A 72089-nucleotide genomic window follows, 5' to 3' on the forward strand; every position below is an offset into this window, starting at 1 on the left:
CTGAAGGCAGAATTTCCTAGGCCTGACCTTCCTCATAATACTCATTTAACACCTGAAATTGATGTAAATTTATTAAAATGTATTGGTTCTAAAGATTTTAATTTGAGAAAAGGTCCTGACCGTTATTTAAAAGCATGCCAAGATAAACTACTTGATGTTCTAGGACCTGTAACAAAATTGTTTGAAATCTCTGAAGAGGCTATTTCTGTAGACTCACAAGTTGATCCTTACATTTTAAGAGAATGGATTCAGAGAGTTGTTTATTTATTAGGTGACGCTAACACGTCTTTAGCCTCCCAATGTAGACGCATTGTTTTAAGACGTTTTTGATCCTAAAATTTCTGACTTCGCCTTAACTGAGATGGGCCCTAAAGCTAATGGGTTACTTTTTGGTGACGCTTGACTGAAAGAACTGGGTCATTATGTTAATAGTTTTAATTCTCTTAACAAAATTAAAATGGGTACTAGAAAAATATTTTATCTTCAGCAAAATAGAATTTTTGACAGGGCTGGGAAAGGCAGGGGCCGCTTTCCCAGCCGTACCCCAGCAATCTCCCGGTCCTATCTTCAAAACATGCCCTCTCCAGCAACTTCCCATTCATATTTCTTCCCATCAAGGAACAGACAATGGGCAAATCGGAACTTCAGAAACAGATCATCCCGCAGAACTTTCTCAGGTAAGTTCTCACATCTCTATACTCACTCCTTTTTCCCAAAAAAGAATAGGAGGAAGATTAGCCCTTTTTATTCAAAATTGGCACCTTATTACTTCAGACCCTTGGGTTCTACAGACAATTACAGGTCTTCATTTAATTTTCACTTCCCCTCCGATTCAAACATTTCTTCCAAATCCAATAACATTTTCCCAATTAGATTTGTCCCTTTTGAATCTAGAACTACAAGACCTCTTAGAAAAAGAATCAATAGAAAAAGTATCTTTCCCTTCAAACTACTTCATCAGCAATATGTTTCTGGTGAAGAAGAAACAAGGATCTTTTCAACCTGTAATAAATTTAAGAGATTTAAATTGTTTTCTAGAATACAATCACTTCAAAATGGAGGGTATTCATCTTCTCAGAGATTGTCTTCTAGATTTCGATTGGTTGGTTCGCCTAGATTTAAAAGATGCTTATCTAACCATTCCTATTCATCCAGACTTCAGAAATTATCTTCGCTTCCTTTGGAAAGATTGTGTTTGGCAATTTTCTTGTCTCCCTTTTGGTCTTTCTTCAGCTCCTTGGGCTTTTACGAAAGTTTTAAAACCTGTTGTAGCTTGGTTGAGAACAAGAGGTGTTCGTCTAATTATTTATTTAGACGATATTCTTTTACTCCACCAAGATTATTCTCAACTTCTAGATCATTTACACCTCACTATTTCTCTCCTTCAGAACTTAGGTTTTATCATAAATTTAAAAAAATCTGTTCTTATTCCTTCCCAGAATCTTATTTTCTTAGGTTTTCATATCAATACTCAATCTGCTACATTGAGTCTTCCATTAGAAAAAATAAAGAAAATAAAGAAAGAAATTATGTATCTTCTCAAAAGAGATCTTTTTCCCATTCGCTTTCTTGCTCGAATTAAAGGACTTTTGTCAGCTTCAATTCAAGCTATTTTCCCAGCTCCTCTTCATTACAGAGCTCTTCAAAGATTGAAGATTCAATATCTTCGTCAAGGTTTCTCCTATTTCCACAAAATCTCTTTGTCAGAGGAAGCCAGAATAGAATTACAATGGTGGCTTGCAAACATAGAAGCATGGAATGGCAAAGCAATTTTTGGGAAATCACCAGACATTATTTTGGAATCGGATGCAAGCAAATCAGGTTGGGGTGTAAGATGCGGCCCTCATATTACAGGAGGAAAATGGTCTTGGCCAGAGAAGAATCTTCATATCAATTGTCTAGAACTTTTAGCAGGCTCTTTTGCAGTTCAAAGTTTTGAAAAAAAACAATCAACCAATTTCAATTCTCCTTCGGATGGACAATATTTCAGCAGTCAAATATGTCAATCGTTTAGGAGGTACAACTTCAAAGATTTTATCCAATCTTACCAAGGATTTTATTCATCTATGTCTTTCTCAAAATATTTTTCTGCAAGCAGAATATTTACCAGGTCTCAACAATCAAGCTGCAGATTGGGGTTCTCGATATTTATCGGATGCCAGCGACTGGAAATTGAACAGAAATATTTTCCTTATTTTACAATCTCTGAGAGGTTTTTTTTTCTATAGATCTTTTTGCCTCTCGTCTGAATTTTCAAATTCTTCCCTTTTTCAGTTGGAGACCAGATCCCAAAGCATTAGCAACAGACGCCTTCCTGCAACACTGGCCAGTCAAAGGAGCTTATGCATTTCCACCTTTTTAGATGATTCCTCGAACAATCTCATTTGTGAAAAGGAATCTATTATCTCTCCTTCTAATAACTCCTTGGTGGCCAACCCAATCTTGGTTCCCTTCTCTTCTGGAGATGTCTTTCCTTCCTCCAATATTAATTCCTCTTCAACAAGACCTCCTCACAAATCCCATAGGAGAGTTTCACAAACTAATTCTTCTAGGTTCCCTTCAACTTATTGCTTGGAACATTTCAGGGGATCCTGGTCCTCCGATGGTCTTTCGTCAGGAGCTAAACTCCTCCTTCAAGAGTCTTGGGCACCAGGAACCAAAAAATGTTATCTTTCCTCCTGGTCTAAATGGTCTAGCTGGTGTAATATCAGGAGTCTGTATCCCTTTTCAGCCCCTTTAAATGAAGTCATTAATTATCTCACTTCTTTATTTGAGGCTGGTTTGGCTTACAGATCAATTAATGTTGCACGTTCTGCTATTTAAGCTGGACATGAACTTCTTCATAATACTCCTATAGGTCAACATGTTACTATATGTAAACTTCTGAAGGCTATTAGAGTTAAAAAACCTCCAGTACCAAGATACAAATATTTTTGGGATGTAGACTTAGTTATAAAACAGCTTACATGTAAATTAGCTACATTATTATGTCTTTTATCATGTAAAAGAATTTCAGATGTTAGAGCTATAGATTATGATGCAAAGATGTTTTCTCCTCATGGTGTCATTTTCTCCTTGTCTAGACGTACTAAAACTTTATCCTCTTCTATATTTTACCCTTATTTCTATGAACAGCCTAAACTTTGTGTTGTATCTTGTTTAAAAATCTATGAATCTAAAACTATTTCTCTTCGAAATTCTTCTTCTAGTCAACTTTTGATTTCTTTTTCTCTTCCTCACTCTCCTGTTTCCTCTACTACTATTAGTAGGTGGGTTAAATGGATTATGATGCAAGCTGGTGTGGATACATTTTTTACTTCTCATTCAGTTAGAGGAGCCTCAGCTTCTAAAGCTTTCTCAAAATCTGCTTCTTTACAAGATATTTTGAATGCAGCAGATTGGTCCTCTGATTCTGTTTTTCGTCAATTTTATTTTAAACCTATTTCTTCAATTCCACACCACCTGGTATCTTAATTTTTTGTTTGCTTTAAACTAGCAAAATATGAAGTCTCTGTCCTTGTGATAAAATTCCGATTATCCTAATATTATGACGGAATAATCTAGATTTTATTAAAGAGACAGAGACGAATATTTTCCCACCTCTTTCATTGTTTATTATTATTCCCTCCCTATATATTTTATATTTATTATTTAATAATTTTTATATATATTTTCAGCTCCACCTTCTTCAACTCCAGGAATTTAAGAGAGAAGACTCTATAAATTTCTCTTCGGATTTTCTGAATTCACCAATTCCAAAGTTGTCTTCAAGATCAAGTTTGACTAACCCGTTCATTCCACGAGGGATTCGTTTGGCCTTGTCATTGTTGTATTTTTTCAGCATGTGTTGCATTTTTTCAGAATTTTGTTTCTTCATCACATCAAACAGAAAAGAGGATGTTTAACTGTCTACTTTGACTATTTATACCTATTACTGTTTACTGGACATTCAAATACTGTCCTATGTTATCCTATTCTCATTGGATGTTATTTATGTTTTTTCTTTTAAATTATGGCAGTTTATATGTTATACTTTGAAAAGCTGTTAAGCAGTAAAGAAAAGTTATAAGCAAAATATTCGTCTCTGTCTCTTTAATAAAATCTAGATTATTCCGTCATAATATTAGGATAATCGGAATTAAGACCATGTCCTATACGAACGGTTGAACTTGTGAGTCTAGCCCTATATACTCTAAGACATATGTACTTCTTTTAAATCTCTTTTCCTTTTAATTGTTTCGGCACTGCAATAGCCTTACTGGTAGGGGTGTTAACATACCTTTAAACTCTAGAATCCTACGGTACACTAATTTTTACAAAAATAAAGTCACATTTCTTCCCTAAATAACACATATATTGTACAAAATTTCTGAGGTTCAGTTAGGGAGGTCCACAAGTGGCCTCCTACCCTAGAGGTACCCTTCTGTTACTGTTTATTGTTTTTTGCAATGAGATCCAAGAGTGGCCTCCTAGATGATTTAGAGGGTTTACATTTTTTTGTTGGCATGTTACTGAATTGCTCTCCTTTTATTATTTCTTTTTGCAGCAATAGTATATATTATCTGCTTTATATGCTAGAGGTAGCGTTTAATGTTTACCACAGAGGTGACTCCTATGTCTAACTCATACAATGTACCCTGTTACAAGCAATTGTTGAACTGTATTGTATACTGCTGCATTCCCTTGTTTGTATGCCATACTTATACCTCAATAAAAAATATTAAAAAAAAAAATTACAAAATTACCTGTAAAATAAATCCTAACCTAAGTTACAAATACACCTAACACTACACTATCAATAAATTAATTAAATACATTAAATACAATTATCTAAAATAAAATACAATTAAATAAACTAAACTATATTACAAAAACAAACACTAAATTACAAAAAATAAAAAAATATTTCAAGAATTTTAATCTAATTACACCTAATCTAAGCCCCCTAATAAAATAAAAAGCCCCCAAAATAATAAAATTCCCTATCCTAAACTAAATTACAAAGTAATCAGCACTTTTACCAGCCCTTAAAATGGCTTTTTGCGGGGCATTGCCCCAAAGTAATCAGCTCTTTTACCTGTAAAAAAACAAATACCCCCCCCAACATTACAACCACACACCCCTACTCTAAAACCCACCCGATCCCCCCTTAAAAAAACCGAACACTACCCCATTGAAGTTCACCCTACCTTGAGCCGTGTTCACCCAGCCGGGCACCGATGGGCCAGAAGAGGACATCCGGGCCGGCAGAAGTCTTCATCCAATCAGGGCAGAAGAGGTCCTCCATCCAGCAGAAGTCTTCATCCAAGCGACATCTTCTATCTTCAATCTATCAGAGTGGAGCAGGTCCATCTTCTATACAGCCAACGCGGAGCCATCCTCTTCTTCTGATGTCCTAACGAAGAATGACGGTTCCTTTAAATGACGTCATCCAAGATGGCGTCCCTCGAATTCCGATTGGCAGATAGGATCAGCCAATTGGAATTAAGGTAGGAAAATCCCTATTGCTTGATTTAATCAGCCAATCGGATTGAAGTTCAATCCGATTGGCTGCTTGGATCAGCCAATAGAATGCGAGGTCAATTCTATTGGCTGATCAAATCAGCCAATCGGATTGAACTTCAATCTGATTGGCTGATTAAATCAACCAATAGGAATTTTCCTACCTTAATTCCGATTGGCTAATAGAATCCTATCAGCCAATCGGAATTCGAGCAACGCTATCTTGGATGACGTCATTTAAAGGAACCGTCATTCTTCGTTAGGACATCGGAAGAAGAGGATGGTTCCACGTCGGCTGTATAGAATATGGACCCGCTCCGCTCCGATTGATTGAAGATAGAAGATGCCGCTTGGATGAAGACTTCTGCTGGACGGAGGACCTCTTCTGCCCCGATCGGATGAAGACTTCTGCTGGTCCGGATGTTCTCTTCTGGCCCATCGGTGCCCGGCTGGGTGAACACGGTTCAAGGTAGCGTGATCTTCAATGGAGTAGTGTTCGGTTTTTTAAGGGGGGATCGGGTGGGTTTTAGAGTAGGGGTGTGTGGGTGGTGGGTTGTAATGTTGGGGGGGTATTGTATTTGTTTTTTTTACAGGTAAAAGAGCTGATTACTTTGGGGCAATGCCCCGCAAAAAGCCTTTTTAAGGGCTGGTAAAAGCGCTGATTACTTTGTAATTTAGATTAGGATAGGGAATTTTATTATTTTGGGGGGCTTTTTTTTTTATTAGGGGGCTTAGATTAGGTGTAATTAGATTAAAATTCTTGTAATATTTTTTTTAATTTAGTGGGGTTTTTTTTGTAATATAGTTTAGTTTATTTAATTGTATTTTATTTTAGATAATTGTATTTAATGTATTTAATTAATTTATTGATAGTGTAGTGTTAGGTGTATTTGTAACTTAGGTTAGGATCTATTTTACAGGTAATTTTGTAATTATTTTAACTAGGTAGCTATTAAATAGTTATTAACTATTTAATATCTATTGTACCTAGTTAAAATAAATACAAAGATGCCTGTAAAATAAATATAAATCCTAAAATAGCTACAATGTAACTATTAGTTATATTGTAGCTATATTAGGGTTTATTTTACAGGTAAGTATTTACTTTTAAATAGGATTAATTTATTTAATTATAGTAATTTTATTTAGATTTATTTAAATTATATTTAACTTTGGGGGGTGTTAGGGTTAGGGTTAGACTTATTTTTAGGGGTTAATAACTTTATTATAGTAGCGGCGACGTTGGGTGCTGGAGATAAGGGGTTAATAATTGTAGGTAGGTGGCGGCGACATTGGGGGGGGCAGATTAGGGGTTAATAAAATTTACTATAGTGTTTGCGAGGCGGGAGTGCGGCGGTTTAGGGGTTAATACATTTATTATAGTGGTTAATAAGTGTAGTTAGGTGGCGGCGACGTTGGGGCATGGGGGTTAATAAATATAACGTAGGGTTCGGCGATGTTGGGGGCAGTAGATTAGGGGTTCATAGGGATAATGTAGGTGGCGGCGGTGTCCGGAGTGGCAGATTAGGGGTTAATAATATAATGTAGGTGTCGGCGATAGCGGGGGTGGCAGATTAGGGGTTAATAAGTGTAAGATTAGGGGTGTTTAGACTCGGGGTTCATGTTAGGGTGTTAGACATAACGTTTATTTCCCCATAGGAAACAATGGGGCTGCGTTAGAAGCTGGACGCTGCTTTTTGCAGGTGTTAGGTTTTTTCCAGCCAGCTCAGCCCCATGTGCACAAGCACGTTTAAGCCAGCTTACCGCTGACTTAAGCAACGCTGGTATTACAGGTAGAAGTGGAGCTAAATTTGCTCAACGCTCACTTTTATGAGGCTAACGCAGCCATTCAGAAAACTTGTAATACCAGCGTTGGCTTCAGTGAGCGCTGGAAAAAAAAGCCTCGTTAGCACCGCACGGCTTTACAGACAAAACTTGAAATCTAGGCGAAAATGTTTTATAATTTCTGAACCCAAACAGGGTTATACTAAGTTTATCCGAATAGTTTAAGCATAAATTAATATCTAATTAAGATCATGTGCTTAGCTCATTTGTGAACACATTTCACTTGTGACTCAAATAGCCAAGTTAATTTCCTATTTTAGAAAAACTCTTTGTTTTATCCAGTTTAAACAATAACAATTTAAGAATTAAGATGTTTGTTATAATGGAAAATATAAAATGTATGTGTAGCCAGACTTTAATTAATTCCTGAGGTACAGTAAGTTTCAGAGGCATATAAAATTATGCTTTATTGCATGTTCTATTATCAGCAATGACTTTCTGCATATGTGCTCAATATGCACATAATCCAATAGTTAGAAATGTAATGTTGTAGAAAACAATGTAAAATTATTATTTGTGCTTTTCATTAGAAAATTATCCTAAGAAAGCCATGATTAGCTTTTCACAATATCATCACAGACTGAAAAGCAAACAGTGAATTTCCAATTTCCCAATGTAAACCAAAGATGTATTTTTAAATCTGAATTCAGATTTGATGTGTCCCTAGAATGACAGCTGGGAATCATAACACTACACAGTCTTTTTTAGAAAAATATCATCATCAAGCAGATTTTTTCATGCAAAAGATCTAGTCACATTCATCTCTGTAAAATAACTATTCAACTTAAAGGGACAGTACACTGTAAAATTGTTTTTCCATAAATGTATTTTAAAGGACTTGTTATACCAACTGCAGAGTATAAAATATTTGAGAAATTGCATTTTCGGGTTTATTTGTGTATCTGAAGTAGCTGGTTTTGTGCTTTGAAACCACAGCCTATTACAATGGGTTGAGCTTCAGGTAATATCAGACCTCATTATGTTATCACTTTTATGTACACAGACTTGGTTCCTTATCTTATATTTGTCTGGAACACCAAAGCTCAATACATAGAGAGAACAATGGAAAATTATCATTTTATTACTTAACTATCCTGCATCCCACTGGGACTGTAATCTCTTCTGCTGGCTGTGTTTACTTAGGCTTGTCAATAGCATATACGCCAGTATCAAAACTTTCAGTATAGGTTGGGAAACCACAAGCTAAATCATCTATTTCAAATGCTGAAATATGAGTAAAGGAGCTACTTGCAACCAATTTAATACACTCTAGCAGGTAAAAAGGATCATTGGGAATAATTTAAAGGGGAGAAAGTTTTTGGGTGAACTGTCCCTTTAACCAGTAATACAAGGGGAACAAAAACAAGCTAACAAAATAATAAAAAAAAGTATTTATTTTACCCAGCACATTACTTATTGGTACATCCATATTTTTTATTTCAAAGGCAGATTATTGAATAATTGAAGTTTAAAATTGTTTATTTACCCAAGAATTATGAGATATAATTAATATGGGATATAAAGTATAACATACGGAGCCCCAGAGGTGTCACACAAGATTTTTTCTATAAATCGTGAGCACATTTTGCTAAATCGTGAGCACATTTTGCTAAATCGTGCGCACAATTTATTATATTGTGCGCACAATTAAGCTATATATCGTGTGCACAATTTTAGTTAAATTGTGCTCACAATTTAGCTAAATTGTGCGCACGATTTAGCTAAATTGTGAGCACGATTTATAATAAATTATAATCATGCTATTCCACTTTAAAGTGAAGGTAAAGTATTCTGCAACTGAAAGCAGTATTGTGTTAATTGGTCAAAATATAGCAAGATCGCTAAGTTTTTAGGACATATTTCTATATATATAAATATAAAATAAATACTTTATCTTTACGTCTCCGGCCGATTAAAGCTCCTCCTTCCAGTAATTTCCTGCTTTCTTGGTGTATTACGTATAGAGCGTTGCCACCCGCTCTATACGTATGGTAAATGCGCGACTAAAAACTATTACCACTTGAAGCGAAGTGTATCTAACGCATGCGCAGAACGAATAGTAATACAGTGACGTCAAATGACGGCCGCCTAACGGCCAGACAGATAATTGGCTAATAGAACAACGTGACCTGGCTGCCAAAAAAAAAAAAAATATACGGGCAGATTACAGAACGAGGAGAATAGAGTTAGAAAAAGTGGATAAATTGGTAAATATAGATTTTTAATGAAATTGATGAATTAAACTACCATTATTTTTTAGGCTATTTACATTTGAAAAGATCGAAAGATGCTAACTTTACCTTCACTTTAAGCATGAATCCTCCCACTTACAGCACCAGCTAATATTAGTTTCAGTTTCAGTTCAGTCAGTGTTAGGATCAATACAGACAGATTGGTAAGTGTGGACCTCAGCTTCAGTCCATGTTAGCATTATGTTATGTGACAAACAGTACATTTAGTATTGCAATGCTCACAAAGTATATTTATCCTTTCACAACACAATGCAAATATATTCAAATTATTGGAGGTGAAATAGGTGTAAATTATATTATATTGAAAGTATATATTGAACAGAAGAAATGAGTTAATTTTTCAGGTTAAAAACTGGTTTCTCAAAACAAAATAGTTGTGCTCCCTGTAAAAAATCATGAATTCTACAATTTCAAATACATATTTTTCTGTAATTTCTTTATAAAATATTGTCACATTCTTCTGTCCTTTTTAAGCAGGAAATTCGTTTTTTATTAATACTACCTAAAGAAAAAAATGGCAGTGAGAACTGTACACATTTTCATAATGCTCTGTGCACGATAGAATCATGGAAGTCTGTGTTATTGTACACACAATGTTGTACATTGCAAAGCTTATCCAATATATAGGGATTATAATATCTGTCTGAGTACAGTGTAAAGTTTAAAGGGACAGTCTACGTCAAATGTTTTATTGTGTAAAAAGATAGTGCCTTTACTACCCATTCCCCCGCTTTTCACAACTAACATTGCTATATTAATATAATTTATAAGAACTAAAATCAATAGCATTTTATAAGTTTTTCACAGCAAGACAAAAGCTAGTTAATGTGTACCATATAGATCAGGGTTCTTCAAACCACAGGTCGGGACCCATTACTGGTACATGTGTGGTACATGTGTACTTGGTCGCAACTTGTGTGTGTGGTGTAGGAGTGTGTGTGGTGCATTGTATGAGATTGTGTGTGTGCTAAGCGTGTGTTGTGTATGAGAGTGTGTGGGGTGTGTGTTATATGAGAGTGTGTGTGGTATGTGTGTTGTATGAGTGTGTGTGTGGTATGTGTATAATATGAAAGTGTGTGTGTTATATGAAAGTGTGTGTGTGTTGTATGAGAGAGTATGTGTTATATGAAAGTGTGTATATGTGTGTGTGTTGCAAGAGAGTGTATGGGGTGAGTGTGTGTTATATGAAAGTGTGTGTGTATGTGTGTGTTGTAAGAGAGTGTATGGGGTGAGTGTGTATTATATAAAAGTGTGTGTGTTGTATGAGAGTGTGTGTGGTATGTGTGTTACATGAAAATGTGTGTTGTATGAAAGTGTGTTTGTGTGTGTTGTATGATTGTGTGTGTTATATGAGTGTGTGGTGTGTGTGTTGTATGAGAGTGTGTGGTGTGTGTGTTGTATGATTGTGTGTGTGTTGTATGAGAGTGTGGTGTGTGTGTTGTATGATTGTGTGTGTGTTGTATGAGAGTGTGTTTGTGTGTGTTGTATGATTGTGTGTGTGTTGTATGAGTGTGTGGTGTGTGTGTTGTATGAGAGTGTGTGTTATTACGTTTTACAACGCTTTGAAATTTGACTACAATCAGGAAAAAGCATGCACATATTTTAGTCTGTTTGCCAAAAATTGCAGCTATCCTGTTGTTTATTTCTTAAGAAATGTTCAGACCAAGTCTAAAAATTGGGTCCCAAAAGGTATGTAGTATTATGGCACTGGGTCTTGGGGTGAAAAGTTTGAAGAACCCTGATATAGATAACACTGAGCTGACTCTCGTTGAATTGTGAGTGATCACCGATTGGCTAAATACAAGTATGCACACACCTCTGAGATAAGGGGGATTGGTTCAAAGCCTTAGATACAAGGTAATCACAGATTATTTAGCATTGTATTGTGAAAGGATAACTATGCTTTAATTGCAATACTAATTGTACTGTTTGTCACATAACATAATGCTAACATTGGGCTTTTAGAAATCAATGTGACTGAAGCTGAGGTGCACAGTTACTTACAAAAAAGATCACGCTATGGGGACATGACGGCATGATTTTTTGTATGAGTGGAATCAGTGCTGCGTTATGGTCTCCATTGATTTTGGACTCCAACTCCATTGCCGTTTATGTTAATGTATCATTTCTTATACACTAGTCTAATTTCTGGCAGAGTGGACTGGTGATATAACTAGTATTGACCTATTTTGGCTCACCGCTACTCTAATAAATTTTTTAACCCCTAAAGCTAATTTTAACCCTAACCCTAACACCCCCCTAAGTTAAATATACTTTTATTCTAACAAAATAAATTAACTCTTATTAAATAAATTATTCCTATTTAAAGCTAAATACTTACCTGTAAAATAAACCCTAATATAGCTACAACATAAATTATAATTATATTATAGCTATTTTAGGATTAATATTTATTTTACAGGCAACTTTGTATTTATTTTAACCAGGTACAATAGCTATTAAATAGTTAAGAACTATTTAATAGCTAAAATAGTTAAAATAATTACAAAATTACCTGTAAAATAAATCCTAACCTAAGTTACAATTAAACCTAACACTACACTATCAATAAATTAATTAAATAAACTACCTACAATTATCTACAATTAAACCTAACACTACACTATCAATAAATTAATTAAATACAATACCTACAATTATCTACAATTAAACCTAACACTACACTATCAATAAATTAATTAAATACAATACCTACAATTATCTACAATTAAACCTAACACTACACTATCAATAAATTATTTAAATACAATTCCTACAAGTAAATACAATTAAATAAACTAACTAAAGTACAAAAACTAAAAAAGAACTAAGTTACAAAAAATAAAAAAATATTTACAAACATTAGAAAAAAATTACAACAATTTTAAACTAATTACACCTACTCTAAGCCCCCTAATAAAATAACAAAGACCCCCAAAATAAAAAAATGCCCTACCCTATTCTAAATTACAAAAGTTCAAAGCTCTTTTACTTTACCAGCCCTGAACAGGGCCCTTTGCAGGGCATGCCCCAAAGAATTCAGCTCTTTTGCCTGTAAAAAAAACGTACAATACCCCCCCAACATTACAACCCACCACCCACATACCCCTAATCTAACCCAAACCCCCCTTAAATAAACCTAACACTAAGCCCCTGAAGATCTTCCTACCTTATCTTCACCATACCAGGTTCACCGATCGGTCCTCGGAAGTCTTGATCCAAGCCCAAGCGGGGGGCTGAAGAGTGACGTCCATCCTCGGGCTGAAGTCTGGATCCAAGCGGCGGCTGAAGAAATCCATCATCGGCTGAAGTCGGAAGTCCATCATCGAGATGAAGTCTTCTATCAAGCCGCATCTTCAATCTTCTTTCTTCTGGAGCGGAGCGGAGCCATCTTCTTTCCAACCGACGCGGAACATCCTCTTCAACCGACGCCTACTCGCCGAATGACGGTTCCTTTAAATGACGTCATCCAAGATGGCGTCCCTCGAATTCCGATTGGCTGATAGGATTCTATCAGCCAATCGGAATTAAGGTAGGAATATTCAGAATCAGAATCAAGTTCAATCCGATTGGCTGATCCAATCAGCCAATCAGATTGAGCTTGCATTCTATTGGCTGATTGGAACAGCCAATAGAATGCGAGCTCAATCTGATTGGCTGATTGGATCAGCCAATCGGATTGAACTTGATTCTGATTGGCTGATTCCATCAGCCAATCAGAATATTCCTACCTTAATTCCGATTGGCTGATAGAATCCTATCAGCCAATCGGAATTTGAGGGACGCCATCTTGGATGACGTCATTTAAAGGAACCGTCATTCGGCGAGTAGGCGTCGGTTGAAGAGGATGTTCCGCGTCGGTTGGAAAGAAGATGGCTCCGCTCCGCTCCAGAAGATAGAAGATTGAAGATGCGGCTTGATAGAAGACTTCATCCCGATGATGGACTTCCGACTTCAGCCGATGATGGATTTCTTCAGCCGCCGCTTGGATCCAGACTTCAGCCCGAGGATGGACGTCACTCTTCAGCCCCCCGCTTGGGCTTGGATCAAGACTTCCGAGGACCGATCGGTGAACCTGGTATGGTGAAGATAAGGTAGGAAGATCTTCAGGGGCTTAGTGTTAGGTTTATTTAAGGGGGGTTTGGGTTAGATTAGGGGTATGTGGGTGGTGGGTTGTAATGTTTGGGGGGGTATTGTATGTTTTTTTTTACAGGCAAAAGAGCTGAATTCTTTGGGGCATGCCCCACAAAGGGCCCTGTTCAGGGCTGGTAAGGTAAAAGAGCTTTGAACTTTTGTAATTTAGAATAGGGTAGGGCATTTTTTTATTTTGGGGGTCTTTGTTAATTTATTAGGGGGATTAGAGTAGGTGTAATTAGTTTAAAATTGTTGTAATTTTTTTCTAATGTTTGTAAATATTTTTTTATTTTTTGTAACTTAGTTCTTTTTTATTTTTTGTACTTTAGTTAGTTTATTTAATTGTATTTATTTGTAGGAATTGTATTTAATTTATTTATTGCTGTTTTGCTATATTGCTATTTATTGTAGTGTTAGGTTTAATTGTAGATAATTGTAGGTAGTTTATTTAATTAATTTATTGATAGTGTAGTGTTAGGTTTAATTGTAACTTAGGTTAGGATTTATTTTACAGGTAATTTTGTAATTATTTTAACTATTTTAGCTATTAAATAGTTCTTAACTATTTAATAGCTATTGTACCTGGTTAAAATAAATACAAAGTTGCCTGTAAAATAAATATAAATCCTAAAATAGCTATAATATAATTATAATTTATGTTGTAGCTATATTAGGGTTTATTTTACAGGTAAGTATTTAGATTTAAATAGGAATAATTTATTTAATAAGAGTTAAAAAATTAGAGTAGCGGTGAGCTCCGATCGGCAGATTAGGTGTTAATACTTGAAGTTAGGTGTCGGTGATGTTAGGGAGGGCAGATTAGGGGTTAATACTATTTATTATAGGGTTATTGAGGCGGGAGTGAGGCGGATTAGGGGTTAATAACTTTATTATAGTAGCGGTGCGATCCGCTCGGCAGATTAGGGGTTAATAAGTGTAGGCAGGTAGAGGCGACGTTGAGGGGGGCAGATTAGGGGTTAATTAATATAATATAGGGGTCGGCGGTGTTAGGGGCAGCAGATTAGGGGTACATAGCTATAATGTAGCTGGCGGCGGCGTGCGGATGGCAGATTAGGGGTTAATAATAATATGCAGGGGTCAGCGATAGCGGGTGCAGCAGATTAGGGGTTAATAAATATAATATAGGGGTCGGCGGTGTTAGGGGCAGCAGATTAGGGGTACATAGGGATAACGTAGTTGGCGGCAGTGTACGGAGCGGAAGATTAGGGGTTAAATTTTTTTAATAGAGTGGCGGCGATGTGGGGGGGCCTCGGTTTAGGGGTACATAGGTAATTTATGGGTGTTAGTGTACTTTAGAGCACAGTAGTTAAGAGCTTTATAAACCGGCGTTAGCCCAGAAAGCTCTTAACTACTGACTTTTTTCAGCGGCTGGAGTCTTGTCGTTAGATTTCTAACGCTCACTTCAGACACGACTCTAAATACCGGACTTAGAAAGATCCCATTGAAAAGATAGGATACGCAATTGACGTAAGGGGATCTGCGGTATGGAAAAGTCGCGGAAAGTGAGCGTTAGACCCTTTCCTGACTGATTCCAAATACCGGCGGTAGCCTAAAACCAGCGTTAGGAGCCTCTAACGCTGGTTTTGACGGCTACCGCCAAACTCTAAATCTAGGCCCAAGCTTCTTTTAAGTACATTTAAGAAGATTAGCCCTTGAGGAACAGACATCTGCAAGTTATACATACCACTTCAGCCTAACAACCTAGAAAAGACAAGGTGCGCAGCAGATGTCATGTACTGGCCTATATCCTCATCCGCCACTCCGACTGTCCTGAATTAGAGTCAGGTTAAGCAGCCATATGGATTATGCGCTGAAAGAATAATCTAAGCTATCGCTAACCTGCAGAGTACAAAGGTAACAGATATATTAAAGGCACACTAATTCCAATTTCTACCAGATATTTTGAAGCTAGGTATAGTACTTATACCAGAGATCACTTGAGAATACTATGGAGACAGTGGACTTCATTGTGGCTGAACTTAGTAAAATCCTGGACGCATTTCAAACAGAATTCATAGAGAAGCTATAGTCGTTAAATGAGGTGCTCTGGAGTTTTAGCCTTTAAGTGTTTATTTATGTACAGATATAGATTCCTATGTTTAGCATTATTTTAAAAATTCTCTATTTTATTTGTATAACTAACCTAGTATATATCTCGCATGTCCTCATAAATTCATAATAGCATGTTATATACCGTGTATGTTGGAACAATGACGTTTGCTCACTATATTATACTAGGACATAGCCTACAGAGGAAATTCATTTTATTTCAGGGTAGTAAACAGAATCCACTCCTGCTACTTATCCATTAGAATATTGGCTCCGCTGCTAGCGGCCGTAGCGGCGGGACTATATGACCTGATAAGCTTAAATGACTGTACCAGCATGCAAATGGTTTTCTGCCTAGGTAGATGAGTATTTCTTCCATGTGGATTATATAGTTATTTATAATCAGTTGAAGATAGATACATATGTTAAATAGCTTATTGCTAGCCCTCTGAGATATTGTTCATAGGATAAGGTTAATATTTTCAGATTATAAGCAGCATTGAATGCCCTCAGAGACAGGATGACTCTTAGCATATATATTTTACTTATTTACTTTGTTGATATCCACGTTACATATTCGCCTAGAGTTTTATCATTTTCTTGAGTGCGTATCTTTTCTGATCCACTACACTACGCTGTCTCCAGCCATTTTAATATGTGTGCATATCACAAGTACTTCTACAGTTAATACGTGAACCAAATAAATAACCAGTGCATGCTTAGCCATGACACATTAGCTTAGTCCAATGGTAAATATCTGTTACCTATATTATAATAGAAAATGAAAAGAGGTTCCCTTCTGAGACCCAAGAGTGGTCTTCTTTTGATCAAGATTGCCTTCCGCGGCTTTGTATTTCCCATATTAGAGATCTATGAGTGGCCTCATACACCAATGCAGAGGTATATTGCTAGAAAGGCAGCCGATAGATATACATATATTCTCTTAAAAGAGTTGACATATAAAACTATAATGTATCATTTCTTTTCATAGTGGTTATATGTTTTGCAATATATTTTCTGTGTATTGTATACTGATATAGATGTGTTTGTATGCCTCGAACTGAACCTCAATAAAAAATAATAATTATTATAATCATGCTATTCCACCTTAAAGGGACATTATCCACTACTTTTTTCTTTGCATAACTGTTTTGTAGATGATCCATTTATACAGTCCACCTTGGAGTTTTTTTTGTAACAATGTATAGTTTTGCTTATTTTTATTAACATTGTGCTGGTTTCAGACTACTACCCAAGCCTCAAAGTGTCAGATGTATATGTGCATTTACAGATCACTGCTGGCTCCTGTTTGCCTAATCTGTCTTTTCATATGCAGAGAAGGGGTGGGAGAGTATCTGCACCCAGCCCCTTTCACTGGGTGTTCCAGCTAATTTTCTCAACAGTGCTAAATTTGGAGCTTCTAAGTTTTTAAAAGGTTTTATACTTGATTTTTAGATCAGTATCTGTGCATATTGTTCTTTATAGTAGTGTCTATTACATGCAGTTATAAGAAAATTGGTGTATACTGTCACTTTAAGCATGAATTTTCCCCCTTACAGATCAGCCTGCTCCTCCCCTAGCTAGTCATGTTTTTATTACCTATCTACAGGAGGAGGAGCTCCCGCCCACCAGCTACTAGTACTTTCAGTTCAGTTCAGTGTGTCAGTAGAGATGGGAGGTCTTATTCAACTTGATGAATCAGTTCATTTTGGACAGTTTGTTTAACTGAACCAGTTCATGAACCAATTAATCAGTTCACTTGTTGGGCACGTGATGCATGAGGGACGAGCCTTAGATTCTCCTATTACAGATGCTCCACCAATCCGATTCCTGACTCCTGAATCACTGTCCGACTCGTCCTAAAACACAATGCAATGTTACATCTATTTCTTACTCATATCATATGGATAACCAGTCTTTTGTTGTATATGAAAAACCAAGGCAAATACATACAATATGGTGCATACAACAGAGTATTTCTGCATATATTGTGTGGGTTCCAACCCAGTGCATAGAACAGAGTATGCTGCATTTTGTATGGTTGTATTTGCCTAATAGTTGCATATCTGACAAAAGACTGGTTATCCATGATCATACACAAGGAAGTGATACCCACTTTATTTACCTAATAGGTATTATAATAAATGTACATTAACGCAATAACTATTATCCCAGTGCTCCACAGCAATATTAATGGGGTTAATTTAGGGGCAGTTAGGGTTAACAGGGGTCCTTAGGGTTAAGTTATGGTGAGGAGTATTTATAGAAAGGGACAGTAAGGGATAATTTAAGGTGCTGTTAGGGGTAAGGCAGGGGTCTATTGAGAACTGCTGTGACCTTATATGTGAATCAGTGCACTGTTAACTGAGTGTTTCATTGCAAAGGAGTTAGTTAAATGGGACTCAAGTCAAAATAACCTTTTACGATTCAGACAGAGCAGCAGTTTTAAGACACTTTCCAATTTACTTCCATTATCAAATTGTGCACAGTCTTTTTGTATTCACACTTTCTGGGGAACAAAATCCTACTGAGCATGTGCACAAGCTCACATGGTATACGTTTACTAGTCTGTGATTGTGATGTCTGTTACATGATACAAAGTGGTTGGAATATGAGAGAAAAAATTATTTTGTCAGAAAAAAATCTACTGCTAAATTTGAAATTCAGAGTATGTGTTTTTGCATTGTCTTTTTATTATGCACTTGTTAATGATGCCATTCTACTGCATCGTTCATGAAGTGGACATCACTATGGGCTTGAGTTATGAAGCCCTTCTCCTCCCTATGACTGCAGGTTCTCACAAGAGAACCTACAGTCACGATTTATCAGGCAGCGGCCATGAGACCGCTGCTTTCCTACCCTCTTCTCCTCGTCCAACCAGGGAGATTGACAGCTCCTGTCTGCACGTGATTGGCTGTGTGTGGGTAGGTAGCGGGATCGCAGGCGAGCGCAAAATAGCTCTTGTGTGTAATGTTTAATTCTGGCAGCAGATTGTTGCCCACCAGAGGAGAGCTGGGGCAGACAGGGGCGAATGTGTAAGCCCCTGAGCGCCCCTTGATTGATAAATTGAGCCCTATGTGTCAGTGAGGATCAGCACAAACTGGTAAGTAACTGTGCACTTATCAAATTCAACAGATAAAAGGAAATATAGAAGAAAAAGGGAGAAGGAGAAACGAGATAGGGAATGAGAGATTTGACGCACTATCTTCCTCAAATAATAAAACCTAACACTTTATTGTGATTAACTAAAAAGCTAGTATCGAAAAATCGGTCAATATTAGTTATATCACCAGTCCACTCTGCCAGAAATTAAACTAGGGTATAAGAAATTATAACAATTCATTTAAAACTGCAATGGAGTTGGCCTCCCAAATCAATGGAGACCATAACGCAGCACTGATTCCACTCATACAAACAAATCATGCCGTCATGTCCCCATAGCGTGATCTTCCAATTACCCACATAGTACCAGTGAATCATTTCTTTTTTGTAAGTAACTGTGCATCTCAGCTTCAGTCACATGGATTTCTAAAAGCCCAATGGTAGCATGACAAACAGTACATTTATAATTGCAATTAAAGCATAGTTATCCTTTCACAATACAATGCTAAATAATCTGTGATTACCTTGTATCTAAGGCTTTGCACCAATCCCCCTTATCTTAGAGGTGTGTGCATACTTGAATTTAGCCAATCGGTGATCACTCACGATTCAACGAGTTAGCTCAGTGTTATCCATAATTCTTCAAACTTTTCCCCCCAAGACCCAGTGCCGTGATACCACATACCTTTGGGACCCAATTTTTAGACTTGGTCTGAAAATTTCTTGAGAAATAAACAACATGATAGCTGCAATTTTTGGAAAAGAGAATAAAATATGTGCATGCTTTTTCCTGATTGTAGTCAAATTTGAAAGCGTTGTAAAACGTAATAACACACACTCTCATACAACACACACACCACACACTCATACAACACACACAAACACACTCTCATACAACACACATTTTCATGTAACACACATACCACACACTCTCATACAACACACACACTTTCATATAACACACACTCACACCATACACTCTCATACAACACACACACTTTCATATAACACACACTCACACCATACACTCTCTTACAACACACACATAGACACAAGCTTTCATATAACACACACTCACTCACCCTATACACTCTCTTACAACAACACTTTCATATAACACACACACTTTCATTTAACACACACACTTTCATATTACACACATACCACACACACACACTCATACAACACACACCCCACACACTCTCATACACAACACACGCTTAGCACACACACAATCTCATACAATACACCACACACACTCCTACAACACACACACAAGTCGCGACCCAGTACACATGGTGTTGCAACCCAGTAATGGGTCCCGACCTGTGGTTTGAAGAACCCTAATCTATATGGTACACATTAACTAGCTTTTGTCTTGCTGTGAAAAACTTATAAAATGCTATTGATTTTAGTTCTTATAAACTATATTAATATTAATATAACAATGTTAGTTGTGCAAAGCGGGGGAATGGGTAGTAAAGGCACTATCTTTTTACACAATAAAACATTTGACGTAGACTGTCCCTTTACACTTTACATTGTACTCAGACAGATATCTCAATGTAAACAACACATTTTGCAGCTATACTGCTTTGGAATCTAATACCTATATTTTGGATAACATTTGCAATGTACAGCATTGTGTGTACAATAACACAGGCTTCCATGATCCTATTGTGCACAGAGCATTATGAAAATGTGTGAAGTTCTCACTGCCATTTTTTTCTTTAGGTAGTGGAATCAGATTAGATGTTTCTATAGTATAAATAAAAAATGAATTGCCTGCTTAAAAAAAGACAGAAGAGTGTGGCAATATTTCATAAAGAAATTACAGAAAAATATGTATTTGAAATTGTACAATTCATAATTTTTCACAGGGAGCATAACTATTTTGTTTTGAGAAACCAGTTTTTAACCTGAACAATTAACTAATTTCTGTTCAATATATACTTTAAATATAATATAATTTACACCTATTTCACCTCCAATAATTTGAATATATTTGCATTGTGTTGTGAAAGGATAAATATACTTTGTGAGCATTGCAATACTAAATGTACTGTTTGTCACATAACATAATGCTAACATTGACTGAAGCTGAGGTCCACACTTACCAATCTGTCTGTATTGATCCTAACACTGACTGAACTGAAACTGAAAGTAATATTAGCTGGTGCTGTAAGTGGGAGGATTCATGCATAAAGTGGAATAGCATGATTATAATTTATTATAAATCGTGCGCACGATATAGCTTAATTGTGTGCACAATATAATAAATTGTGCGCACGATTTAGCAAAATGTGCTCACGATTTATAAAAAAAATCTTGTGTGACACCTCTGGGGCTCCGTAATAACATGCATTTGTTCTTTAAAAAAAAAAAAGAAAGAATGAAATTATGTGAAACCAAGAAAGAAGAAGAGCAATACAAAAAAATAGTGAATATTAATAGCAGCAAAGTCCACAAATAAATAGTGATTTAAATGTATTTGAACAGTCCCGTTTCAAGTGTATTCAACAGTCCCATTGTAGATGTACTCAACAACCGGGTGAGACTCACTTGTTGCTTACTCTGATGCAATTCATCACTAGCTCTAATCAGCTTAGATAGCAGAAGGATAACCTTTAAAAAATACCGGCTATGCCAGGTGAGATTGGAGAGCAACGTGTTAAGTGTATGTCCCGGAGGCAGTATTAGGGAGAGTATAAACTTCCTCACTAGGTCCTAAGACACAACGTGAACAGCCTTCATATGAAATGATACAGACACAGTTCACTGCCTGGCAGCTATTCACTCACCCGGTGTTTGCAGATAATGGAAAAGCAGCTGGGCATACTTATTTATCGTGTTGATCCAGCGTAGTGCCAGCGTTCAGTAACACTGTGGATTCCGTGCTTCAGGAGCTGAACAGGCTGGTAACATCAAGGACTCCTCCCAATAACAGCGTAACTGCTTCAAGCTGTAGTGAACAGCACAGGTTCCTCAGTACTCAGCTTGGGTGATCCGTTGGTTGGGCTGTGTTTATTCGCCTGTGTCTCCAACATGTATCCTCCTCTTAAACCTCTTGCACCTCATTCACTGTAGGGGCATCGGGCACTCGTCACCCTTAAGAGGGAGGGAGGGGAGTTGGTGAAGCGCAATTTGGCAGTAGAAAAAGTCAAGACACAGTTCCACATAAACGGCCACAGTCACAACGATAAAAACACAAAGTCCCAAATAGGATGGTGTGCAGTAAGCCCAAGGGGTAAGGCTTCTGAAAAGGAGTAGACACCCCAATATCTACTGTGCAGTATTAGCAAAATTGAATAAAAAGTTCCAATAGAAAGCCTTTGAAAGTAAAAAAAAAAAACGAAGCTTTATTCCAGCTTAAAACAGCAGGACATGCGGTTAAAATTCAAGACAGAACATAGTCTGACCGGTTTCAGTCTCCCTGACCGTAATCATAGACTAATGCCTAACATATGGAACATCTATTTAAATGACATGCAGCATCTCCTGATTGGCTAAAAACAAAGTGCTATGAGAATTAACCCTATCTATTCCAACACCATATAACACTGCTTGGTAATGGGTGCAAAACTAGCACCCCATAGTTGAAACATTCACATTTAGACCACTATATACATGGTTAGAAAATATAAATATTATGTAAAATTAGAATTTACACACATATTCTATAACTCTTTAAGTAAAACCACTAACTGTGAAAATATGTCTAATCAATTTAGCATCAAATCATGTGTTTACAGATTTCTTTGAACGGCAATTGAATAATCATACATTTATTTATCTAGCTAGGTATTTCACACATTTTTAACAACTTCATAACCAAATACTGCATTTCTATAACTTTTATGCATATGAGCATAGTGCATCTCTCAATCAAATTTATTGGGTCATATTAGACCTCTAAGACCCTGTCCTCTTACCCTATATAGCCAATACTTGTTCATAGTGTATAAAATTATACACAATCTAATTATTATTGTTATACAGCACTCTCGAAACGTACATTAAGATAAAGTGATGATACAAAATTTGAACAAGTTTACTTAGATTAGTAAAAAGAATCATTAGTCATCACCTATAATATCCCTTGGGTAACATGGACATAATCATAAAGAGAGTGGAACATACAGTACATAGATATTTTTAAACCGTGTATATTATGAATTTATGAAATCTGATTAATATCCAATTAGTACATACATACCAGGGGGTAGAAAGTATAATCTCTTCCAGAAATTTCTAATATAGAATTCAGAGTTGAAGCCCAAAGGCAACAAACTCTGAAGTTTGAAGATCCAGTATGTTTCCTGTTTGCAGAGTATTGGAAACTTATCTCCCCCTCTAGGTGGTTTCTTAATTTGTTCTATTGCCTGCCACCTCAATGTCTTTGTATTTTAGTTATGTATCTCAATAAAGTGTTTGGAGAGGGCAGAACACAGTCTTTTGCCCAAGATATAGGACAAATGTTCCCTAATACGCTTACCCACCTCCCTAGTTGTTCTTCCTAAATATTGTTTTTGGAAAAGGCTACACTCTACTAAATAGATTATGTAAGTACTCTTACAGTTAACACACCCCATAGTAGAAAATTCCTGTCCTGTGACTGTGAATTTGAAAACTTCAGAACTATAGATATGGTCACATGAGGTACAATTTTTCCTTCCACATTTATATGTCCCATTGTGGTGCAACCAAGAGCTGGTCACATTTTTTTCACTTTTCAACATACTAGGTGATAGTATATTTCCAAGGGTAACATTCCTTCTCGGAGCAAACATACAGCCCTTGTCTATTGTCTTTCTCAAAGCCTTATCTCCCATCAATATGGGAAGATTTTTCCTAACAATATTACAGACTTCATCGTATTGATCCGAATAGGAGGTAATAAATTTGGGTTTATGTACATCTAGTGAATGGTCTCATTTCTTTTGAACATTATCCACATTTAGTAGAGAATCTCTACTCAATCCTTGTGTTTCATAGAATGCTTTATTAATAACCTGTCTTGGATAACCTCTCTGAGTCATCCTATCACTCAAGTTTCTGCTTTTTATCTCAAAATTGCTTTCCAGGGAGCAGTTCCTTTTGGCTCGCAGAAATTGGCTCTTAGCTATTCCTTTGAATACATGTTACGGATGGCTAGAACGGCGTGTAAAAAAACTGTTCCCTGAAATTGGTTTTCTATAGAGGGTAGATATAATTTGTTTACTTCTCTCATCCCTGGTCAAAATAATGTCTAGGAAATTCATTTTTTACTTTTGCCATTCAGACGTGAAAAGCAACCCCCTCATCATTTGAGTTAAGGGAAGAAACAAAGTCATTAGCTTCAGATTGACTTGCAGACCATACAATGAGCAGATCATCTATGAATCTCAGGTATTTCATGATGAAAACCGAATATCTTCCACTACATCCATAGACGTGGGACCTCTCCCACCAACCCATGAACAGGTTAGCATAGGAGGGGGCGAATTTTGCTCCCATAGCGGTCCCACATTTCTGGAGGTAGTAGGTCCCCTGGAACACCAAAAAATTGTGCTCCAATAGAAACTTAATTACCCTGATGATCAAGATTCTTGCTTCATTAGTAAGGTCTGTGTATAGTCTTAAATAGTAGTCAATGGCTGTTAAGCCATGGTTATGAGGGATGGAGAAATACAGGGAAACTACATCAATACTGTATTCCTCTTTCCAGGACAAGGGTTCTAATTGTTGCAGAGCATGAGTAGTATCCCTAACATAACTGGGTAGTTGTTTTACTATTGGTTGTAGATATTTATCAACCCATTTCGATAGCAGTTCCAATAGGGATCCAATGCCCGCAACTATTGGTCTCCCCTTAACATTCGTTATACTTTTATGAACCTTGGGGAGGTGGTGGAAGATGGGAGTTACCGGATTATCTACTAAAAGATAGTTAGCCGTGTGTGAGTCTATAAGACCCTCCTTCACCACCTCATCAAGTAAATGTGATAACTCTTTTCTGAATCTAGCTGTAGGGTCACCTGTTAGGGTAAGATAGGTATTAACATAACTTAATTGTCTGGTAGCTTCAGTGATATACTCTAACCTATCCATCACGACTACTCTACCTCCCTTATCTGATTGCCTGATAACTATCTCATTATTTTTCTGTAAGTTCAGCAAGGCTTCACGTTCTTTATGAGTTTGATTCTGGATATTTATATCAGGAGATTCAGTTAGTTCAGAAAGATCTTACACCACCCTTTGATGAAATATCTCCAAAAGTTTTCCTCTTGCCTGGACTTTCAAAGGCTTTCTGTTGGAACTTTTTACTCAATTTTGCTGATAAAATTATGTAATAACTAATAATAATAACTAGTATTTATATAGCGCCTTTCTCCCAGTGGGACTCAAAGCGCTTTTTCAGCACTTGCTCGCAGAATTAACCAAATCGGCAGCTGAATAGTAATAGTTGTTATTATTATCTATCAAAGAAAGTGGGCGCCTAAAATGCTAGTCTGTAAGAAGTACTATTAAAAGAGTATATACATAAATAAATTAATTTATTTCAATCATAAAAATAGGAAAATATAAGAAGAAATATATATATATATATATATATATATATATATATATATATATATATTTCCAAAGATTGGTGTAAGTGCACTCTCACCAACTCTTACAGCTTGTCAGGGTGCTATGAGGATAATTGTAGAAATATAGCAAAGAAGCACTCACTGAACTTACTCCAACTGTGACAAAAGTTTAACAGTCCCTTCCTCTGACCAGTTAACAATGTGAAAAACAGCCCTTAAATAGGCTACCAAATTACCCTCCTCTGATGTTTGACCAATCATGGCCAAAGAAATTCAACACACCCTTCATAGTGACCAATGGCAATCAATGATAGAAAGCCACCTATACATATAGTGAAACATGTGTATAACAAACAATCATAGATACAGTTTAAAATGGGACCCTGAGTCGTCAATGCAAAGGGGCAATCTCACTCTAATCTGGCACAGAGATAGGCAAGAAAATATACAAATAAAAGTGCGTGCAAAACAACAAAAGTTGAGATCGTAATTCATCCAATCAACAACGACCTAACACACAAAGCTCAATACGTCATTGCTGTGTAATCATAACAAACGCCCCCCTGTCACTAGGGACGCACGCATCATCGAAGTTGAACTGAAGTATTCACATTAAGCCACATCAAACACTCAGAGCGCTGCATAGACAAGATTACTTGAACTGTTTTAGAGCATATTAGCCAATTCACTGATCGTTCTTCAACACTCTCGGCAAATGCCGTCAAAGCATAAAATCTTGCAAAAGTCAAAGATCCATAAATGTATCAGATCTGATATATATAACAGTGATCTAAAAAGAATCCCACAGAGCTCATAAATCCTCTAGTCACGATTAGCTAACACAGCTTGTGCCGCACACTATCACCATTTGGAAGCATTTATGCTCATCACTAAGGTAAACAAAGTGGCGAAATCCAATCCGAGATGAGTCCGCCCACATCTAGGCGCATCATAGTGCCGCAATACTTTGACAGATTATCGGCATCTCTCTAGAGATAATATGCACTCCAACCACCAGCCTAAATACCAGCCTTATCTATGTAATATGTACAGCGGTGTTGTTTCACCAAACGAAGGCTCCGATTCTTAGAAATTTATCTGTATCCAGACTCCACACGTAGCTCATCCAATAGAGGTGTGTGGCTCCAAAGACATAACAAGCAGAAACCTTGCCAAATCAAGACACAATCCACATCAAAACTTCTTAGACCAGTAGTAGATTTAGACCTAACTCCCAAAAGTAATATTATCCAAGATATTAAATAGGCAATACAGATAAAGTCTCTGCTCCTATTAATGAGTGTTGCTCAAACAAAATAACCCAAGTAAAAAACAAGATAAAGAATCAAAATAAAAAAAGGTAAAGAATCAAAGTAAGAAAATGGGAAAATCACATATCTATCATTCAACCTTTACTTAATTAGTGACATCCCAAGCCATTATTGTGTTAGCTGTGGCGAACCACCCAAGAAATGTAAAGAGAAATTAATAAAAATAAAACATAAATAATAAAGACTAGTTCCCTATCAAACAATATTGGAAACCAGATCATATCGCCAAACTGATGAGAATTTCCATCAAAATCTGCCCATAGTGCTGAACCAAATAAGAGAGAAGCCCCCGATCGACCATACAGGGTGTCCCAAACATGATAAGAAATAGTGTTCAAGTGAATAATAAAAATAAAAATAAAAACAAAGTAATGCACAAAAAAGAACTGACTTCAACCCATGAGTAAATCACAGGTAAAAATAATTAAAAAAGGACATAAGATACCTCAGTATAGGACAGAAATGATCAACTATTAGACCATATAGTATATCACATCCTAGCTCAAAAATGACTTAAGGTTACAATAAGATCACCATGTCACAGTTGGAGTAAGTTCAGTGAGTGCTTCTTTGCTATTTTTATATATATATATATATATATATATATATATATATATATATATTGTCACACAGTGAAAACTGCAACATAAAAGATATACCATACACACAATAAACACAGAAATTTCACATCCGCATTCTCACATTAGCAATAGCAGCATTCAAGTTAATACGAATCTTAAAAATCTTTAAAACAGGTCAATGTTATTTACCAAAATTGTGCAAACATATACACAAGTACTATAAATACTATTAATACTATTTAAAATCTGCAGCAGACAGAGTAGAATAGTCAAGAACCCCCAGGCATTTAGTCCCTGCGGTGTCATGGTACCATCTGGCTTCACACTGCAATAATAGCTTTGCTCTATCCCCTCCTCGTGTTAAGGGAGGTACATGGTCTATTATTATGTATTTCAGATCTTTTGTGCTATGATGTGCCTGGGCGAAGTGTCTCGCTACCGGCTGATCAGAATCACCCTTGCCGATTGCCGTTCTAATTGCAGAGCGGTGATTCCCCATCCTTGTCCTGAGGTTATCTACAGTCTTATATACATAAAACAAACCACAAATGCAGTGGAGTAGGTATACAATAAATTTGGTCATACATAATAATAGACCATGTACCTCCCTTAACACGAGGAGGGGATAGAGCAAAGCTATTATTGCAGCAGGAAGCCAGATGGATTCACACTCTGGGTACCATGACACCGCAGGGACTAAATGTACATCTAGATTGGCACTGTTTCTTATAATGTTTTTTATAATGTTATTTATAATGTTTTTCATAATATTTTCGGTATAGTTCTCTTAGCCTATATATATATCTTGCTTAATATAGTTCCTTTTTGTGTATAGGTTTTATATAGGCCATATTAAGAAATTTGTTATATATTCCTTGCCTTTTTCCCATGAAGGGGCTTGTATAGTCTCTTTTTTTTTGTAAGCGGGTTATCCTTAACCCTATTTACTGTATGCTATAGCCCCATTAAGATGAGTTGATTGCCTATGAAGTAACATATTTGCTATATGTGTTTAAGGTACATTGTGCATTGCCATATTGTAACCAAATTGTGGTTGTTTTTATTCTAAGGCGCTGCTGACCTAGCGTCTGGTTGCTATTACGTAACGCAACTTGTGTGGGAGGAACCACTTCCGGATACGCCGTCTGCAGCGCTGCTCTGGGTTACTGAGGGTTTAAAAACTGGGTGATTACACTATTCTTTATTGTATGTTTGTTTGAAAACGGGGTGACCCCGAAACGTCACAAATTAAAATTGTTATTTTGACGAAAAAGACCCAGTGAGTGCCTTCTTCTTTTGCTGCTATATATATATATATATATATATATATATTCTTATATTTTCCTATTTTTATGATTGAAATAAATTCATTTATTTATGTATATACTCTTTTAATAGTACTTCTTACAGGCTCGCCTTTAAGGCACCCACTTTCTTTGATAGATTGTTTTGTGTTTTGTAAGGCTCTAGGGACCTTACAGATTGTGGTGCTAAGTCTATATTTTATATATTTGTGCATGTGGTGTTATTTTTGTATTTTATAGTTGTTATTATTACCCAATTTAATGGTACTCATTTTATTGACCTCGGAAGGATGAAGGGCTGAGTCAGCCCTGCTGGGATTTGAACCTGTGACCTGGAATCTTGTAAACAGGCTTTTTTTGTAGTCAGGGCATTTACCAACTGAGCTACCTTCTGTAAAAGACACCGTGGTTTTTTGACCAATGAAAGACATTAATTACCTTGTGGAATTAGATTTACATAATATGTTTACATATACTCACACACACACATATACATATACGCATTCCTCCTCACAAACACACACCCATCCACCCTCAAACACACACACCCTCACATAGACACACACACACTCACAAATACACACCAATCCACAATCAAACTCATACATACACACTCCTCCTCACAAACACACACTTATCCACCCTCAAACACATACCCACCCTCACACACACACACTCCTCCTCAACACACACCTATCCACCATCAAACTCATACCCCACCTCACACACACACACACACACTCCTCCTTACAAACACACACCTATTAACCCTCAAACACATGCCCACCCTCACACACACACACACACACTCCTCCTCAACACACACCTATCCACCATCAAACACATACCCACCCACACACACACACACAATCCTTCTCAACACATACCTATCCACCATCAAACTCATACCCACCCTCATACACACACACACACACTCCTCCTTACAAACACACACCTATCCACCCTCAAACACATAACCACCCTCACACACACCATCACATAGACACACACACTCACAAGCACACACCAATCCATAATCTAACTCATACCCACCCTCACACACTCCTCCTCACAAATACACACCTATCCACCATCAAACTCATACCCACCCACCCTCACACACACACTCCTCCTCACAAACACACACCTATCCACCCTCAAATACATACCCACCTTCACACACACACTCCTCCTCACAAACACACACCTATCCACCCTCAAACACATACCCACCCACCCTCACACACACACACGCACACACACACTCCTTCTCACAAACACACACCTATCCACCATCAAACACATACCCACCCACCCTCACACACACACACTCCTTCTCACAAACACACACCTATCCACCATCAAACACATACCCACCCACCCTCACACACACACACTCCTCCTCACAAACACACACCCATCCACCCTCAAACACACACACCCTCACATAGACACACACACACTCACAAATACACACCAATCCAAAATCAAACTCATACATACACACTCCTCCTCACAAACACACACCTATCCACCCTCAAACACATACCCACCCTCACACACACACACTCCTCCTCAACACACACCTATCCACCATCAACCTCATACCCCACCTCACACACACACACACACACTCCTCCTTACAAACACACACCTATTAACCCTCAAACACATGCCCACCCTCACACACACACACACACTCCTCCTCAACACACACCTATCCACCATCAAACACATACCCACCCACACACACACACACAATCCTTCTCAACACATACCTATCCACCATCAAACTCATACCCACCCTCATACACACACACACACACACACTCCTCCTTACAAACACACACCTATCCACCCTCAAACACATAACCACCCTCACACACACACACCATCACATAGACACACACACTCACAAGCACACACCAATCCATAATCTAACTCATACCCACCCTCACACACTCCTCCTCACAAATACACACCTATCCACCATCAAACTCATACCCACCCACCCTCACACACACACTCCTCCTCACAAACACACACCTATCCACCCTCAAATACATACCCACCTTCACACACACACTCCTCCTCACAAACACACACCTATCCACCCTCAAACACATACCCACCCACCCTCACACACACACGCACACACACACTCCTTCTCACAAACACACACCTATCCACCATCAAACACATACCCACCCACCCTCACACACACACACTCCTCCTCACAAACACACACCTATCCACCCTCAAACACATACCTTCACACACACTCCTCCTCACAAACACACACCTATCCACCATCAAACACATACCCACCCACCCTCACACACACACACTCCTCCTCACAAACACACACCTATCCACCCTCAAACACATACCCACCCTCACACACACACACTCCTCCTCACAAACACACACCTATCCACCCTTAAACACATACCCACCCACCCTCATACACACACACACACACACACTCCTCCTCACAAACACACACCTATCCACCATCAAACACATACCCACCCACCCTCACACACACACACTCCTCCTCACAAACACCCACCTATCCACCCTTAAACACATACCCACCCACCCTCACACACACACACACTCCTCCTCACAAACACACACCTATCCACCCTCAAACATATACCCACCCACCCTCACGCACACACACTCCTCCTCACAAACACCCACCTATCCACCCTTAAACACATACCCACCCACCCTCACACACACACACACACTCCTCCTCACAAACAAACACCTATCCACGTAGCTCACCACATAACACAATGAAAAGGTGGGAAAAACACACAGAACTGTTTTGTTTTTTGGAGGGGGGTGATTCCAAGAGTACAGGAATGCTGCAAAAGGCCCTTGCTGACAATGAACAGTTTTTATTCCTATGGAAGCAGTACACAGAGACAGTAGAAGCATAAACTGTGTTAATGTCATGTTGTTGTTCTTTCCTTAATCTAATCGGCACATGGCAGAGTTACAAAAACTATGTACTCAATAGCCACTTACATGCAAAACTTTTGCCAGTGGGGGTAAGCTGATTGGCAGGGTTATTCACATGGTGAAGGCTGTCATGTAAAGCTCTGTGCATGAAAATGGTATTAAAAACTTATCAAAGCTTAATTTGGGACTGCTCCCAAAAAATTCAGGAAGTCTGCTTTATGTGAAGGAGATACACTTACTTTGTAATATAATGCTTAGTAACATAAGCTGAGGGTTTCTCTCCATGCCATACAGTTTTTGAGAATAAGGCCCTATGAACCATAGAAACAGTGTCTTAAAAAACGTTTTACCTTTGTGACGCTTGTACCAAGTACAGTGAATACACAGGATCTTTAATTTATTTTTCTCCCAAAAAAAAAATACAAACACAAGCAGTAATTTTGTTATATTTTTTTATTTATAAGCACAACAAGTTTCATTAAAATAAAACAAAACATAATGGCCTAGATTACGAGTGGAGCGTAAAATTGGTCTTTCAGAAGAGCGATATTAGTGCTCTACTCAGTAATACGAGCGCACGCAAATGTGCGCTGGTATTACAAGTTAAGCGCAATGTGAAAATGACCTTGGGTTCGCATTGCCTGGAAGCATTGCATTTACAAGAGCGCGCTTCCATAGGCTCCAATGAGAGCCTTGTTCTGATGCCGTGAGACACGGCAAAGAACCTAGTGCAGTGCGTAAGTTGGGCAGCATTGGGCAGCAAATTTAAAATCTATAAAGTTTATATCTGTATATACACATATTAACAAATAAATATATATGTATATAAACATATACATATATATTTTTAGTTTAAAACACAGTCTTCATAGACCACTATGTAAAGGCACTTTTCAGTGCAGTTTTTTTCTAACATCCCACATCCCCTCACTTTAACCCCTTATAACTGCTTCGTGCAGTTTTTTTACAAAAAAATAAAGATGCTCTTTTTTTTTTTTTTAGAAAAGAAACTGTACACTTTATCATGGGGGCTATTGGGCGACATTTTCTTAATTAACCACAGATCTGACCTCTAGTTAATTATGCTTAGCATAAAGTGCTAGTGCGAGCTTGCCGTAGCATTAACCAGCCACTTGTAATGTTTGTTTGTTTAATGTGCGCTCCACTTGTAATGAAGCCCAATAGGTTCCCATAAAACTACTGTTCTCAGTGATTTTCACATAGATTAGCTGTACAAGAATGGGGGTCAAATATTTTGCCCAAAATTATATATTTCAAAGCTTTTCTAAACCATGGGTAAAAGAATCCATATATTAAGGGGTTACATGTGGAGTTAATATATCCAAGCCAGTTTAATGCATCAAACAATACTTCAGGAGTGGAAAAATTAAAAAATGGATCAATTATAATTGTAATAAAGACAGGGAGCCAACAAGTAATAAAGACTCCCATTACAATACCTAATGTCTTTGCAGCTTTTCGATCTTGTTTCTTAGAGAGCTGAGTGGTAACTTCCTCTTTCGGTTTCCCAGTCATATTTTTAAGGATTTTACTGTGTTTTTGTGATACAATAAATATTTTTATGTAAATTCCAACCATTACTGATCCAGGAGCAAAAAAACATGCAAAAAACATTATTACAGACCATAATTTATTAAATGTAATAGGGCATAAGTTAAAGCATTCCACCAATATCTCATACCCATCTATTCCAGACACATGGGAGTTTGTTATAACCACTCCAAAAGCAAATATAGCAGGTAGTGACCAACAAAAGAATACCATTCTCTTTATTACTGAAATGGTCATTTTAGAATGGTAGTGAAGTGGGTCACACACAGCATAAAACCTGTCAATTGCAATAGAACATAGATGAAAGATTGAAATAACACTAAGCATCAAATCAAAACTATAGTGAATCTTGCAAAACAGGTTTCCGAAATACCAGCACCTTTCCACAGATCTGACCATACTATAGGGCATTATGATGAGGCCAAGGAAAAAGTCAGTGGCAGCCATTGAAAGAATAAGAAAGTTGGTTGGTGAATGGAGTTGTTTAAAGTGAGTAATGGAAATTATTATTCCCAGGTTCCCAAAGATAGTAACTGTGGTGCAGGCAACCAAGAAAAAATACATTGACACACGTTTACCAAAAGTCCTTTCTGTCGGACAGAAAAATGAGACATTTTCATATTGAGGACATATTGTATTATTTGTATTCATGCTTCTAGATAATCTTGAGTAAGGCGTAAATCCAGTAAATTCAGCACTCTAAAATGATAAATAAAACATACAAAAATTGACATTAAAAATGATGAGCATTCCCACAGTAAGAAAAAAAAAATGCTAACATTTTCTCTAGTTGCCTGATGTATAAAATTTGGTGAACTTTTTACAGAATCAGTAAAAACATGTTCAAGGGATAGTAAAGTCCAAATTAAACTTTCATGATTCAGATAGGGCATGTAATTTAAACAATTTCTAATTTACTTTTATCATCAAATTTACTTAGTTCTCTTGGTAATCTCACTTGAAAGCTAAACCTAGGTTGGCTCATATGATAATTTCAAAGCTCTTGAAGGCTTCCTCTTATCTGAATGCATTTGACAGTTTTTCACAGCTAGAGGGCGTAAGTTCATGTGTTTCATATAAATAACATTGTGCTCATGCACATGGAGTCAGCACTAATTGCCTGAAATGCAAGTTTGTCAAAAGATCTGAGATAAGGAGGCAGTCAGCAGAAGCTTAGATACAAGGTAATTACAGAGGTAAAAAGTATATTTCTATAACAGTGTTGGTTATGCAAAACTGGGGAATGGTAAATAAAGGGATTATCTATCTTTTTAAACAATAACATTTTTTGGTGTTTACTATCCCTTTAACAAACAATCTATTTAAGCAAATTAGCTATTGATTTATTTTTCAGCTATAGTTAATTATAGCAATACCATTATATCTGGAAATACTCAAAGGTCCACACACCTTGTTTTAAAATAAAAGTTATTTGTTACTACAAATAACAACATTATGGTCCCCCTAAACTAATTTTATATGGTCACAAAAGCAAATGTAGCTGATTTTTAATATCAGTAGGTAAGTTAGTCCCTGGAACCATGACGATGTCCATATCACATTAATTCCATTCCATAACCATGCGTAGATAGGGGTCGATCGTAGTTCTTTAGAAAAACTTATCAGATCTTATATTTCTATAAAAATACCCATAGACTTTAATAGAGATATTCTGTTGAAAATCATTGCATAAGGATTGTCTACCGTATATGTCTTTATATACAGGGCTTCAAATGTCCACTAGTCCAGACGAGTAAGAAATTGCAGCAGACAAGTAGAAAATTTGACTCTTTAACATTGAGTGGACTAGATACATTTTACCCCTGACTAGTAAACTATTGATATTCCCCAATATATATATATATATATATATATATATATATATATATATATATATATATATATATATATATATATATATAAATATACTGCTGTAGCAGCTTAACTTACATTTAAACATCTATATATTTTTTTAACACAAAATATATTTTTACCATCTTTATCGCATTATTTTAAGTAGAGTGTCCGTTTAACTTTTTACATTATTTTATATTGTGCATAAATATTCATCAATATGGATTTTTTTTTATTTCGGATCAATAATCATAGTAAGAGTCACAAGTAATAGGGGGGGCTATTATGTCTTAAGCTAGAAAGTCACAATCAAGCTGCTGACGACCACTTGTCAACGTTGACACAATCAAAATCATTAATTTTTCATTGTTACATTACACATTACAAGTGGCTGGTTATTGATGGTTAATTTTATAAATGTGCCCCAAATGCCCCCAAAATACAGTGTAGTTTATTTTATTTTTTAATAAAATAACAACACTAAGCAGTATTTTGGGGTTAAAGTTGGCAGGAGAGAGGTGTTAGAAAACAAAAGTTCCTTTACATTGTGGTCTATGGGAACTGTGTGTTCCCAGTAAATATATATATATGTATATGTTATATATGGTTATATACATATATATTTATGTCAAGCAAAGTTTAAAAATCGTTATATCCTGAAACGATTTGCAAGCCTGTGATCAACCCTATTATGAATATGAGCAGCTTTAAAATGTTTTGAGACATTTAAGGTCAGCACCTAATTTGTCCTAGAACTGTGCATGTATATTAATCCCCCATAAAAAATGTTTAATTAATGAAAATATGACATCTTTGTAATAAACAGTCATTATTTATATTTCAAACTTTTGACATAAAATACATCTAAATATTGTTCCTTACTCCCTTAAGAGGCTGGAGCTCAGATATTGTATTTAAATATGCTGCAATTTGTCTAGCTGTCTAGCTACATAATAGACAGTGATTGCTTAGAGCATAGGCACCTGCAGGGTGGGTTGGGATCACTATTTTCCCCTTCATAGTGGCTTGCTCACTTGTGTGCCCCAATTATGATCATGCCTCTCACTATATTCATGTTTCCCAGCAGTTAACCTGCCTTTAACCTAACTGTATTCATCTAAGTGAGTGACAGCTATAATGTGTGTTGTGTTAGTTATTTATATGTGATCTTTACCTACTGGATCTTACACCCAGGCCTGTTTGGGGTTAACTGCTCATGTTACTGGATGTAAACCCAGCTTTCTGTGACTGACAGGTGAGCACCTAGAGCTGTAAGTTTTGACAGTGGCATGGGATATGCACCCATTTGCCCATTCCAGTTTTTTAAAAAAAACCTTTGTTTTGTTTATGTATAGGAAAGATTACAAATGGCTTTGACACTCTTATTTGAATTTGAGCATGTTTGGTTTAAAGCTAGTATGTTTAGTTCTAGTTTTGGTGCTGAGATATGAGGTCTGAACGAGGCACCTGAGCCAATCACCATGTAGCAAAACGCTGTAACTAACATACCACTTTACATTTCTAATTTAGCTGTATGCATATACAAACTATTTTTACTTGCCCACTCACTGCAATGTCTTACTTCTCCTGAACTATGTAAATAGACACATATAGGTAAATGCCCTTCTACTATTGGCCCTGTACCTGAAATGTATACAAATGTGTATTCATCTATACTATAATCGCGTTTGTAATGCGTCCGTTGGTGTCGCCAGTTGCGCACGCATCCTCAAAGGAATGTTGGCTGCGCGAGGCTGCCAAAAGAATGTTGCATCCAGGTGGATTCCAAAAATGGCAGGGTAGTGAAAGAATCCATTTTCGGAATCCACCTGGATGCAGCGTAGGCAAACTAAGCAGCATTAAGAAAAAAAAAACACCTACACGAAGTATGAAAAAAAAAAAAAAAACTACCCGCACAAAGTATTAAGAAAAAAACACATAACCGCCCGCACGAAGTATTAACAAAAAAAAACTAACGCTTAAACCGCCAAACCCCCACTACAGAAACTACATAACCCTTAAACCACCAAACCCCCACAACACCAACTAAATAAATTACAAAATTAACCCCGAAACTGCCAAAACCTACAACGCAAACTACCTAATTATACTATTAACCCCTAAACCGCAAACCACCCACATCGCAATAAACCTAATTAACCTATTAACCCCTAAACCGCCAACCCCCTACATCGCAATAAACCTAATTAACCTATTAACTCCTAAACCGCCAACCACCCACAACGCAAATAACTAATTTAATTAGATAATTAAGTCCCCTAACCTAACACCCCCTAAATTAACCCAATTACATAAACTAAACTACAATTAAAATAAAAAATGCTAACATTAATTTAAAAATAAAACCTATCATTAAATTACAAAGAAATAATCTAAAATTACAAAAAATAAAAAAAGTCTAACATTACAGAAAAAATAAACAAAATTGTCAAAAATAAAAAAATAAACCTAATCCCTATGAAAGTAAAAAAGCCCCGCCAAAAAATAAAAACACCCCCTAATCTAAACTAAACTAAACTACCAATAGCCCTTAAAAGGGCCTTTTGTAGGGCATTGCCCTAAGTTAAACAGCTCTTTTACATTTAAAAAATACCAAGTCCCCCCTAACAGTAAACCCCCCACCCACCAAACCCCCCAAAATAAAAAACGTAACCCTAAAAAAACCTAAACTACCCATTGCTCCTAAAGGGGCATTTGTATGGGTATTGCCATTAAAAGCCAATTCAGCTCTTTTACTGCCCTTCAAAGGGCAATCAGCTCTTTTGCAGCCCAAAAAACCCTAATCTAAAATAAAAGCCACCCAAAAAAAAAAAAAGTCTAAGCCCCAAATAGGTACTCACCATGCCTGAAGTCCAGCGGAGAAGGTCTTCTTCCAGGCGGCTCCATCATCTTCTATCTTCATCTGGAGCAAAGGCGGTGCAGAGTGGAGGTGCGGAGCTGGCTCCCCTGATGTAGTGGTCCTCAGCAGCAGTCTTCAGCGGGGGTCTTCAGCGGCGGCGGTCAAAAGCGGCATGGGCGCTCCTCTTCATGCGATCATCTGCTGCACACTGAAGATTAAATGCAAGGTACCCCATATTTATAGGGATACCTTGCAATCCTATTGGCTGACATTTTTAAATCAGCCATTAGGATGAGAGCTACTGAAATCTTATTGGCTGATTTGAACAGCCAATAGGATTTCAGTAGCTCTAATCCTATTGGCTGATTTCAAAATTTCAGCCAATAGGAATGCAAGCTACCCCAAATTGAATGCGGTACCTTGAATTCAATTTTCAGTGTACGACGGAGATCAGATGAAGAGGAGCCTCCACGCGGCTTTGGACCACCGCCGTTGAGGACCACCGCACAGGATCCACATATCGGGGAAGACCGCTCCGCACCGCCTTCATTGCCGGACTTCAGGACTGGTGAGTACCTATTTGGGGCTTAGTCTTAGGCTTTTTTTTTTTTTTTTTGGGGTGGCTTTTTATTTTAGATTAGGGTTTTTTGGGCTATAGAAGAGCTGATTGCCCATTTAAGGGCAGAAAAAGAGCTGAATGCCCTTTTAAGGGCAATGCCCATACAAATGCCCCTTTAGGGGCAATGGATGGCTTAGGTTTTTTAGACTTAGTTTTTTTATTTTGGGGGGGTTGGTTGGGTGGAGGGTTTTACTGTTAGGGGTACTTTGTAATTTTTACATGTAAAAGAGCTGATTTCTTTAGGGCAATGCCCTACAAAAGGCCATTTTAAGGGTTATTGGTAGTTTATTGATAGATCAGGGGGTGTTTTTATTTTGGGGGAGATTTTTTATTTTTATAGGGGTATTAGTTTAGGTTTAAATTTTTTATTTTGGATAGCTTTGTTTATTTTTTTCTGTAATTTTACATTTTTTAATTTTGTAATATTAGCTTTGGGTTTGTAGTTTTTTAAACATAGACTGTCTTCTGGGCAGGCTTATCGCCTAGTATCTGTAAAATAAGCAGATAGTTTGGAGGCTACTTCCGACAACTCAGGTCTCTATTCATCTGCAGACAGCTGATTGGTACCCTGCATAATCAGTCTGGCACTACAAAGCCATTTTTATATAATAGGCTTTTTTTTGTTTAAAAGTGTTGCATTAGTGCATAATGACTCCTCTTACTTACCTTTCCAATGCCTTTTGCAGTGACCCTGATGAAAGGGAGGATGGCAAAATTTGATGCATTACTGATAACATCATTGTATGACATCATCGGAGGTTTATGGCATTCCTAAAACGTGCAGAAGATATTGAGCAAAGGCACAGCTACTTAGTATGTGTAAAATTTTGCAAAAATATTACTGGGTAGAAAATATAAGTTTAGAAATGGTAGTCTATACTCCATACTGATTGTTGAAGAAGGGAGAAGCTTGAGGCTCCTGAAGCACTATGGATTTGTAGCATGTGATCATGAATATAACACACACACAAACATACCCACATACACAAACACACACACTAAGACACACACACATACATACTGTATATACACACATACACATATACATACACAAACATACCCACAAACACAAACACACACACATACTCACATACACACATACATACTCACCACAAACACACATACACACACACATACCTGAACATACACACACACATACATAATCACCACAAATACGCATACACACACACATACATACCTGAACACACATACACACACACATACCTGAACACACACGCATACACACACACACACATATACATACACACACACATACCTGAACACACACACATACATACTCACACACATACACTCAGACACACACACATACTCACACACACACATACATAAACACATACATACTCACCACAAACACACACACACATACATACTCACACACACACATACATACTCACACACATACACACACACACACACATACACACACATACATACTCACACACATACACACACACACATATTAGCCTAAAAGTAGCAGTTATTATGTGTAATTATTGTCATTTATTGAAATTGCTATTTTATGCTCACGTTAATAGCTATCATCTGTCTGTATGTCTCTATCTGTCTATCTATCTATCTATCTATCTATCATCTATCGAAGAAATACATTATTACAGTAGATCAGATATAGGTTAACATACAATAAAGTCATATACATTTATTATCATTTTAATCTTTCAGTTTAACCTTGCAGCAATAAAAATACAATACCAATCAAACTTTACCTTACAAATCCTTGCAGATTTTGGAATGAATAGCACAAGGCAGTAAAATGTAAATTGTTCCTTTCTTTTATATAATTTCATACAAAATCTCATGAGAGTTGCAGCAGCTGGAGAGAGATAACCTTATCCAGACTATCGCTGAATCTGTGTAAAGATTTCTCTTGTGGTTAATGAAGGAAAGCCAACAAAAGTCTTTGTAAAAATATGTTATAAGATAGATTATAGATATAAGAATCTACCCTACATATAATTTTATGATATCTTGATACTTTGGCATGTCACAAAAAATAATATAAAAAATGTAATTTTTTAGGGCAAGATTACAAGTGAAGCGCTATCGACCTTGCTAGGAGCGTAAACGTCATTGTGAGGTTGTGGTGTCCCTTTACACTCAAATCCATAGTACAAGTTGAGCGCTATAAAAATGACCGCAAACTTGTTTGCTCGAACTCGCAGTAATTTACGCTCCGCATATTTTCTATGTAAGTAGCGCTTGTATTACAAGTTTAAACTAAATGCGATTGTGCGCACGTAATCGCATTTGTCGCTCAAACTTTTAAAGCAAGCTTAAAGTTTGTGTAAAGAGTTTGTCTAGGTGACAACGTTACACTAAAATACACTGATAAAGGGACATAAAACAAGTTGGGAAAGAGACAAAATATAATAATATATACTTTAATTACTTTACCTGCAAATAGTGGTATTTGTTTAGGTTTAAATTTTTTATTTTGGATAGCTTTGTTTATTTTTTTCTGTAATTTTACATTTTTTATTTTTGTAATATTAGCTTTGGGTTTGTAATTTTTTAAACATAGACTGTCCTCTGGGCAGGCTTATCACCTAGTATCTGTATAATAAGCAGATATTTTGGAGGCTACTTCTGACAACTCAGGTCTCTATTCATCTGCAGACAGCTGATTGGAAATCATTGAGAAGCAGTGCATTTATTAAAATAGCCAGTAGGTGGAGCTGTCCGCTTGTGTTGAAGCAAAGCCAAGCAAGCTGAAATTAATCAGTTTAACCAGACCTGAGCTATCGAGCAGATTTCAAAGGAACAAGATCTTCCTGTCTATAACTCAGTCCAGATTGGAATGCATAGAAATAACTGTTTGCAGAAAAATGCAAGTGATGTCTGTGTTTTGTGAATATTTTATTAGGTTTATAATTCTGTTTAGCAAATGTTTTTATTCATTTAACTTAGTTTAATTATATATTTTGTGTTGTGTGATTATTTTATTAGGTTTATAATGCTGTCTAGCATTTAAAGTCTTCATTTCAAAGCTTTAAAAATAATGTATTAAGTGTTACTTATGACAATTTTGAGAGGAACCTATCTCCCTCACTTCCCATTGACTTACATTATAAACTGGGTTTCAATTTACAACGGTTTTGATTTACAACCATTCCTCCTGGAACCTAACCCCGGCGTAAACTGAGGGCTACCTGTAATAGGCTTTTTTTTGTTTAAAAGTTTTGCATTAGTGCATAATGACTCCTCTTACTTACCTTTCCAATGCCTTTTGCAGTGACCCTGATGAAAGGGAGGATGGCAAAATTTGATGCATTGCTGATGACATCATTGTATGACATCATCAGAGGTTTATGGCATTCCTAAAACGTGCAGAAGATATTGAGCAAAGGCACAGCTACTTAGTATGTGTAAAATTTGGCAAAAATATTACTGGGTAAAAAATATAAGTTTAGAAATGGTAGTCTAGACTCCATACTGATTGTTGAAGAAGGGAGAAGCTTGAGGCTCCTGAAGCACTATGGATTTGTAGCATGTGATCATGAATATAACACACACACACAAACATACCCACATACACAAACACACACAAATACTCACATACACACATACATAAACACATACATACTCAACACAAATACGCATACACACACACACATACATACCTGAACACACACACACATACATACCTGAACACATACACACATACATACACACACACACACACACACATACTCACACACATACACACACACACATATTAGCCTAAAAGTAGCAGTTATTATGTGTAATTATTGTCATTTATTTAAATTGCTATTTTATGCTCACGTTAATAGCTATCATCTGTCTGTATGTCTCTGTCTGTCTATCTATCTATCTATCTATCTATCTATCTATCTATCTATCAAAGCAATACATTATTACAGTAGATCAGATATAGGTTAACATACAATAAAGTCATATACATTTATTATCATTTTAATCTTTCAGTTTAACCTTGCAGCAATAAAAATACAATACCAATCAAACTTTACCTTACAAATCCTTGCAGATTTTGGAATGAATAGCACAAGGCAGTAAAATGTAAATTGTTCCTTTCTTTTATATAATTTCATACAAAATCTCATGAGAGTTGCAGCAGCTGGAGAGAGATAACCTTATCCAGACTATCGCTGAATCTGTGTAAAGATTTCTCTTGTGGTTAATGAAGGAAAGCCAACAAAAGTCTTTGTAAAAATATGTTATAAGATAGATTATAGGTATAAGAATCTACCCTACATATAATTTTATGATATCTTGATACTTTGGCATGTCACAAAAAATAATATAAAAAATTAAATTTTTTAGGGCAAGATTACAAGTGAAGCGCTATCGACCTCGCTAGGAGCGTAAACGTCATTGTGAGGTTGTGGTGTCCCTTTACACTCAAATCCAAGTACAAGTTGAGCGCTATAAAAATGACCGCAAATTTGTTTGCTCGAACTCGCAGTAATTTACGCTCCCCATATTTTCTATGTAAATAGCACTTGTATTACAAGTTTAAAGTAAATGCAATTGTGCGCACGTAATTGCATTCGTCGCGCAAACTTTTTAAGCAAGCTAAAAGTTTGTGTAAAGAGTTTGTCTAGGTGACAAAGTTACACTAAAATACACTGATAAAAGGACATAAAACAAGTTGGGATAGAGACAAAATATAATAATATATACTTTAATTACTTTACCTGCAAAGTTATACAGCAGTGCCTCGCCATTAACCCTTTCTTTTTAGTTTCTGAATTGAAAATCTCTAACTCCTCCCACACATTTCCTTTAATGGCTTTATCTATATCTATTGTTGTTTTGCTAGAATGCCAAAATGCATAGGGATTATCTTCTGGAGCATGCCTAGAAGCTGTGAACTCAGTTGAAATACAATGCGTGTGTCTAAATACTGATATGGAGGGGTGGAATTGACTGCTCCAGGCATCTTAGCTATGTAATTCATTTTGCTTATTTTTGAAAATTATTTTAAAATACTTGCCAGCAATTTTTAAACAATTTTTCATGCAAAAAAGCCTTTTTAGGATATGCACATATCTCAACCTGTTTTATGTCCCTTTAACTCCTAAACCACTATCCCCTCACACTGCAAGATACCTAAATAAACTATTAACCCCTAAACCACCATCCCACCACATTGCAAACTATCTAAATAAAGTATTAACCCCTAAACCGTAATCCACCACATCGCAAACTACCTAAATAAATAATTTACCCCTAAACCTCCATCCCCCCTCATTGCAAACTAATAAATGATTAAACCCTAAACCACCATCCCCCCACATTGCAAAGTTCTAACCCTAATATCTCAACCCCCTAACCTAACACCCCTGAACTTAACCTAAATTAAAGTCCCACTAAATTAACTAAAAAAATCCTAACTACCTTAAAATAAAAAAATACATGTAAAATTAAAAAAAAAAATAATAATCTTAACTGTAAAAAAAAACCTACATTACAAAATTTAAAAACCCCTAACACTACAAAATAACAAAAAAATAAATTACAAAATAAAAACCTTACAGAAAATAAAAAATATTGTTAAAGAAAATAAAAAAAATTACAAACAAAAAAAAACTACCAAAAATAATTGACATTAATCCTAATCTAATACCCCTTAAAATAAAAACCCACCCCAAAATAAAAAACCCTATTCTAAAAATAAGCTACAAAGGGCATTGCCCTAAAGCAAACAGCTCTTTTGCCAAAAAAAAAACAACAACCCCCTAACATTACAACCCCCCACACCATCAACCCCACCAAATAAAAAAAACCTAACTCAAAAAACCCTAAACTACCCATAGCCCCCAAAAAGGGCATTGGTCTTAAAAGGGCATTCAGCTCTTTTGCTGCCCAAAAAAACCCTAATCTAAAAAAAAGCACCAAACACCCCCCCCCCAAAAAAAAACAAATAAATCTAACCCCAAAGCTTTTTCCTTTCATTCTAATGACTGATTTGAATTTGAAGATTCAAATCAGCCAATAGGAATGCAAGGGTACCCTGTGCAGTGTGCGGCTGGAGACCGCATGAAGAGGACCTCTGTGCTGAAGGTCTGAAGAGGACCACCAATGTCGCCAACTGGCCACCACCATTGCCGCTCACCTCGCCGCCGCCATTGAGATGTAGATAGAAGATGGACTGCCAGAATGAAGATGTAGGAAGATGGACCCGAGATGAAGATGGAGCACCGCTGGGATGAAGATGGAGTGCCGCCCATCATCATTGGCGAGAACCAACTTTGGGGTTAGATTTTTATTTTTTTTATTTTTTTGGTGGTGTTTTATTTTTTTTACATTAGGGTTTTTTTGGGGCAGCAAAAAGCTGAATGCCCTTTTAAGGGCAATGTATAACCAAATGCCCTTTTCAGGATAACTGGGTAGTTTAGTGTTATTTTTTTTGGGGGGGGGGGGTTGGGGGGGTTATTTTTTTATTTTTTGCAAAAGAGCCGTTTGCTTTAGGGCAATGCCTTACAAAAGCCCTTTTAAGAGCTATTGTAGTTTATTTTTAAAATATTTTTTTTTTTGGGGGTGGGTTTTTATTTTAAGGGGTATTAGATTAGGATTAATGTTTATTATTTCTAGTAGTTTGGTTTTTTATTTTCTGTTATTTTAGGATTTTTTTATTTTCTGTAATTTCTATTTTTTTTTATTTTCTGCAATGTTATTTTTTTCCCCCAGGTAATCTCGGGTTGTTTTTAATTTAAGTTTTTTTTTTATTTTCTAATGTTAGTTGTAGGTTTTTTACAGTTAAGATTATTATTTTTTTAAATTTTACAGGCAAGTTTTTTTTATTTTATGGTAGTTAGGATTTTTTTTTTAGTTAATTTAGGGGGACTTTAATTTAGGTCAAGTTAGGGTGTGTTAGGTTAGGGGGTTTAGATATTAGGTTTGAACTTTGCGTTGTGGGGTATGGCAGTTTAGGGGTTAATAGTTTATTTAGGTAATTTGCGTTGTGGGGGGATGGTGGTTTAGAGGTTAATTGTTTATTTAGGTAGTTTGCTTTGTGTGGGGATGGCAGTTAAGAGGTTAATAGTTTATTAGGTAGTCTGCGATGTGGGGGGTGGCAGTTTAGATAATTTTACAGTAGGGGCTTATAGTGATTGAGGTTAGCGCACGAGTAGGTTGTTAAAAATTTTTTTTACTTTTTATAATCATTGTGCTAGCGGTTACCCTTTCCGCTAGTCGTGTTTACGCAAGAGCGAAAACTTTTTTGCTCAACTTGTAATTTCAGCGTAACCCGACTTGCGCAAAAAGCTTAAAGGGACATTAAACCCAAATTTTTTCTTTCATGATTCAGATAGAGAATACAATTTTAAACAACTCTCTAATTTACTTCTATTATCTAATTTGCTTAATTCTCTTGATATTCTTTCTTGAAAAGCAGATCTAGATATGCTCAACAGCTGCTGATTGGTGGCTGCACATAGATGCCTTGTGTGATTGGCTGAACCATGTGCATTGTTATTTCTTCGACAAAGGATATCTAAGGAAAGAAGCAAATTAGATAATAGAAGTAAATTGGAATTTTATTTAAAATTGTATTCTCTGACTGAATCAGGAAAGAAAATTTTGGGGTTTAATGTCCCTTTTTAACACTCGCAGTGTTTTTTTTGCGATTGTGAAAAACAGATTTGCTGCGCGACTTGTAATCTTGCCCTTAATATGTAATAAAAGCTTTTTAAAGAAAGCATAAAGATTTGGAATTACAACCAAAAATACTTTATTCTAAAAAGAGCAATGATTTTGTGAGATTCCCCTACTATAAACTAAATTCTTGTTAAATTTATAAATATAAAATTGTTTGTTCTGACATTGCTAAAAAATATCAATAGAAGTTATCTGGCCTCAAATTAGAACTAGGTATACAGTGTAAACATAAATTAACAACAGAGTTCATAATCCAAATACTTAAAGCTTTTACTTGTTTGTGAATTAATTAACTGAATATCATCATGTTGCATGAAGTATGTCAGTGTGTCTTTTTTTTTACTCACCCATACTCCCTTCTGCAATTTAACACAGCACTAGTCTTTAGTGTGTGTTAACTGCTAGTAAAATGAAAGCACAAGTAAACTGTATCTGTTTGTTCATTTGCAGATCAAGTTATCATGGTCTACACAATTTATCATGTTGTAGAGGTTAGGTTAACCCCATGGACAGATGGGGTCTGTGCCTTAAAAATGTTTCACCTACCAAAAGCCTAGTTAATTTTCCAAGCTGTATAGATGGGTGTTCCCTTGCTTAGCAATTTAATTAATTGATCCACCTCTATATTCTCACTGCTTTAACTGAACTCACAGTGACAAATGCTTGTTCCAGATTACAAGTTCAGTAATACAGAAGGAAGGTATTTTAAAAAGCACTCTCGTCACTGCGTGGACTTTGCATGCATGGAGGCGTGTTCCCTATAAAACCTCTTCACAAAGGCGCGATCATGATTAAGAGTCTCTTAGGAAGATACAATGGCCAGATTACAAGTGAAGAGCTAATGGTAGCTAATGACAGCTAACATTAGCACGCAAATTGGTATTGCAATTCCATGGTAAAATAGATTTAATAGAGTAGGTTCCAGCTAAATATTTCTCTCTACTCACTCTATACTTACTTTTTCTCTACAAATTCACCTGCTCTATTTCTAGGAGACTTTAATATCCCCATTGATAACTCATCTGCCCCTGCTGCCTCTAAACTTCTCACTCACAAATTCCTTTGGTCTCTCACTATCTACCCTATTCCCTACTCACTGCAATGGACACTCTATCAATCTAGTATTCTCCTACCTCTGCTCTGTCTCTGATGCCCCCTGTCACCCGTTTCCTGTCTCAGACTACCATCTGCTCACCTATAATCTTAAAGTACAGGCAAAACCTACATGTCCCCCTCGTCCTCGCACATGTAGAAATCTGCAAGCTGTGGATCCTCTCCAATTTTCCAACCTTATTCAAACACTCCTCCCCCACACTTCCACGATATCCTGCCCTGACCTTGCTACAACCCACTATAACAATACTCTCTCCTCTACACTTGACATTCTTGCTCCTCCCCAACTACGCAAAACCCCACATTATATTTATATACTTTTTACCTCTGTGATTACCTTGTATCTAAGCCTATGCAGGCTGCCACCTTATCAAAGTACCATTTACAGTCTTGCATTTAAGTCAATTAGTGCTGACTCATGAATAACCCCACATGAGTGAGCACAATATTATCTATATGGCATATATGAATTAGCATTGTCTTGCTTTGAAAAGCTATAAGAGGTGGTTAACAGGGGCTTAGAAACAGGCAGTTATTTAGACGTTTAATGGTTATAAGTATATTAATATGTTGGCTATGCAAAGCAGGGGAATGGTTAGAAAAGGTGTTATCTATCTTTATAAACAATACTAATTTTAGAGTAGACTGTCCCTTTAAGTTTTCTGCAACAATAACGCATTTTTAGCAAATGCTTTAAATTTTAAAAGGCAAGGCATTTTCAAATATGGATTATGAGGGGCAATATAATGTTCTAAGTCTATTGTGATTCCAAGTTTAAAGGGACAGTATACTATAAAATAGTTTTTCCCTTAATGTGTTTCCATTTACTTTTTTTACCTGCTTTTTAAGGCTTATTTATGTATATGAATTAGCTGATTTTGTGTTTTGAAGCCACAACCTAAAAAAATGGGTTGAGCTTGTAGGTGTAATCAGATCTCATTACTTTATCACATTTTGTACATATACTTGCTTCTTTACCTTATGTATGTCCATAAACCAATCACCAATACTTGGAGAGAGCAATGGAAAATTAACATTTTATTACCGTATCTCTTCTATAAGCCACTGGGAGTGTAATTTCTTCTACTGGTTGTGTTAACACAACTTGGCCTTGGGGCCAAAAACTTTTAGGATGGGTGGGGATAGCACAGGCTAAATAAACTATTTCAAATACCAATATAAGGGTAATGGAAATACTTGTAAACAATTGAATACAATCCAGCAGGTAAAGTGGATCATTGGGAACAAATTAAAAGGGAGAACATTTTTGAGTAAACTGTCCATTTAAGTAATTCATCAATCAATCAAGATTAAAGGGGTGGGGTGGGGACGGTGAATGTAAAGAGGAGAGGAGGAGCTTAGTTATTGATTTTGTGCTTTTGGATGTAGAAAATGTGACAAATGTAGCTAGTGACTTAAACAATCATAAAATAGAATAGATTTGGTGCAGAGTTAGAATTGGGTGTCATCTTCATATAGCTAATGATGAAACCCACAGGTTTTTATTAAGAAACCAAGGGATCATGTGTAGACTAAAAAGCAGAAGGAAGAGTAAAACTGAGTCTTGTGTCACTCCGATAGAAATTGTTAAATGGTTAGATGACGTGCAAGAGAAGGATATGCCAAGAGTGTGTGTGACACATAAAATATATGTGCACAATTGTATAATGTTTTATGCAATTTTCATGTTTCATATTAAAAGATGTTTGTTTAATTGTATTTGTTTTATATTGTGCTTGTAATAATTTTCTATGAAAATGCAACTCTCTGTTGTGAGAGCATAGGACTCCTATTTTGTAATAATTTACTATGAAAATGCAACTCTCTGTTGTGAGAGCATGGGACTCTTATTTTGACATGAACATGATCCTGAAGGATTGTGGGAGATCATGGGTGGAGCAATGAGACTGTTTTTGTTTTACCTCATAACCATTAAGGATTCTGTGAAGTACACACCCATTCTCCTTATTATTTCCTGTTTTAACAGGTAACATTTAATCTGCTTACTGGCCTCCTGAATGGGGTCTGTAACAGATTATTTGGGGCTTATCCTGGAATCAGTGCTTGATTGATTGCAGAACACCGGTTCGCAAAATTATGATCTTCGGGACCAACAAAGTATGAATGCAGTGGCTGTATTCAAGAAAAATCGTCTGTGAAAGGAGTGGCCTGGCTGGCTGGCTGATGGATGACAGTGACGTGAGGGATCGTGAGAAGGGTCGTTATGTTGGAAAAAGTACGGAAGAGACTGGTGTGGGACATCAGAAAGAAACTTCTCACCTTTTCCGCTGATGAACTGTTTCAGATTGCCCAGAGCATATGTCCAGTACCGGACAAAGACATTTCAGACCTTGACAATAGTATCACAACAAATGCACAACCATAATAACACACAGTTTAGAAACCATCCTGAATGGTCCATGCAGTTACCGTCAGAGAAGGTACTCTCCCTAAGGGACCTCTCCTATCTCCAGCGTCTCGAGTTTAAAATACAAGGAGAACAAATTGGCAACTACACATCTGACATCACATACACATGTGCCTTTCACAGAGAAGAACTTTCCTGAAGCATATCAGTCTGATCCTGACTTCACAGTACAGTCCAGCCCCGAAATACCAGGCAACCCTCTCTGAACGATAGAAACAGCTAAACCCCAGATGTACATTTTGGCCTATTGTGGGCCTCATTAGTGAGGTGCAGCCATATCCCTCTAGGCACACTAAGCAACGGGTTCACGTCTGGATTCCTGCATCACACTTAGGGAGACTTCTCTAAGTGTCATAATCTGCATAAATAAAAGGAGAGAAGCGCTCAACCTGGGAACGAACAATAGCATAATAGCTTGTTCTATGGCTAGTTACCACACAAGAAGCAGCCTCTTTTTTTCTCTGTGTCATGCCTTTCACAGAGAAGAACTTTCCTGAATCATATCAGTCTGATCCTGACTTTACAGTACAGTCCACCCCCACATTGACACAACCCTTGACAACAGTATCACAACAAACACACAACCATAATAACACACAGTTTAGCAACCATCCTGAATGGTCCATGCAGTTACAGTCAGAGAAGGTAGTGACTACACATCTGACATCACATACACTAGTGTATGCAGGCAAATTGAAAATGGAATCAAAGAAAATTTTAGTGATACTGAATTAGTTGATGAATAAGTAAGATGTGACGGTTGAGGAACTCAAAGGGTTTCTTAGGTCACATCTAGGAGACAAAAATAACACAGAGTTATTCCAGGAATTAATGTGTGCAAAACAAAATGAGAATGAAATGCCTCAGCAGTTCCTGTATCGAGTAATAGGTCTCAAACAGAAAATCATCTTTGCTGCAAAACAGGCTGACACTGAAGTGAGATACAGCTCGGCAACTATTCAGGATGTTTTCCTTCACACCGTTTACTAGGGCCTAGGACACCAATATAAATACATTCATATGGCTAGATTATGAGTTTTTGTCGGTAAGGCTTGCGGGGCTAACGAGCAGTTTATGCTCACCGCTCACCTACAAACAACGCTGGTAATACAGGTTTTTTTAAACCCGGCGTTAGCCGCAAAAAAGTGAGCGGACGGCAAAATTTAGCTCCACATCTCACTGTAATACCAGCGCTGCTTACGGTAGCGGTGAGCTGGTAAAACGTGTTCGTGCACGATTTCCCCATAGGAATCAAAGGGGCTGATTCGCCTGAAAAAAAACCTAACACCTGCAAAAAGCAGCGTTCAGCTCCTAACGCAGCCCCATTGATTCCTATGGGGAAATACTTTTTATGTCTACACCTAACACCCTAACATGAACCTCAAGTCTAAACACCCCTAATATTACACTTATTAACCCCTAATCCGCCGCCCCTGACATCGCCGCAACCTATATTATATTATTAACCCCTAATCTGCCGCTCTGGACACCGCCGCCACCTACATTATACTTATGAACCCCTAATCTGTCGACCACCAACATCACCGACACCTACATTATAGTTATTAACCCCTAATCTGCGGCCCCAATGTCGTCGCAACCTACCTACAATTATTAACCCCTAATCTAAGCAGTATTTTACTGGGTAAGAATCTGGTTTGTTAGAAATTGGGTCTTATAATGGAAGCGGAAGAAAGATAGAGATATTTGAGATTGTAATTGGCTTAAGACCTTGTATCATATTTTATTATGCTTGATGTATTAGAAACTTTTACGATTTTATCTTGGAACGTGGGGGGTATCACTAATCCAATAAAACGTAAGGTGATAATTAAAAAATTAGGTGCATTAGAACCGAGTGTAGCATTTATACAGGAAACCTACTTAAAAGATATTGAGATCCCCAAATTGAGATGTAGGTGGATAGGCGAGGTCTTCGCTACTCCATGTTGTGGTAGGAAATTAGGTGTTGCAATACTGCTGAATAAAAATTTATCATATCAAATAATACAGATGGAAGCAGATCAGGAGGCCAGATATATAATTTTGCAAATTCGAATAAAGGGGATAAGATTTGTCTTTTGCAATATCTACGCACCGAATAATTTTTCCAAAGATTTATGGGAAAAGTTGAAGAGTAAACTATTACCTTTTATATCAAATAATCTAGTGATAGGGGGTGAGTTTAATCTTTCGTTTTGTCCTGAATTATATAGGTTTTCAAAAAAAAAAACATAGCGGTATATAACAGTCATTTTGTTATCAGTTTAAACTAAATGACGTTTGGAGACTTCAAAACCCTGACCAGCGTGTATTTACTTGCGAATCTAAAAAATACAGGACATTTTCAAGAATAGATTATCTATTAGTTGCTGAATCTCTCTCTTTGCAGAGAGTCAAGGCCACAATAGGTGATATAGCGATATCCGACCACGCGATTATCTCACTGTCATTTTTTTCTTCTGAGAATCAGGTGAATAAGAATCTAACTATTATATTCCCATGGTTTATGTACAAGAATATTAGATTTAATTTATGGTTAAAACAGAAATGGAAAGATTATTGTACTTTTAATATAGCATATTTCCAGAAAATCAAAACTTTCTGGGAAGCCTCTAAGGCGTATCTAAGGGGAGAAATTAAGGCTTATATGTTTAAAAAAACCCGCAAAGATAAAAGGAGAGAAATCCAACTCGCTAAACAGGTTAAGAATAGTTATCAGAAATATGTTAGAGATCCAACTTGTGCGTACTGGGAAAAATATTCTAGCGTCAGACAGGAACGGGATGTTTTTTTTAAACAAAAATCCCTAGAAGAAGAGAGAAAATTAAACCTTCGTTTCAAGGGACACTTTGGTTATTCAGCTAAATTTCTTGCTAAACTAGTTAAGGGTAGAAAGAAAAAAAACTATATATTAGCAATCAGGGATCAAGATAATAGATATACGGGAGTATCTGATATTAACCAAACGCTATTTTTGTTTTATCAAAAACTTTATACGCAGAGTACCAATCATGTACAGAATCAGGAAAAATTTTGGTCTCAAATACAAATCCCTAGAGTCTCACAAGATCTTTTGGCGAGGCTGAATGCTCCCATTTTAGCAAATGAGATAGCGGAAGCAATTGATAAGACCAAATTGAATAAAGCTGCCGGGCCGGATTGTCTGCCTGCAGAGTATTATAAAATACTTGCAGATGAAATTAAACCTACCTTAGAAAAATTGTTTAATAGTTATTATAGGAATGGGAATATACCTTCAAAATACTTCGCGGCTGCGAACATTTCCCTGATTCTTAAAAAGGGGAAAGATGCAGAGGATCCAGGGTCCTATAGACCAATTTCCGTTCTTAATACGGACTATAAAATACTATCCTCTATTTTAGCATCTAGATTAATGTTATGTCTTGATGAAGTGATACATTTGGATCAATCAGGGTTTATGGCTTCTAGAAATGTTTCCAAAAATACACGGAAAGTGACAACCTTATTGGATTATATATGGAATATTCGCCAAAATCCAGGTAGATATTTTGAATATGATTGTGCACTTTTAACCCTTGATGCCGTCAAAGCATTTGATTCCATAGAATGGGAATATCTATTCCAGACCCTCGAAAAGTTTGGGTTTAAAAATTATTTTGTTCAGTTCATTCGTAATATCTATAAGTGTCCAAAATCTTATCTCCTAATCAATAATAATCTCACCTCAGGGATAAGATTGAAAAAAGGTACTAGACAAGGGTGTCCTTTGTCTCCCCTCCTGTTCAACCTAGCACTAGAACCTCTTGCCATAAGGTTACGGGATGTTTTAGAAGGTAGTTCTATCGGTCAGACTGTCCTCAAAACTTTATTATATGCAGATGATATACTGATCTTCCTTTATAATACACCCAGAGCTATTCCGAGTGTGATAGACTGCCTGAATTTTTTTAGTTCATTCTCGGGTTATAAAGTGAATTATAATAAAAGCGAATTGATGTGGTTATATAAAACAAGTAATGTAGCAGACAATCTGGAATTCAAAGAGGTAGATGCTCTTAGATATTTAGGAATATATCTTCATAGAAACCCTGAAAGATGGTATGGCCTGAATTTCTTCCCGCTATTTCAGAAAATAGAAGCCGACCTGAAACTCTGGGCTGCTTTTCCATTATCGTTGACTGCGAGAGTGAATCTTATAAAGACAATAATCTTTCCTCGGCTTCTTTTTCTTTTTCAGAATTTGCCCCTGATTCTATATAAAGCCGATATACGGAAATGAAATTCTAGCTTCTCACAATTTATTTGGCATAACAAGAAAAAATCACGAATTGCATTAGAAAAACTGATGCAACCTCGTGAAGCAGCCGGGTTAGCCTTGCCTAATATAACGTTTTATAATCTTGCAGCTCTTGGTAAAATTGCGCTTGATTGGCTCATAGAAACATGTTGGTTTTCAACATTAGAACTGGAGAATACTCTAGTCTCTCCCTTTTCTCAGAGAGAAAGAGAAATTAGTTGTTTTTTTTTTGGGTTTTTTTCTTTCATATTCTTTTTCTTACTTTCTATGTGTGATTGTGTTTTTGTTTCTTAGTTCATGATAAAACGAGCTGCCAGAGTCAAAAGAATTGATTGTTTCATTATAATTTGATATCTATGTATATGGTGAATGATGTAATTTAATCATATTCTTTGTTTTATGCTGTATATTTGTTTATACCTTGCGTGGTGTAGTTTTATATTCATGTGGAATGGCTTCTTTTTTTTTTTTCTGGCAGCCACAAATAAATAAATATATATATATATATAAAAAAAAATAACCCCTAATCTGCAGCCCCCAATGTCGCCGCCACTATAATAAAGTTATTAACCCCTAAACCTAAGTCTAACCCTAACCCTAACCCCCCTAACTTAAATATAATTACAATAAATCTAAATAAAATAACTACATTTAACTAAATTATTCCTATTAAAAACTAAATACTTACCTATAAAATAAACCATAAGATAGCTACAATATAACTAATAGTTACATTGTATCTATCTTAGGGTTTATGTTTATTTTACAGGCAACTTTGTATTTATTTTAACATATGACACCCCTACACCGCCACCACCTACATTAAATATATTAACCCCTAATCTGACCCCCCTACACCGCCGCAACCTACATTAAATATATTAACCCCTAATCTGACCCCCCTACACTGCCGCCACCTACATTAAATGTATTAACCCCTAAATCTAAGTCTAACCCTAACACCCCCATAACTTAATTATTATTTAAATAAATATAAATAATATTAATATTATTAACTAAATTATTCCTATTTAAAACTAAATACTTACCTATAAAATAAACCCTAAGATAGCTACAATATAACTAATAGTTACATTGTATCTATCTTAGGGTTTATGTTTATTTTACAGGCAACTTTGTATTTATTTTAACTAGGTAGAATAGTTATTAAATAGTTATTAACTATTTAATAACTTCCTAGTTAAAATAAATACAAATATACCTGTAAAATAAATCCTAACCTAAGTTACAATTACACCTAACACTACACTATCATTAAATAAATTATCTAAATTAACTACAATTAATTACAATAAAATAAAATAAACTAAATTACAAAAACAAACAAACACTAAATTACAGAATAAAATAAAATAATTACAATTTTTTAAAACTAATTACACCTAATCTAATCCCCCTAATAAAATAAAAAAGCCCCCCAAAATAATAAAAATCCCTACCCTATACTAAATTACAAATAGCCCTTAAAAGGGCTTATTGCAGGGCATTGCCCCAAAGTAATCAGCTCTTTTACCTGTAAAAAAAAAGACAATACCCCCCCAACATTACAACCCACCACCCACACACCCAACCCTACTGTAAAACCCACCCAACCCCCCCTTAATAAAACATAACACTACCCCCTTGAAGATCACCCTACCTTGAGACGTCTTCACCCAACCGGGCAGAAGTGGTCCTCCAGACGGTCCGAAGAGGTCCTCCAGACGGGCAGAAGTCTTCATTCAGGCGGCATCTTCTATCTTCATCCATCCGGAGCAGAGCGGTCCATCTTCAAGACATCCGATGTGAATCATGCTCTTCTTCCAGCGACTAACACTAAATGACGGTACCTCTAAGTGACATCATCCAAGATGGCGTCCCTTCAATTCCGATTCCTAATGGCTGATCCAATCACCCAATAGGATTGAGCTCGCATTCTACTGGCTGATGTAACCTGAAATAAATTACTGCATACATAGTGGTAAACTTGAGTTTCTTGCACTTAAATGGGCAGTGTGTGAAAAATTCAGAGACTACCTGTTCTATGCTCCACACTTTACCATTTAGACAGACAACAATCCCCTGACCTATATCATGAACACTGCAAAGTTAAATGGGTTTGGCCAGCGCTGGGTGTCTGACTACCGCTTTGATGTCAAATACCAGCCTGGTAAAGTAAATATTGACGCTGATACACTGTCGCGTATCCCCCTGGACATGGAAAAGTATGCCACTGAGTGCACAGAGCACTTGTCCTCTGAAGTGGTGCAAGCAGTCTGGGATGGAGCTCGTGCCGCCACAAGGAAATATATGGCTTGGATTGCAGCGCTCAGTATGTCCACCATGGAAACTGACCCACCATCCCACAATTGTTGCCAAAGATAAGTAAAGACGAACTCTCGAAAGCTCAAAGGGAGGATCCAGTGGTCTCCAAGATATTGAAGATGAAAGAGGATGTCAAGGCACCAGATGAGAGTCAAAAAAAAAAACCAGTGACTGGAGCTACCAAGAAACTCTTGCATGAATGTAGCAAGCTAATTCTAGAGGATGGATGTCTCTATAGGAAAACAGATCAAAACAAACAGCTTGTTCTCCCAGCTCAGTATAAACAACTTTCTTTGGAGTACTTGCATGACAAGATGGGGCATGTGGGCACAGAACGGGTACTTCATTTGATGAGACAAATATTCTACTGGCCATTTATGAAAAAAGGAAGTAGAGGAGTATGTCACAAAGAAGTGTCCCTGCATCAAGCAAAAAAAATCAGTAACCCATGTCAGAGCACCCATGGGAAGAATAACATCTAGCTCACCTCTAGAACTTGTTTGCATTGACTACCTGCACTTAGATTCAAGCCATGATGGGTATGAGTATATACTAGTGGTCGTAGATCACTTTACTAGATTTGCTCAAGCTTATCCAACAAAAGTTTGTCTGGCCGTACGGCAGCTGAGCATCTTTTCAATGACTACATCACCCAGTTTGGCTACCTTGAAAAGCTACATCATGACCAAGGCAGGGAATTTGAGAATGAGCTTTTCCGGAATCTTCAGCAACTTGCTGGAGTACGCCATTTGAGAACATCTACTTATCACCCTCAAAGTAACCCAGCTGAGAGATTCAACTGGACTCTCCTCCAAATGCTCCGTACCCTGGCAGACAAAGAAAAGGCAAGATGGAAAGATCACCTTTTTTAGATCATACATGCATATAACTGCACACGCCATGAGTCCACTGTTGACCTGATATTTGGACTGATTGAAGAGGATGAGGGGGTGACTCACAAAGGAAGTAGAGAAGTATGTCACAAAGAAGTGTCTTTGCATCAAGCAAAATAAACCAGTAACCCCTGTCAGAGCACCCATGGGAAGAATAACATCCAGCTCACCTCTAGAACTTGTTTTCATCGACTACCTGGACTTAGAGTCAAGCCGTGGTGGGTATGAGTATATACTAGTGGTTGTAGATCACTTTACTAGATTTACTCAAGCTCATCCAACAAAAAATAAGTCTGGCCGTACAGCAGCTGAGCGTCTTTTCAATGACTACATCCCCCGGTTTGGCTACCCTGGAAAGCTGCATCATGACCAAGGTGGGGAATTTGAGAATGAGCTTTTCTGGAATCTTCGGCACCTTGCTGGAGTATGCCATTCGAGAACATCTTCTTCTCACCCTCAAAGTAACCCAGCTGAGAGATTCAACCGGACTCTCCTCCAAATGCTCCATACCCTGGCTGACAAACAAAAGGCAAGATGGAAAGATCACCTTCCTCAGATCATAAATGCATATAACTGCGCACGTCATGAGACCACTGGGTACTCCGCCATCCTCGCCTCCCTGTTGACCTGATATTTGGGCTGATTGAGGAGGATGAGGGGGTGACTCACAAAATATTTGCTCGCCATTGGGCTGGAAAGATGGCCAAGGTGTATATGTAAGATATCTGTAAGAGAAAGAAAGCCAAAGCAAATGTTTACATATGAAACACTGGGTCAGCCATCACTACAACCACAGACCATGCTCCACAGTGTAGCAGCATATACCTGTCCTCACTTACCTGTATGGGCTACACAATATTAGGTTGAAATAATTTTTATTAGGGAAGAATACGATCACACTGAATCAATAATTACACAGGTATGTCATGTACAAATTCTATACTAGTTATTCTTATTCTCTGATACAAACATTGTAACACAATATTACCTGACCAAAAATCTGAAGAATAATTTCGCTGTGTTCAGATTCCTCTCCAAGTTTAATAAGAAAAAATGAAATAGTCAGAAAGAAATAGAGTAAGAGGGGAAAAAAAAGAAAATTTGAATAAAAGGTGGGTAAGAAATAGATACGATTGAGATAGATGCTTATCTTATTGTTTCTTTTGTCTTTAGGGTTCTTCTTCCTCTTCCTTATCTCTGTCGTTCCACCTTCACTCTTTTGTCTTGTACATTATCCAATAAAACCATGTTTTTTGAAAAGTTGTCTGTGTGTCCTGTATGTGAGCTGCTTGTTCATACATGTTATAAAAGTATCTGATCTTATTAACAATAACAATTTTGTGGGCGATCCTACTTTCCAATGACGTGCAATACATATTCTCGCTGCTGTACAAACTATTCTTATAAATTGATTTATATGTTTATTAAATTTCTTGTTATATTCATGGAGTAGTGCCTGAGGTAGTGTCAGTCATATTGGTTCCTCTAAGATGGCGCTAAGAAGGCTAGATAGATCTTCCCAAACCTCCCTAGAGTGGGGACAGTCCCACCACATATGTTTATATGTACCTACTGCTCCACAACCTCTATAGCAGAGGCTGGAGCCATTGATTACTGTATGTGATGTAATAACCGGTGTTAGGTACCATCTTGATATAGTTTTGTAGCAATTTTCGATCATGTCAGCACTTAAGAGTACCCCACATGAGTTATATAATAATTGGTTCCACTCCTCTCCATTTATTTCCATTTCTAAGTACAATTCCCATTTATTATACAATGATGGATCAATTCTATTTGCCCCTTGAATAATTAAATACAGGTGTGATATTGCTTTTTTTGGCCTCTTGCCTAGTCTACAAAGATTTTCTAATTGTGTTGAAGTCCCATCTATTGACTTTGACAAGAATGTGTGTGTGTTGGATGATAATTGTAAATATTGGTACCAGTATAATTTTTTTTTTTTTTTTAAGTTTTTATTTGAGGTTCATTTAAAGGCATACAACATTGCATAAATAGATTCTTACATCACATGAGATAAAATATCAGTTATACAAGGAGTACTGACAATAAAAAAGGGATTACAAAAACCACAAGGCTAATAATATATGTACCATGTGAACATTATATAAAGGAAATGCCTGTCGCCTAGGGACCTTCTAAATGATACAGTAGGTCTCTCTTGGACCTTCTAACATAAACAGAAATATATGAGTAAAAGAAGGTGATTTCAAACCTAGGAGACCACTTATGGATCTCAAATGATAAACCTCATTTTTATAATGCTTTATATCATGCATAACGAATAAACTTAAAACATTTTTCTTGTAACTCAATAGGCCACTATTGGACCTAGCTGAAATATTAACTCAATGTAGGAGAGAAAAATTATTTTAGCACGTTCAATATGTAGGTAATGTTGAAAGTTATAATAAGGGTTGCGGCAAAGGTAAGAAAAGCTGCATATTTAGTTCTCCTTAACAAGGGGACACGTTATAGATTGGGGGGGGGGAGGTGAGTATATATATGTAGTAGGTTATATGAATTGAATAAGCAGGCTATAGCCAAACGGAGCAATATTACTTTATATAGCAGTACATGGGCATATGAGACCCTGAGGAAATGTTAGACAGGAATGGGTGACATATGAGGCCAACAGCTTGTCTAGCACAGTAGGACAATATGTGCCATGTTCCCAGACTAGTAGCAATACAAAACTAAAGATATGAGGGTTAGAGGTGGAGTGTTGCTCCACTACCTACAATGACTACTACATCCAATTTTATTATAATAAGATACATAGTTCCTACTCAAACAGAGGGAGAAATATTGTGGATTCATATAAGAACATGGGAAACTATTGCCTGGAGGCTTAAACTAAGCATGTTTCAACCACCTGTCTATGTGGAGAGTTTTATGAGCAACTGAATAGCTATTAAATACAGGGGTAGAGAGTGCTGATTTACATGTAAGGCCTATATTATATCTAGTAGGATAGGACCTAACCATCCAAACTTAAATATTTGGCACAATTTCCTTAAGTTATTTAAGATACAGCGAAAAAGGGGATAATGCCTGGTATGAATAGCGCAGGACCAGCTTGCTCAATAAAGCCTTATGGGTATTTTGAAGTTTTTGAGATAATGTAAAATTTTTCTTCGAAAAAAAACATTTGCTAACTAGGGGATGAGAGATGTCAAAGCTTTTATTGAAATTACTCATGGACTCCGCATATCCCCTTATAAAGAGATACATACATGCAAGTCAATAATAAAACAGATAATGCTGTTATTCATGCAATTGTTAAGTAGGGATTAAAAAATGCTGTAAACGTGTGTAGTCCTCCTAATTTAGGGGGCTCATTATGTGGTGAGGAGGGAGGTGGTGGGATAGATGCGTTCGGACTTATGCTACTGGAATAGGAAATATTTACTAGAGCTAATTTACTAAAGGACACTGAACTTCTTTAAAACCCTTGTTATGGCATAGTCAAGCGATAGTGAATGTGAAAGGTTATGAGTCTAAATTAGCATTGAGAGGCTTAAGTATATCTAGATAAGCTTAGCAGTTAGCTAGGGGAGCTTGCTATGAAATTATAATTCTCCTTTTCCCTTAATTGGGACCCGTCTACTGAGTGTGGGCCCTACACCCAGCGCAGGTAGACCCTGTCGGCTAAAAAATATTAGTAGTTGAAGGAGAGGGGAATATGACCAATTCTAAGAGGCTTAGGTAGGAATAAATAAGCAAGGTGACGTAACCTATACGTTATTCAGCTATACCAGAGGAGCAGGCAAATATGTGTAGGACAAGGTAAGACTGAATTATAAACAGTGTAGCATAGTTTAAGGTTAAAGCTAAGAAATAATATTACCAGATTTAAGCCATAACACATAACATTGGATTTATGACATCTGGTAGAAATGTTAGTGTTTCATGACTCAATACCCTGTAAACCAAAGCAAAATATAGAGTTTTCCAGAATGAGTTAACAGTATTTAAAGATGCTTTCCTTCAAACTAATCTAGCCTCTCACTGGCAGGCCTTAGATTCATAGAGCAGGGTTGTAAATGAACTGGGTTATTAAAGTCATAACATTAAACAAGCATAAACCGTTAAATATATGTGTATCAAAAACAATTACACAACACTATTTGGCAAAGCATAATCATTTATCTATAACAAGATTAGTGTGTCCATTTCCAAGTGTGGGTTGCTAGCAAAACTAGGAACTCAACGGGTGGGTAACCAAAAAGGCGTCCTCACTAGGATTACCAAATCTAACCCACCCCAGATCTCACAAGCCTAGAAGTATGAAAATTAAAGATACTATTACAGCCAACCTGGGAGATCAACAATCTAGCTGTACAAAACTGCCATTTCCTCACAGAGCCTCCAAGTCTCTCAATGGTGCCATTGCATTTATTGTTGTTTCTAGGGAAGTGTCGGCTGTAGTCCAGTGATGATATGTCAAAAGATTTAGGGATTACCTCCCGTGTGACAATGTTGGCCGCCCCCTCAGAGGCTGGATAGACAGTATCTGTATGCCAAGCTTGCAATGGACATATTGAGGTCGCGTCCAGCTTCCCTCCGCCATCCAGATATTGGTGTACCTCCGGTGCTCTCTCCTCATGTTACGTGTACAATGGCGATGCGCTGTGGGATTGCTCAAAGGGTGTATAGCTTGTGGGCTGTCTCGTATCTGGCAAATTAGTTGCAGCCTTGTGATCCACCATGATCACATCCCGACTCGCAAATCCCCCACATGACCATGTAGCATCTAGGTGTTTCTCGAGCCGCAAAAAATGCTCAGACACAAGGTTATGTATCTGCTCCATCAGATTGGCCATAGACGGTTCCATCCTCTACCCTGCTGGAGTGCTATCAGTGATAGTATGCAAGAAGCTGGGTAGAACATCCCTCTCCGTGTTACTGGCCGATCATGGAGTGTCTGTGTTGTAATCTTACACTAGATAGTTTTGTCGAGCAAAGCTGCTTGTGTCACTACTCTTATTCGCGGCTGTAGCTTCTGCAGCGTGGTCGGTATGGCAGTCTGCAGTTTGTAGTGGATTGAATTGACCTTAATAGGGGTTGATGGATATACGTCGCTTCCCACTGTGTAGTACTACTGCTGCAGGGATAAACCATAGTGGATCCATGGAGGTGCAACTGGAAACGTTTAGGCAGCCATCGCCCATGAAAATGGCGGCTCTCACACCATAAATGCACTGGAGAATATGAGCCTGTAGCGTATTTTCCAAGGCAGTCACTGTGCACATTATAGAATCCTAGGATAGTTTTAAAGTCATAAGTGATTTAGGCAGAATATTAGGTTTATATTTAAGCAATTACCCCTTATAGAAGCACTATAGGCCCGGAGCTACGCAGAAACATGTCCAGTCACTTCTGTAGCTGGCTCCGCCCCCCCGGTACCAGTATAATTTAAGTGGGTTCATTTTTTCTTGTAGCTTGGTATATGGCATGATTTTCCCTTTTTCTAGTATGTCTGCTATCCGGTTTAGGCCTTTATTCTCCCATTTAGTTAATATAGAGGGTGGTATAACTGTTATTACACAATTTAGTGGTGTATAGAGGGAATTAGTGGGAAGAAGAGACAAGGTTTTCGTTACTTTAGCCCATTGTGTGTACATATGTGTCGTTACTGGGGATGTCGTATGTATTTTAGTAGTCCCCCTGTGATTACAACAGATTACTATTTCTGGGGTAGTGAGACCATTGATTTCTGTTTCCATCTTAACCCATCTTATTCTTTCCTCCTTATTGGTTACTAGAACCGTCTGTGCCAATCTAGCAGCTTGATAATAGTGTTTTAGATTGGGTATTCCCATACCTCCCAATCGGCTATGTTTAGTGAGTATGTTCTGTGATATTCTTGCTTTTTGTTGTTTCTTAAAAATGTATTAATCATAGATTGAGCTTCTTTCAGATCTCTGAAGGGGATCTTTATTGGTAGAGCTCAAAATAAATAAAGAATCTTGGGAAGCACCATCATCTTAATTGTTGATATACGTCCATACCAAGAGAATCGATATTGGCCCCATTTTAGCAGATCTTGTCTAATGTTTTTCAACAGTGGGTTATAATTAGCTTTATAAAGATCTGAGAAGTGTTTGGTTAATTTAATCCCCAGGTACATTATATGTTTTGTGACCCCAGTAAAGTCGAAATTAAGTTCTAAAAGTTTTTTGGTATGGTTTGGGAGTCTAATAGCCATAGCTTCACATTTGTCAATATTGACTTTATAACCTGATATAGATGAGAATTGCGTTAGAATGGTATATAAATTAGGTAGCGCTATTAGTGGTTTGGTTAATAAGAGTAACACGTCATCAGCGAAAAGAGCTATCTTATACTCCTCTCCTCCGATCCGTATTCCTGTAATATCTGGGGATTGTCTAATCTGTAATGCTAATGGTTCAATAAATATGGCAAATAGCAGTGGTGAAAGCGGGCATCCCTGTCTGGTGCCATTCAAAATGGGGAAACCCCTAGATTGATGGCCCATCGCTCTTACCCAAGCTGATGGGTGAGAATATATGTTTTGAAGTGCAGTCATAAAAGAGCCCTTGAAACCCATTGCTTCCAACACCGCCCACATGTACTTCCAGTCCACCCTATCAAATGCCTTCTCTGTGTTTAGAGATAGCAGCAGAGAAGGCATTCCTGTCGTATCTAAATAATCTATTAAGGAAACCATACGCCTAATGTTATCAGGCGCTTCTCTATTTTTCACAAATCCTACTTGATCTGGGTGGATTAGTTTAGGTAATATGTGTTTAAATTGGTTTGCCAGTATTTTAGTAAATATTTTAATATCTTGGTTAATTAGTGAAATTTGGCAATAGTTTTTACACATCGTTTTGTCTTTACCTGGTGTGGGGATTGCTATTATTTTTGCATGGAGAAGTTCAGCAGGTATATTATTGCCCTGGAGAATACAGTTACAAAATTTAGCTAAATGTGGTGCTAGGGTTGTCTTAAAAAATTTGTAGAACTCTCCAGGGATTCCGTCTGGCCCTGCTGCTTTACCCTGTTTCAATTATTTAATGACCACCAAGACTTCTGGTGTGGTGACTGGGGCATTTAAGGATTCTAAATCTTCTTTCGAGATTTCTGGTAGCTTTGCTTCAGTCAGAAACTCTTTTAAGAGATTACTAGTTTGTGTTGCATATGAAACTTTGTTCCCGTCATAAAGGGAGCTATAAAAATCAGAGAAGATATTTACTATCTCCACCGTGTACAAGGTCAACTCTCTGCTAACCGTACATAACGTTGGTATTGATATGTTTCTAATTTTGTCCCTACGTTTATTTGCAAAGAATTTATCTGGTTTATTTGTAAAAATTAAATATTTGGTTTTTAATCTTTGACTAGCCCATACAGAGTCTTTTTGTAGAATCTGGTCTAAAGATTGGCGCTTCAATGTCAGGTTCTTCAATATGGAGGGCAACCCAGTTTCTTTATGGCGTTTCTCTAGTTGGGATATTTCACATTGTAATTTGTGTAATGTAAGTAATTTTTTATTATTGAGGTGTGCTTTCATTTTAATCAATAGTCCCCTTATATATGGTCTGTGAGCCACCCATGGTATAATTGGGTTAGATGTTGAATCAACATTCATATGCCAGAATTCTAGAAGATTTTGGAGAATGGAGTCTCTATATAAAGGATCTTTGAGTGTAAGGGGATCAAATGTCCATATTTATGAGCATTAGATATGTAAAAACCTCTCATTTCTGCTTTTATGATGGAGTGGTCAGACCAAACGCAAGGGCTAATAGAAGAGGAGACCAGATTGGGTACTAAAATTTGACTTAAAATATATATAATCAAGTTTAAAGTATTTTTTGTGGGCTGCCGAATAAAAAGTGTGGTCTGTAGTGTTTCAGTATAACAGTTTCCAAGAATCCAGAATATTGTGTCCCTTCAATATGTTTAACACTTTTTTAATTTTATTATTGTACCTAATTTGTGATTTGGTAAGGTCAGTTCTGGGGGGCGAAGTATGTGTTTGTAGGGTAATATTATAGTCACCAGCCATAATTAGCCTAGTGTGGTTCCATTCGGTCAGTAAATGTGAAATATGGGGAAAAAAAATGTTCCTGTTTATCATTTGGGGCATAGATATTACAAAAAATCACTTCTGTACCTTGTATTTGTCCCTTAATGATCAAATATCTGCCTTCCCTATCTATTACTTTATTTGTTACTGTCAAGTTTAGAGAGGAATGAAATAGGATAGATACTCCTCTTTTTTTGCTAGTGGTGGTAGCATGGAAATGTAGAGGGAATTGACGTGACCAATATTTAGGAATATTGTTTCTTTCAAAGTCTGTTTCCTGTAAAAAGATAACATTCGCTCCTAATTGTTTATATTGGGTTATGGCCTTCCTGCGTTTTATATCAGTATTTAAACCTCTCACATTGTGAGAGAGTAATACAATGTTAGGTGATGTATGAGGTCATGAGTATGGTTCATGTGAGCGTAAAATCTAATTTGAGTGTTAGCGTCAATTCCTCGTTGTCTTATAGTCATAGCTCTCTTACCCACAGGTAGTACTTGATAATGTTGTGTGTCTTGTAATGAATTCCCCTGTAGTGATGAGATAGGATTCCGTCGGCCGACTCGAGAAACCCCCCCTAGAAAGATATGAACATTTAGCCAAGAAGATGTTTGATCAAAGTCATTAGCATCTGGAAGAAAATATAAGCAGTAGTCAAAATCAAAAAAAGAAGTAGCAATTAACATAAACATGTTAGTTAACTTAAACTAAGTTGAGTAAATCTGGGAGAATTCAGAGATACACACCTCCTCAGCATTACATATTATGAACCTCATTTGAGTGTGGGAACATTATATACTTAAATTTAACCGAGCTAAAGCTGCTGTTAGTAGTCCCTTAACCTAAACCTTTAAACCATAAATTAATTCAAATTTTTCTCACGCAAATAACATGATATAACTGACTACATTGATAGAAACAATATATATCTATTATGCAACTTTGAACAATTTAAACTAAAGTCTTGAATTTGTTTGTTTTTGAGTTTTAGGATTCTATCTTGCACAGTTCAGACCATGGCCTCTAGTTATCATGGTCTGGCGGACCTGATCCGACACTGCGGATCAGGTAAGCCAGACCTCGCTAAATACGGCGAGCAATACGCTCGCCGTATTCAGCATTGCACCAGCAGCTCACAAGAGCTGCTGGTGCAACGCTGCCCCCTGCAGACTCGCGGCCAATGGACCGCCAGCAGGGAGGTGTCAATCAACCCGATCGTACTCGATTGGGTTGATTTGTGGTGATTCCTGTCCGCCTGCTCAGAGCAGGCGGACAGGTTATGGAGCAGCGGTCTTTGTGACCACTGCTTCATAACTGCTGTTTCTGGTGAGCCTGCAGGCTCGCCAGAAACACGGGGCATCAAGCTCCATACGGAGCTTGATACATATGCCCCCATTTCTTCACACAGTTCTCTAAAATTTAAACCTGAATTATCTTGTTCTCGTTACAGCGGTCTCAATCTTAAAGGGACACTGAACCCAAATTTTTTCTTTTGTAATTCAGAAAGAGCATGCAATTTTAAGCAACTTTCTAATTTACTCCTATTATCATTTTTTCTTCGTTCTCTTGCTATCAATATTTGAAAAAGAAGGCATCTAAGCTTTTTTTTGGTTTCAGTACTCTGGACAGCACTTTTTTATTGGTGGATGAATTTATCCACCAATCAGCAAGGACAACCCAGGTTGTTCAACCCGATGGGCCGGCATCTAAACTTACATTCTTGCATTTCAAATAAAGATACCAAGAGAATGAAGAAAATTTGATAATAGGAGTAAATTAGAAAGTTGCTTAAAATGTTATGCTCAATCTGAATCACAAAAGAAAAAAATTGGGTACAGTGTCCTTTTAAGGATATATTGAAAATAAATATTAACATCTATAGTCTGCAGTGCCTGTAATTTAACTACTGTTAAGTTACCATCCTTTCTGTGTCCCATTCATAGGGACTCTGTAACTGGATCAATGATCAGTTAGGCTACTTTCCAATATGCAGGAAGAAAAAAAAGATCCTGGTTCTCTGTGGGTAGATGACTTTCATTTGATTTTCGATTTCTGTTTGGATATTTTGTCCAACGTGGTCTTTGCGACTTTCCTTGCGTGGCTGCAGATGTAGCAGGTTCTTCACCCCTGGATGATATTGGTTGGTCTGGGGCCTCCAGTCCCAATGCTGCACATTTGTCTGGGATATCTTGAGGGTCTTTGATTGTGTATGTTACATGGTCATTGTTGATTATCAGAGCAAAGGGGTGTCCCCATCTTTATTGAATCTGTCGCTTGTGTGGGATAGCTGTTAATGAGCACAACGTATTTCTTCTTTCTTCTTTTCTTCTTGGTTTCAATGCTCTATGAGCTCTTTCTAGTTCTATTTCTGTGTCAAGTGGAACTTCCGCCAGCATGGTAAACAACTGTTGAAGATAAGCTGGTAATTCCTCTACAGTAATGTCTTCAGGGATCCCCTTTATTCTAATATTACATCTTCGGCTTCTATTTTCCATGTCTTCTAATTTGTCTAGAAGGTCAGATATTGTTTGGTTTTGCTGAGTAACCTGGTTTGTTGTGGTCTCTATTTCATCCGTTAGGTTGTCTTTAGATTCTTCCAGTGCTTCAACTCTGGAACCTAGATCTGATATATCTTGTTTGATGTCCGCCAAGCTTGCAGAAACTGATTTATGCATATTATCGATTTTGTCCCACAATATATTAACATTTTTTAGACATATCTTGTTTAGATACCAATAGATTAAAGTCTGCTCTAGTAAGGGGTTGAGAATTAGAGGTTAATTCTTGATGTTGTGAAGTAGCATCTTCATCCTCTGTATCCTCCGTAACTGGAGGTTCCACCTGTTTATCCCCTTTTGTAGGTTTGAAGTATTGGTTCATGGTGGCAGATTTTCCTATTTTCTCAGCTTTAGATAACCTTTTAGAAGACATGGTAGTAAAAAATATCTATATCTTGTTCAGTAGTTTGGCTGTTGCCCCAGACAGACCTGCTTAATGTGTAAAAAAAAAAACAGTGAAAAGCAGTATTGTTCCAAAGATGACCACTAGATGTCAGTGTTCTTTCATCTATCTGTAATGTAGAGATTTTCAGTATCCACGTGGAGTGAAAAAAGCCATGTGTGTATACATCTTTAAATAGTGAAAGAAAAAAAACAACTCCAGGGGAAAGATAAAGCCCAATAAGTTATGTAAGTAGTAAATATATTCATTAACTCTTGGTAGGCACAACGTCTCTGTTAATCTTAATTATCTGTTTAGGGAAGCCTCAGCTAGGAATTGTGACCAGATTTCTTTAGTGAGTCATCTTATGTCAGTGTGAGGTTTATCTCTTGGCATGTGAATTAAATAGATCCCTCATGATTGTTGCGTGATTCACCTTGTAGGCTTTGTTGTTAGAGCACATGGATTGTGTTATTAATATGGAGCTATGAGAGTCTCTTTAGCATCTGTCAATATTAGCCACTGAAGGATATTTTGTAGTGCTTTCTTGCAGCCATCATACTCACTATACCTGGTGATCACAGTAACGGGAATGCGTTATGCAGATAGCTGTCCCCCTGAGTCCCTGTACTTCTGCAGAGGTTAATGCTGCATGATGTTGGGCCTCCTTATTGCATCCACTCAGTTCTGGTATGGAGATCCCTCTCCTTGTTCCTTTCTTGCACACGACTGCAAGCCTGTCTGCTCCGGTCTCACCCTTCAGTCCCCACTCATTGGGACTATCAGCACCACCACTCCTGAGGTGAAAAATTCAGCTTTTGAGAAGGTGGTATGCCTCAAGGCTGTCTCTGACCTCGGAGCTCTACTCCAGTGCATCCATTTCAGAGCACTGCTAGGCTCCGCCCCCCTGGGCTACACAATATTATATGCCACAACTCTCATATCATACACCTCACAACTCATACAATGTGGCACCATACATTCCAACAGTGACAGTATATTAAGTTAAGAAAGTTGTGTTTCAGGGTAATAAAACTGACTGAGTATACTGTATATATTTTAGTAGCTGGAGCCATTTTATTTTGTCAGGGAAAATGTGACACATAAAATATATGTGCACAATTGTATAATGTTTTATGCAATGTTCATGTTTCATATTGAAAGATGTTTGTTTAATTGTATTTGTTTTATATGGTGCTTGAAATAATTTTCTATGAAAATGCAACTCTCTGTTGTGAGAGCATAGAACTCCTATTTTGTAATAATTTACTATGAAAATGCAACTCTCTGTTGTAAGAGCATGGGACTCTTATTTTGACATGGACTTATGATCCTGAAGGATTGTGGGAGATCATGGGTGGATCAATGAGACTGTTTTTGTTTTACCTCATAACCATTGACGATTCTGTGAAGTACACACCCATTCCCCTTATTATTTCCTGTTTTAACAGGTAACATTTAATCTGCTTACTGGCCTCCTGAATGGGGTCTGTTACATATAGTTAGAGAGACAAGAAGAGCATCTTGAGAGGTATGAAATGCTCATGGATGGAGGGATTGGAGCAGGAGAGGGTGGTCAACAGTGTCAAAGGCTGTGCATTAATCAAGAAAGATTAGCAGGAAGAAATAACCTTTAGACTTGGTTGTCAGCAGGTCCTTTATTACCATGGCAATTGTGTTAGATATGTGTGTATATTACTGATAATACAGTGTTTAAAACAGTACTATTTTTATGTCCAATAACCCATTGATTAAACTGATATATATTGTATACATGCACCATGAAAGATTGGATAAAAGACACAGAAGCCAAAAAAAAACTAGAAGCCAATGACACATGCTTTTATATGTGAGATTAAGAAATCAGTTAACTAATTAAAGGACTACTAAATACAGTAGAAATGCGTAATTAACACATGCATAGTAAAAAGACAAGTCAATAACACCTACTCTGTATTTCAAACAAGCAGTAGAATTTTTTTCTGGCAAATGTATTTTTCTCCCATTTTCTGGCCCCCTGTATGATGTAATAGACATCAGCCAATTATAGACATATACCCTGTGAGCTAGTGCACATGCTCAGTATGAGCTTGTTCCCCAGAAAGTGTGCATATAAAAAGACTGAGCAAAATTTGATTATGGAATTAAATAGGAAGGTGTCTTAAAACTGCATGCTCTTTCTGAATCATAAAAGTTTATTTTGAGTGTCCCTTTAAGAACATGGTTTCTATAGTGTCATAATGTTTTTGTGCATAAATCAGGTTGTGTTTATTGCGCTGGTTTGCCAATTGAGAATGACAAATGCAAATCATACTTGTATATTACATTACAACAAACTATAATGATATTTCAAAGGGATGTCGTATGTTAGACTCTAATAATGTCACTAATGAGCTGTTTGAGAAGAAATTCACCTTACACCTCATTTGCTTTTAACACCTTTATAATGTACATCAACAAGCAAAGCTATGTTTAGCATATCAAAGTTTACAAGTAATCCTGAGAGAAAAGGTGTTCTCAGTTTCATCACCAGCCTCAAATTGTTGATATTAAATAGAGACCACAGGGTCTTGTTAACAATTTTCATGGTCACAATAATGACAATTAACGACACAGTAAAAAAGTTTTTGAAAAACGAAAAAAGATACCAAATGAGTTAAAATCAGATTTTTTTTAAGATTAAATTGAAATTTTATAGCTGAATAAAAAAAAACGCTAGCTTAACTTTGGAATGCCAATATAAATGTTGAACTTTATACATTTACATAGACTTCCTATAGTTTATTATTGTGGTTAAAAATATTATAAACAACTTCTGTTTTATATTGTTATACTTCCACTACATGTGTAAGTGAATAAATATCTATCTATCTATCTATCTATCTATCTATCTTCTTTAATTTAAAATTGTCTTATTAGTATGTTCTTCAAAAACATCTTCATCAAAAAGAAGACATTATAAATATAGTGAAGCTCTGTTTATATTTACTTTCAATTCCAACACTATCAATTCTACTAACACTTACTAGTGCTAACAGTGATTCAATTAAAACACTGACTATTATGGGGCTAATTTCAATCTTTACAAAATACTTGTTTGATACAAGTTGAAAGTAAACCGGATCACTTGAGCCCAATTAAAGTTAATGTGTGTCGGTTTACCTCAACCTCAGAGCTCTTACAAAACACATCACAAATACATTACAAAGTACAGTTACACTGATAACATATTTTCATAAAAATATTTTAAAAAATATTGCACTAAAAAAGTTCTAAAGGCTCAATGAAATGTGATCTCCGGTGTTAGAAAAAAAAGCAGGCAAAGGGCTTTAACATAGAGATACATACATATACATGACTAAAGATGTATATGTATGTGTGTGTGTGTGTGTGTATATAACATAATTTATGCTTACCTGATAAATTCCTTTCTTCTGTAGTGTGATCAGTCCACGGGTCATCATTACTTGTGGGATATTAACTGCTCCCCTACAGGAAGTGCAAGAGGATTCACCCAGCAGAGTTGCTATATAGCTCCTCCCCTCTACGTCACCTCCAGTCATTCGACCAAGGACCAACGAGAAAGGAGAAGCCAAGGGTGTAGTGGTGACTGGAGTATAATTTAAAAAATATTTACCTGCCTTAAAAAACAGGGCGGGCCGTGGACTGATCACACTACAGAAGAAAGGAATTTATCAGGTAAGCATAAATTATGTTTTCTTCTGTTAAGTGTGATCAGTCCACGGGTCATCATTACTTGTGGGATACCAATA

The 72089-nt window shown here is 36.9% G+C and overlaps 1 protein-coding gene across 1 annotated transcript; it reads right to left on the reverse strand.

The window, feature by feature from the left end:
- Nucleotides 1-32875: 32875 nt before the first annotated feature.
- Nucleotides 32876-41909, reverse strand: LOC128657729 (trace amine-associated receptor 3-like). The gene is made up of 3 exons (XM_053712131.1): nt 41826-41909; nt 39241-39345; nt 32876-33940 (listed from the first exon to the last, which is right to left on the reverse strand). The coding sequence occupies exons 1-3, from the start codon at nt 41907-41909 to the stop codon at nt 32876-32878; spliced, it is 1254 nt and encodes a 417-aa protein (XP_053568106.1).
- Between the last annotated feature and the right edge of the window lie 30180 nt (nt 41910-72089).

This window comes from Bombina bombina, chromosome 4 (assembly GCF_027579735.1).
Source record: "Bombina bombina isolate aBomBom1 chromosome 4, aBomBom1.pri, whole genome shotgun sequence".
In the NCBI taxonomy this organism is placed as follows: Eukaryota; Metazoa; Chordata; class Amphibia; order Anura; family Bombinatoridae; genus Bombina; species Bombina bombina.

Coding starts and splice junctions, on each gene's coding strand:
- LOC128657729 (XM_053712131.1), bottom strand. CDS start 41,909: ATGTCATACAATGATGTCATCAGCAATGCATCAAATTTTGCCATCCTC. Junction 39,346..41,825: donor CTGCAAAAGGCATTGGAAAG/GTAAGTAAGAGG, acceptor TGCACGTTTTAG/GAATGCCATAAACCTCCGAT. Junction 33,941..39,240: donor CTGCAAAAGGCATTGGAAAG/GTAAGTAAGAGG, acceptor TTATCATTTTAG/AGTGCTGAATTTACTGGATT.